The sequence below is a fragment of the Nicotiana tomentosiformis genome, chromosome 4 (assembly GCF_000390325.3).
Source record: "Nicotiana tomentosiformis chromosome 4, ASM39032v3, whole genome shotgun sequence".
Taxonomy (NCBI): domain Eukaryota; kingdom Viridiplantae; phylum Streptophyta; class Magnoliopsida; order Solanales; family Solanaceae; genus Nicotiana; species Nicotiana tomentosiformis.
This window is the reverse complement of record NC_090815.1, coordinates 14,698,382-14,768,373: the sequence shown is the minus strand read 5'-3', so window position 1 is coordinate 14,768,373 and position 69,992 is coordinate 14,698,382. Positions and strand designations below refer to the sequence as shown.

At 34.5% G+C, this 69,992-nt stretch overlaps 4 protein-coding genes and 1 long non-coding RNA gene across 7 annotated transcripts; 4 read left to right on the top strand and 1 right to left on the bottom strand.

Annotated features, from left to right (window-relative positions):
* Positions 1–10,950: 10,950 nt before the first annotated feature.
* LOC104111559 (CDP-diacylglycerol--glycerol-3-phosphate 3-phosphatidyltransferase 2-like) lies at positions 10,951–18,396 on the top strand. The gene is made up of 7 exons (XM_009621282.4): positions 10,951–11,327; positions 12,518–12,615; positions 12,709–12,759; positions 12,923–13,036; positions 17,516–17,572; positions 17,658–17,743; positions 17,849–18,396. The coding sequence occupies exons 1-7, from the start codon at positions 10,961–10,963 to the stop codon at positions 17,967–17,969; spliced, it is 894 nt and encodes a 297-aa protein (XP_009619577.1). The 5' UTR covers positions 10,951–10,960; the 3' UTR covers positions 17,970–18,396.
* A 2,877-nt stretch (positions 18,397–21,273) lies between these two features.
* Positions 21,274–22,429, top strand: LOC104111560 (uncharacterized). The gene is made up of 2 exons (XR_689741.4): positions 21,274–21,438; positions 21,963–22,429. It is a non-coding gene; the product is annotated as an uncharacterized lncRNA (long non-coding RNA).
* An 811-nt stretch (positions 22,430–23,240) lies between these two features.
* Positions 23,241–26,452, top strand: LOC104111561 (uncharacterized). Of its 3 annotated transcripts, none has more exons than XM_009621284.4 (4): positions 23,241–23,399; positions 23,490–23,597; positions 24,270–25,283; positions 25,602–26,452. In XM_009621284.4, the coding sequence occupies exons 3-4, from the start codon at positions 24,288–24,290 to the stop codon at positions 26,139–26,141; spliced, it is 1,536 nt and encodes a 511-aa protein (XP_009619579.1). In that variant the 5' UTR covers positions 23,241–23,399; positions 23,490–23,597; positions 24,270–24,287; the 3' UTR covers positions 26,142–26,452. The 3 variants fall into 3 exon arrangements, with proteins under 3 accessions (XP_009619579.1, XP_009619580.1, XP_033515990.1); XM_009621285.2 differs by having other exon boundaries at positions 24,265–25,283; XM_033660099.2 differs by lacking the exon at positions 23,241–23,399 and having other exon boundaries at positions 23,419–23,597.
* Positions 26,453–36,431: 9,979 nt separating this feature from the next.
* On the top strand, positions 36,432–41,078 carry LOC104111562 (alpha-glucosidase). The gene is made up of 5 exons (XM_009621286.4): positions 36,432–36,688; positions 37,520–38,229; positions 38,535–38,765; positions 38,914–39,560; positions 40,051–41,078. Exons 1-5 carry the CDS (start codon positions 36,465–36,467, stop codon positions 40,936–40,938), a joined length of 2,700 nt encoding a protein of 899 aa, XP_009619581.1. The 5' UTR covers positions 36,432–36,464; the 3' UTR covers positions 40,939–41,078.
* Positions 41,079–42,507: 1,429 nt separating this feature from the next.
* Positions 42,508–49,576, bottom strand: LOC104111563 (diphosphomevalonate decarboxylase 2-like). The gene is made up of 10 exons (XM_009621287.4): positions 49,210–49,576; positions 47,637–47,835; positions 46,266–46,329; positions 45,985–46,048; positions 45,825–45,905; positions 44,967–45,053; positions 44,657–44,814; positions 44,468–44,516; positions 43,103–43,227; positions 42,508–42,982 (listed from the first exon to the last, which is right to left on the bottom strand). Exons 1-10 carry the CDS (start codon positions 49,423–49,425, stop codon positions 42,760–42,762), a joined length of 1,266 nt encoding a protein of 421 aa, XP_009619582.1. The 5' UTR covers positions 49,426–49,576; the 3' UTR covers positions 42,508–42,759.
* Positions 49,577–69,992: the final 20,416 nt, after the last annotated feature.

The following is a 69,992-nucleotide window of genomic DNA, read 5'->3' as shown; positions in this document are numbered from 1 at the left end:
GGATTGCAGATTTTTAGTTTTGTCAGTGTTAATTCTTGCTGGCCAATTTTTCTTTTTTGATAGAAGGTGTCGTCTTTGGTACTACTATTATTTTACACGATCCAGAAACTTCGATAACGTTTGCATGATTCGATTTGAACAACAGATCCTGACGTGATACATCTTCGTAATGACAATAGAGTGGAAACATGAGTTGATCCATAATGAGTATTAGATTGAAGTTCTCTTAAAGAAGACCGCCAACTCCTATCCTGAAGATAGAAAGCGCCCAGTCCTCTTCTCTTATGTCGAAGTTTAGTGTAGTGTGGTGAGATTTTGCCTCACAGAAAGAGTGGGAGAAAAAAAGGAAGAATTTAGAATCTAAAAATCAAAAGAGATTTTTTACATATTCTCTATCCTTTGTTTCTCATTTAGTCAGTTCGCCAAATAAATGTACACTTATCCCAAATTATTGTCGTCTTCAATATCATCCATCAATTTATCTTTACCCAGAGCATGAAAACTAATTGCTTAAATTTGTGTTATTTAGTTTTATAGTTTGAGGCAAACTTAGAATATAATATTGACTTTCATGTCGGGCTCGGACTTTGCACGGGCATACCTAACTAGTGTCAAGAATAAATTAAAAAACGTTCTTCAGTAAGATAGATATAAACAAGAGTATAATTATTACAAAAATGGTCACAAAGTAATGAAAACACAAAGTCACAAACTAAAACTAATCCAATAAGGGCCCAATAAACATTTTTTTGTCTATTTGTTGGTTTCACTTATATTTGGAACAAATGATTTTATTGCATCCTATTGATTTACTGAAGTAGTATTAAGGCCAAATACATGTGCGACCCCTTAAATTTGGCTCCAGTTTTTATTTTGACACTTCAACTAAGGCCAGTACCTATTGAACACTCCAACTTATTTAAAAGTGTACCTATTAAACACCTCACTTACTTCCAGTCAAAAAAATAAAGTGTGTGTTAGTCACACATGGATGAGGTGGCAAAGTGACGAATGAGACAAAGACACGTCGCATATGGGTCCAAATAATCTTAAGAATTTTTTATTTATTTATTTCCACATAAAATCCCCTCCCCCACCTATGTAGTTCCATCGTCTCTCTGCCCTCCTCTTCCTAGTTCCTCCTCCTTCTTCACCGTTCATTGTCAGGTAATGCTCACCTATGTACAGATAAAAACTACTCAATCATTTTCGACCGTAGCTACCATCGACACTGTCTTCACCAAAAATGATGTCGATTTGATATTTGGACGAGGCAGAAAGATAAGAGGACTCACTCAAATATACTGATTTCCCCCCAAATCTATGGTTCTCTTTCCCTTTGAAAACGTAAATGGATATTCCAAGCTTTTCTCAAATTTCTTGGGGTTTTCTCTCTTTTTTTCTTTTCTTTTTCTTTTATGGGTTTTAATTATTTTACGATTTATTTATTTTTTGTTAACAAAAAATTAAAATCTTATTTTTTGATTGAAATTTGAGAAAAATTCAAGTTCCAATGACTTTTATTGAGGGGAAGAATGTGCATTGTTTAAAATCATTGTGTGTACCTTTGATTCCTCTGTTTATGTTTGACAAAATTGAAGAATCTGGAAGGGAGGTTTTTGTTCTGTGTTAATGGTGATTTTCTCTGTGTATGAAATTTTTTGGTAAAGGTGAGGTGAGACGATTTTTGAGTTTTGGTGAAGCTGGTGGTGCAGCTGTATGTGTTTTGTGTTGTTGAAGATAGTTGTGATTTTTTTAAAAGAAAGACACAGACATTAAAGCTGATGGTTATGGCGTTTTGGGTTCACGCTATTATGTCTTGGTTTTGGTATAAAGAAAAAAATATAATTTTGGTATGAGTTCACTCGCTTTGAGAAAGTGAGAAACACTTGTTTTTGCCATGTCATACTTTGTGTTTAATAGGTACACTTTCAAATAAGTTGGAGTGTTCAATAGGTACTGACCTTAGTTAAAGTGTCAAAGTGGAAATTGGAACCAAGTTTAAGGGGCACACAGCTATTTGGCCTAGTATTAATTTATCATTGTTGCTCCAAAAGTCAGGGCATGCCAGATATATTATCTAATTGAGGTTATTAGTTTATCAAGAATTTAAAGTAAGTTGAAAAAATGTCAATTGATATTCCCCATCGGAGTAGAGATTCAAGCTCATGGTTCATCCATTGATAGTAGTGAATATGCTATTTAATACCATGAATGGGCAAGAAGTCTCTTGTTTGAGCTATGGAAATAAAAAGTTCTAGTAAGAATGGTTTTCCTCTTTATAACTCTTACGCAACATCAATCTGAATTACGGTGCTTTAATGCAGATATTGGACTTTGGGCAGAAAATCAAAAAGAAAATGGTGATATGGAGCTATCAGAACGCTACCGACACCCCAGCCCTTTGGACATGGACTCGCACGCATACACAACATTCATTATGATTAATGGAAAACGAAAGTTGCATTACACTCATCAAAGAAATTGAGTGATGTTGGAGCGAGAAATTTTACTAAGGGATATTAAAATATAAATAAATAAATTACGAAAAAATCAAAGTGATTCAATATATAATATATATAAATAAAAATAAATTTTTGACGTAGTTGAATAGTATAATTTTCTGGCAAATAAATAAAAATTGATATCCCTTAGCTTAAGGCGGCTCCGTCATTGGATCGCCGCATCATGCTTGTCTACGAGGACAACAAGGTGGTAAATTCTAGTTGGGAGTTTATGCTTCAAGATTATGTGACATTTTACTCTCATGCTACATTATTTTCAATTACTAGTAGTTTTTTTTCTGGAACAAACAATAAAAAGAAAAAGAAAAACTAAAAGGTCAAGACGAAAAAGGAAGGAGAAAAAGAGGTTGTAGTGATCTTATGCTCTCAATATAATTAAATTGTTATGTTATGCTAGTCAGTCGTAAATAATCTTTATTGTTTTAATGTTATGGAGTCATAAATGTTTTATTAACAAGCGTGACAATTCGAAATATGCAAGATTCACTTTACAACTAGCCACTATTTTTTTTTTTTTTTTATAATCTACTTTTTTCTCGTATAATAAAAACAAAATATTTATTTGGTTCTATTTTATGTGATTGAATTTGACTGAAAGTTGTTATATAATATTATTTTAACTAATACTATAATTTATTAGTAATAGTGGAAATTGTAATAATTAATAAATTAGTTTGACAAAAAATTGTGGATTATATATAATAAAGTATATAAGTATTATGATGATGGAAGTAGTTTACCAACAAAAAAAAAACGAAAAAGAGAGTCAACCTGTCTGTTTTGTCCTTCTTAGGAAAATTATTGCTATTGTATGACTTAATACTAAAAACAAACAAGTGACACAAAAATAATTTACAATTCTCCAAATATTTTTCAAGTAAGGCAAATTAAGAAATTTAATTTTTCATTTTTAGATATTTGGGAATGAAAAGGTTGGCCCTGTAATTCCTAAAAGAAAGTGATGTAAAGTCTACAAATGACCAAAATGTTTTACAAAAAGTAACTCAATATAAAAAAAATATAGGAACTTATTATTTGTCGGACGCATGCAAACAAAAAATAAAATAATTAATTATAACATATTTGGAATATATTTTATCTTCTACTATTTTATTCTTATTATTTTAAGTTTGCATTTTAACAACTTGATTCTCAATATTATACTGTAATTGAGTTTGCTCTATTTTCTTTATTTCTTTCACATTCAATGCTCTTTTTATGAAAAAAATATTTATGTACACTAAAACTTTTGTGATTACTTATAGATGAATTTGTAAAAACTTGAATTTGATTCTTTAACAAATTAATCGATTCAAAGACTTATCTTGTTAAGTTAGTTCAAAAAATAATAATTTATCTCAGTATTAGAGAAAATAATTTTTCTTGGTTCAAATTTTTAATATTAGCTCATCCCAATTTTTTAATGTTTGAATATAATAATGTTTTTATCCAATAAAATTCAATATTCGAAGGATTTAGAAAAAGCAATATGAAATTTCAGATAGAAAATTTTTGTTAATTTTAAAGTCTTGAATATTTAAATATAATTAAATTATAACATTTTTGCAACATAATATTTTTAAATAATTAAAAATTGACCATCATGTCATTACAATAAATTTTAAAATTTAGTTATTTTTTATGGCCTTGTTAGAGTGTAAAAGTTTAAATCCCTCGATATGTTTAAGGAAAATGCAAAACATAAAATTTTTAGTATGTAATATATAGGGTTCATATTGGATGCTTACAAATATTCATATCATTTTATTAAAGTTAATGTTATAAAATTATAAAAAATGTATATAAAATATTATCTCCTCCATACCAATTCATGACACATTTTATAGTTGTAGAAAGGGATAATATATACATAATTAATAAAATTAAATAAATATTTAATGCGATTTGATTTTAGTCTTTTATATTAAATATGTAGATTTCGACTTGGGACTTTAAATAAGTTTGATAGAGGGTTTTAATTTTCTGAGCTAGGCAACTATCTTTTCGCGTAATGTCATGCGTAACGGTTTAAATCACTAATTAAAAGAAACTGAATTTTTTTCTGCTTCTCTCTTTTATGTCAAATAAAATTTACTGCCTTCAAATATTAGAAAATATCATTCCATCAACCAGATTTAGACAAATCAAGCTAAATTAATTTTCTTGCAAACTTTGTGTGTTAGTTGATTAGTGCAATTTCAGTACTAATAAATCTATAATTATAGTCGTCTATTGTCATTTACCAATTTCTGTATTTTTTGAGATGACCAATAATTGTTTGGTTTGAGTTGTTGTTGTTAAAATAAATATTTTATATCACTAATGAATTCATCATCTTTCAACCCATAAAAAGGCTATTGATTATTAATAAATAGAAATTAATTCTCTTATTTATATATATATATATATATATATATATATATATATATATATATATATATATATATATATATATATCTCGCATATTAACTTATTTTAATCCCGATTCCTCATCTATCTTCACTTTTAGAATAATAAATAGTACTTGACCAAAAATAAAAAGAAGAATAAATAGTAGTAGTTCTTTTCGTCAAAAAAAGAAGAAGGTAGTTGTTATTCAATTTTTTTCCTTTAATGATTTGAATCCAAATCTAATGCTTAGTGGTAAGATATTAAAACCTGCAAATTTGAATTCCTAAAAAGTAATTTAACGTCTAAATATTAGGACTTCTTACAAAATAGTTTAAATATTAAAGTTTTAATTAATTTTAATATTTAAAATATCAGAAAATTAATTAAATAACTTTTTTTTTCGTATCATGAAATCTACATTTAAAGGGTAAAACGGTGAACGATGTTTTCATAAAGTAAGGTACGCGCTTTGCGCGTGTACTCTATAATAATAAGTGTATAATATTTAAAATCACATAAATATTATTAAACAATGTGTTTAAGTTATGAATTAAATATTACCAGAAAAGAAAAAGGAAATTAAAAAAAAGACCTGAAAATGATGAATATTGATCCTATTTAATAAGTAGCTAGCTCAATAAGGAAGAAATCTGGCCCTTTAGAAGTAAGCATATGCCTTATTATGATTACTTAGGAGTTCTTTGGGAATATCTTATGACAATTATTATTATTTGTGTAAATTAATACCGAAAACAAAATATTGAGTTATTTTTTGCGCCAAATAACTTTGTGTGTGTATGTGTGTGTGTGTGTGTGTGTATATATATATATATATATATATATATATATATATATATATATATATATATATATATATATATATATATAGAACCTATCATTTGTTGGGATAATGCAAAAATAAAAAAATTAATTAATGAAAATTTATTCATTATACATTTATCTTCTACTATTTCATCCTTATTACTTTAAGTTTGTATTTTTACCAACTTAACTCTTAATATAATATATAATCGATTTTGCTCTATTTTTAATTACTTTACCATCAATGCTTTTCTTTTGGAAATAAATTTATGTATCCTAGGAATTTTACCAGCTTAACTCTTAATATAGTATATAATCGATTTTGCTCTATTTTTAATTACTTTACCATCAATGCTTTTCTTTTGGAAATAAATTTATGTATCCTAGGAATTTTATCAACCTAAAAACACAATTCTACTTATGTGATGAATTCGAAAAAGAATTAAATTGGATTTTAAGTAGTTAGTTAATTCAAAGACTTAATTATTTATTCTCAATATTAAGAAAAATATTTTTTGATGATTCAAATTCTTAATATTAGCTAATCTCAAGTTTTAAACATTTAATTGTAACTAAAATAATGTTTAAGTGTAACTATATTTTTAAAAGAAGAATCTTATGCTTAAAGGATAGAAGAAATTGATCTAATATTTCACGAAATTCTTTAGTTAATCTTAAAGTTCTAAATAATAGAAAGATAATTAAGGAAGTTGTTAATGTAAAATATATATTTAAAAGGTTAATCAACCAATTATTCATAATAATTAATTCTAAAATTTATACCCATTAAATATTTTCAACTGATATGCCATAATGGAGATTGCATCGAGTCAAAATGTAACCATATGCACACGTTTGGAAAATTTTAGTTGGGGTGGGACTAATAATTCTAAATAATATTTTTTTTTACATAGTTTGAATAAGGAAAAATTTGATAATCAAAATTTTAATTAATTTCAAATTCCTAAATATTAGGAGAACACTTATTTTATAATTTTGTCCAATGTGAAATCTACTTTAAAAGGGTAAAAAAGGCGAACGACATTTCGCTAAGGGCCTTCGTACTTTTAATAGAGTACTAGTTTTTGGACACGTGCATATCAATCTGTACAAAATTTTGAAATTGTATAAGTAATAGTAAAAACCCGTGTACAGGGGCGGATGCACTCTTAGTGAAGCGGTGTTACGCGACACCGCTTCGTCGAATTTTTTTACTAAATATATATATTAGTACTGTGAGAAACCGGATAAGTAGGAAAAAATGATACCACTTGACATAAATTGTCTCTTGGTGCATTTGTATATGCTTTATTTTGCTCTAATAGGTCAGAGTTTCAAACCTGAACTAGCACATTTTTCTGCAAATATTTGAAAGAGAATATTTTTTGTCTAGAAGTTTAATAATTGAAGTTATTGTTTTTGTACTTCTATAAATTTTGACACCGCTTATAAAAATTCTTGCGTACGCCCCTGCTTGTGTATGATAATTTCCTGAAATTTGAAGGAGAACAAAATACAAATCCAACCTAATGAATGACGAGCCTATTCAACTGATTTACATGTCAAATGAAAAATGAACACATTAAATAATTTATAAGTGACAACTTCAAAAATAAAAAAGCAGTGTAGGTGCAGCACGAATCCATGTGGAAGAATAATGGTAGCGTAATACTGGAATTGAAATTTCTGGTTACTGCCAAAGGGAAATACCAAAGATAGCAATATTTCCCACTAAAACCTTGTAAGGATTGTATTAGTATGTATAAAATGTCTTTTTAAAATACTGTGTCAATATAAAATGAACTGAAGGGAATTCCAAAAAATCTCACTCGTTTAAGAGGCAGTAAATTTCTACATAGTATAAAACAACAAATGAATCCAACTTTCAAACATCACTGAACTAAAAAACCGTACTAAAACAGCTATAAAACAAGAAATAAAACAACTTTAATTAACCCCGGTCAATGAATATAATTATATGAAGGGACATAATGTACAACATGATCACCTTGTTGACGCCTTAAGAGAAACCACTACTGCTGAAATTGAGAAAAGGATCAATAGGAATTAGCAGGTTCGAGGGTAAATGTTCTTGCTAAATTTACAGGTTAAAATAGGTTTTGATCAATTGCATATGTATTTTGCAATTGTTATTGCTAAAAGATAAATTGAGGAATGAATGAAAGAGACACAAATAAATTAAGTAACCTCAAGCATAACGCACTGCGCAACCTTTGATCTTCGTCAAATTTATAATGAACTCCGTACGTTTATAATAATTATAAAACTCAATTAGCTTTTAGAGCGTGATACATATATAAAAATCTGATGAGATTAGCTTTGGAAAACGTAAAGCCTTCAATTAAATGCATGTATGTACATAGTAAATAAATTGAAAATTCTTATATATTATATTTACTTTAGATCTCCAGAGTCAAGACAAACTATATAGTTTATTTACACACATTAACGTTGAAACAATAATTTAGTTATTAAAGGGTAAAATAGTCTTTCAACTTTTAGTGGGTATTTTCGTAATTCAATCTTGACTTAAAAGTTTCACGCTTATAATATAATATTAATTTTAGTATATGTACGTTGCACGTGTTTACCACGTCAATCAATAAAAATTATATACCCAACACATGAAGTACATAAGTTAAAGAAATTACATAAATAGTTATAAAATAAATATCATAGAAAAAAGAGTAAATTCTTAAAAATGATCACTATTGATCTGATTTAGCTACGCTTAATAAAGATTTCAAAGGATGAGGAGAATTTATTTTATATTTGTTCTAGTATAAAGATATCTTCTTTTTAAAGTCAGTACATTCCGATTTCCTCAATAGTTTAACTAAAAGAATTAAGGAATTAGTAAAGAAAATTTTAACTGAATTCAAAGTTATAATGTTAAGATTTAATTTATCTTTAAGCATAATATTTTGTATCGAAAACTGCCGATGACCAAGGAGAAAGAAGGAAGATATCAAACATATTTAGAACGCAAGAATTGAATCAAACACGAAAAAAGAAATAAAAAACTCACCTAAATATTAACTGTTGGCTTTTGAAAACCAAGTAGGCTATCCTCCCAATAATAACCGATAAAGAATGCAATAGTTGTCCCATAATATGCGTACAAACAAACCCTACATTTTCTTAAAAGACAGAAACTCTATTACGTAATATGAAACGAAGAAACACACCCAAATGCTTAATCAATCATGTCAATACATATAAAAGTTTAAGAAAAATAGAGCTTATTTTGTATTTTAATTAGATATAATACTTGAGCGTCTCTTTTGAAGAAAGTATGCATCGTTTTTTAAGGATAGACAGATGGAGTATTCTGAGTTCATGAGAGTTTAGAAAGGGTATGGGAAGTAGAATTCACTTAGTATTAGAAGGTGAAAACTAAAAGTTAGAGTTTAATTCGGATATTAATGCTGTAAATTTATTCAGCTTATTATTAAAAGAACAAAATTGAAGAAAAAAACAACATCACGACTAAGACTGCCCACTAGAAACCAAAAAATCATGTTGTCTTTGATTTAAAATAGACATTTGAACGTTATTCTTGAGATTTTAGCCTATCACTTATAAAAAATAAAGTGACCTCGAAAATAAATATTCATCTTAATCATAATCAAGATAACAATTCAATTTTTGTCCGCCTAGAACTCTTTTTTTCTTCACTTCCAAGTCGGACACTTTTTCATTCTAGTTTATAGTTCTCCCTCAACCATAAATTTGGCTTCACTTGAAGTTGCAGCAAAGTTATTCAATATAACAAAATGTCTTCTTCTCATTTACTTATGCATAGTTATTCAATATCTCTATGCTGATGGGAGATAACAAATTCAATAAATAGTTGAGATGCGCGAACAAAACATATATATTAGATCGATCAATAAATTTTCTATAGAATCGATCACATGTATGACTTGAAGAAAATCATCAGTATTAACATGATAAAAATCTGGCGTTAATACTTCTCAAATAAATAAACAGCCTTAGAGCTAGACTTACCATAATAATTTGGACTAATTGAACTCAAACTTCCTTGTGAAAGCAAAAAGACGGGCTCGCTCCAATATTTTCTCCAAAAAAGAAAAACTCCATGAATTAATTACAAATATATTATTGAAGTACAAAATTACAAACTTGATCCATTGTTGAAATACATACAAAAATATGGAATAAGTTTGTACAAAGAATTATGGAAGGATATAAATAATTTCAAACTTGGTCCATTCTTGAAATACTGTAATCAATCTATGCGACAGAATTTATGTGAAACCTCCTTGATTTGTTGGTGTAAGAAAATAAACAAAATTAAAGAATACACCTAAAACTGCAAGAAATTCAAAGTGTCGAAATAGAATTGATTGGTAAAATTTAATAGCAAACAAAGAGCCTCCTAAGCATAAACCTAAAATTTTATAACAAAAAAAAAAATTACTCCTAAACCTAAAAGGAATTCAAAGTTCACGAAATAGGTTGTTTAGTTAAAGTTCAATTACAAATTTGTTATATTATGTAGTTTAAATAAGGAAGAATTTGATACACAAAATATAAGTGATTTTAAAGGTCTAAATATTAGGAAAATATTTAAATAAAGTCCTAAATATTAGTAAAGTAGCTTAAATTATAATTTTGCTTAATGTGAAATATATTTTTAAAGGATAAAAAAAGTGAATAACATTTCGATAGGGGATTCGTGCTTTTAATATAGTATAGATGAATGATAAATTTGATTTAGCATGAAGCTAAACTAATAAGTAAAGACTTTTAAAATTTATTATTTTAAATATATCATAATATTAATATGGTTGTAAATTTCTTAAGACTTATAATGAAAATATATTGTAATATTTGTGTGCCTATAAAAATTTTTTATTAAAGAAAAAACTATATTATTATTTTTGAAATGTACTAATCAAGAAACAATAATGTCAAACAAAGTAAAACAAAGAGAGTAATAGAATCTATATGGTCAATTGCTCACTTCTATATCAAGAGATATGATGAAATAACAAGATTTCTATCTCGAATTTTGAATAGAAAAACTTTTGGTATAAATAAAAAAATTCAAATTACTCGAGTCAATAAATTAAAAATTTATATAATGGTTAAACCCAATAATATTCAATAAATAGTGAGTTCATTCCGTCTAAAATAAGCCTCTTCACCAACTACTTCCACTAACCTAAGCCTTTATGCGTATTATTATTACAATTTTACACACCATGCTCGTGGGGCTCAAACTCACCGCTAATTTCGCCTCTATTTATGGCCAGAAGCCCTACACTTTCTTCCCCACCTTCACTTCCACCACAACCTCCACCTCCACCGCCGTAAATACAAATCATCAGGCGGTGCCGCCGACACTCATCTACCGTTGCCGGAGGATCGCAACTCCGGCGCCGGCGTATCCATTTCCGGCGAAAGTCTTAGGTTTTTCCTGTCTTAGCATGGGCTCTGCATTTCGGCCGTCGTCAGCTCCGTCAAAGTCTGCTAAGTTACTTACATTGCCTACAATTTTGACGATCGGCCGGGTTGCCGCAATCCCTATTCTCGTAACCAGTAAGTTCTGCTGAACGAAACAAAAAGTTATTTTTATTAACCCTAGCTAATGAGAGCGTGCAATGTGGTAAATTTAGTTGTGATATTTGAAATTGCAGTTTAATTGAAGTTGATTTTTTCTCCTTTACAGTGAGTTCTTGTGTTATTGAGCTTTGATTAGTAGAATTGATGCATTTAGATTGACTATTCAAGTAAGTACGTATACATCTTACGTTAAAGTTACTAAATTTGGCCCTAGGGGCTTTGGTCTAGCGGTAGTGGATTTTCACTAAACAGAGTCAAAATATAAGGAAGTAAATACACGAAAAAGCCAAGGGTATTCAACATATAGTATATATACATTAAGATTGATCTATCAACACAGTGTAATTTCCAGCTTCAGGGTGTCAATTGACTCCCCTTGGACAAGGGTAACTCCGTCCCTGTGACTAGCGGTCAGGCACGGTTAGGCACACATCAGGGCCTCTAACAAAAGCCTGTTTGAAGTGGAGAAGGATAGAGGGTCGGGGCCCATTATCCAGTTTTTAACCTTGCGCCATTGGCTCATTTGTCGATTATAAAAAAAGAGTTACTCAATTTGGTGATATGATTGATTTAGTAACTAATAGAATCTGGTCTTTAGTCTTATTGTATTTAGCTATGGAGAGGAGAGGCACTGATATCCTGCAAATATTCCGTGCGCTAAAAAAATCTAGTTATATCTTTGTGTAATATAATGGTTTAGGAAATTGAATAAGGAAAGAAGACTCTATTTTTCATTTCCCTTTTCTTTGTTGAACTGCTAACTTGCGGAACATGGTGCATACTGCTTAGAGACAAGAGACAAATGATACATCACGAGGGAAACTGTCCCAGACTCTTGATCCAAGCGTTGTATAAAACTTCCCAACATTTGAATAAAGAGAGTGAGAGTTTCAGACATCTGATCATTTAGCATAGTTGTCTTGTTATTAGTCTATTGTATGCTTTTATGTAATGTTTTCTAATGAGGGGCTCATTAGTTTGCTGATCTGTTTCATTACTTAATATAAGAAATTCCTGGATTTTAGTTTCAGTTATTTCCCTTTACACAGCTATTTTACAAATGATGCCATAGCATTCTGTGATTCTTTTTTGTGGGATAGCATAATTTGTTTTCAAATTGATACTCTGTAAAACAAAACTGATTTTGTAAAGCCTTTTCAATATAGCATTCTATGTTGATAGCTGGTGGGGACCAACCGCTACAACAGGTATATTTATTGCTGCAGCAATAACTGATTGGCTTGATGGATACCTTGCTCGCAAGGTACATGCTTGTGCTATTTAATATAATTGTCTCTTCTCGAATTATAAATACTTATATCTCAACTTACAAATTTGGATGGTTTGCCACGTCCAGATGAACTTAGGAACTGCCTTTGGTGCATTTTTAGATCCAGTGGCTGATAAGGTATTTTCTCTTTATTCTTTGGTCCTCATGCATATTGCCTGGAATTTTTACCAGTTTGCTAGCAAAGTTGTTTCGATTATCTATAATGTTTGAGTCACTTCAGCATAATTGCTTGTAATGAAGGTGCAAATGTTCCTGATACAGTTCTTCTTGACTGCAACAGCTAATGGTTGCTGCCACCTTGATCTTGTTGTGCACTAGACCTTTGGAGGCTAGTGTGTTTGGGCCATTGCCATGGTTACTAACTGTACCTTCAATTGCGATAATAGGCAGGGAGGTGAGTGATCAACTGTACTTTTGTTTATTGTTGTATTTCCTTGCACCTGGTATACTTTCACAAAGAAAACTTTAACTCTATGATATTAATACTCATGGGATCAGGAACATTGACATAGTTTGTTTATCTTATAGTAGATAACACCACAATGGAATTGTATTTTCCCTTTTTTACATGGTTTTAGTTGTTGCAATGCACCAGAGAAACATTTTGGATACTGAGTTTCTGGGAGAGTCTTTAAATGCTCCACAAGGTGTTACTAAGATTATATTTATGTTAAAAGTAAGGTACCCTGGCCTTTAGGGAAATTGAAGATGTTAGATGGCCATGAAAACAGTAAGGATCACATGAAGACTTTGATCCTTTTAGCATTCTATGCACCCTATCTGTGGCATCCGATTACGTCGCATGGAAGCATGTCTCATGGTGGTTGTTTTCCACTGCACATTTTAGTTTTTATTTATTTGTTGTTTCTGAGGATGTGGGGAGGCTGGGCGGAGTAGCAGGGGCCATCAGGATGCTCTGAAAGAATAGGAGGTATCTTAGAAAACAAGTTCAAGGCATATAGTGTAAATTTTGATTAGCAATTTCAGCATCTAGTATTGTATAAGTACAAGTTTGAAACCTGAATTCTTAGCTTCTGTAAAAAAAAGTATAGTAGTAACTACAAATCAGTGTTATAACTTATAAGGAAGGGAAAGGAAAATGTTGTCTATCATGAGGTAAATTGTATTAAGTAGTTAATATTACTTTTGAAACTTACTGAAGTAATAGCTTATTTTCAGTCGTACATTCGCCACATATAAGTTTTAGTTGTTCAAAAGATGATATCTTTGCTATAGTTTCCCACATAATTTGGGATCACAGTCCACTATTTTTCAAGAGTTCCATGAAGCTATGGCTCATATCCTTCCGCTGAAATGAAATTTTGGTTATAACTGTGTTTTCCTTTCCTATCTCATTTCTGTTAAGTAAAGTAGGAAATATCATATTCTTAAGTAATGCCGGTGGGTGGATAAATTTCTCTGAATTGCACTAGCGCTAAACAACTTAGATTGGAAAGAGGGGAGGACTTTGTGGAATTTTTTTTTGGGGGGGGGGGGGGGGGAATATGTAGCCCATATTAAATAAATTGATGTTACATATACTTAACACATTTTAAGTCGGTTATGTTTCCTAATGTAATTCTTTTTTTGTTAATGGGAAATATGAGCATAAGCAACAAGAGGGACATTGAGTAACATAATGGAAACTAAACATACTATAATATTGCCATCAACAGAAGTACATTAAAATACCATTACCCAAACAGAACAACAAATAAACAAGAACTAAATATAAACTAGTCAACACTTGGTGCAAGGGATCTAGGAGAAGTGTAGAACTAGCCTGCATTGTCGAGGTGGAGAAGGATGCTACACAACATATTCTTGCTCCTGCAAGGTTTCATTGTTGACACACTGATTGTGATCAAAGAGGAATTCCATGGTTTCGTCCACTATGTTCCTAATAACACCGAGGCATGGAGCTATCTCGCTGATGCCTTAAGCGTCGCTTCTTCTAGGAGGTATTTTTTAGGGTTTAGGGTGATGTGATGGAGAGTGACTTGATCCAATCTCCTTTTTATAGGAGAATGACAGAATTTGAAAAGCTATCACTAATTAATACAAGCGTGTTAGCCATGGGGGTAGATAAGAAGTGCCAGTTAAATTCCCGGTAAAAAGAAAGTTTGGGAAAATATCTCCAAAATAAAAAGAAAGTTTCCACGTCAAAAATTTTCATTTGTTCATGAAAGAAAAAGTTTCCATATTGTTTCTTTGGGTGGAAGAAATTAAATTACCTAATTAATTTTCTAAAACAGACGGAGAAAACTTGAAAATCTATCTAGAAATTCTCATAAACAACTTATTTCACCTAATGAAATTGTAAATTTTAATTTTATTGATTTATCCTAATGAAATATTATGAGGGATAGGAAAGCTATTCTATCTTTTTTGATTCAAAGTTGTGCGAACTATCGTGTCATTAAACACATGAGTCATACAATGTAACTCTAGGAAAGAGTGATAGAGTGTAGACTTAGGAACACGATAAGAGTGACAGAGAATCAATTTGGATTTATGCCAGGTAAATCTACAACAGAGGCTATGTCCTTGCTAAGAGGATTAATGAAAATTTATCGCGAAAGGAAGAAAGATTCACCTAGTATTCATTGACCTAGAGAAAGCATATGATAAAGTACCTGAAAAAGTCCTTTGGTAGGTGATAGAGAAGAAAGAAATTCATATTAAATATATAATTGTCATAAAGGACATGTATGAAGGAGCAGTCACTAGCACGCAAATAGTAGTAGGAGATACAAAAGAGTTTCCTATAACAGTAGGTTTACACCAGGGTTCTGCATTGAGCCCCTATTTATTAACCCCAGTTATGGACGAGCTAACCAACAAAATACAAGAATAGGTCCCATGGTGTATGCTATTTGCTAATGATATTATGCTAATTGACGAAACTAGCGAGGGCATCAACCAAAAGCTTGAGTTAGGGAGAAACACCTTAAAGAGTAAGGGTTTTAAGATAAGTAGAAGTAAAAACTGAGTACATGCCGTGCAAGTTTAGTTACCATGAGAAAAGCGAAGTTGCGGTTAGACTAGATGGAATGGTAGTGCCAAAATGTATAACAATTTATATATCTAGGCTCGTTATTTCAAGAGAATGAAATGATAGATGAAGATGTTACTCATAGGATTAAAACCGGATGGTTGAAATAGAGAAGTGCTACTGGGGTGTTATGTGATGCAAGGATGCCTACCAAGGTGAAAAGTTAGTTCTCAACTATAAGACCATATATGTTATATGGTAATGTTGGGCGGCTAAAGTTCAACATATCCACAAGATGTGTGTTATAGAAATGCGAATGCTAAGATGGATGTGTGGTCACACAAGATTAGATAAGATTAAAAATGATCACTTCCGCTAGAAGGTGCAAGTAGAACACATGGAGGATAGAATAAGATAGGGTCACTTGAGATGGTTTGGTCATGTCATGCGTTGACTTACAGATGCACCGGTCCGTAGGTGTAAAATCATGGTGGAGGAAGGTGTGAAAAGGGGACGGGGTAGACCTAAAATCACATAGAAGGAAGTTGTTTAGAAAGACCTACAAATCCTTGGAATCAATGCAGACTTTGCTAAAGATAGGGCACAATGGAAGAGAAAAATCCATATAGGTTACCTACTAGTTGGGAATAGGTTTTAGACTTGGTAGAGAACTTTTATTATTATTATTATAATAATAATAATAATAATAATAATAATAATTATAATATTAGACTTGGTAGAGAACTTTGTTTTATATATATATATATATATATATATATATATATATATATATCTTTTATTTGTATTTTTTTGTTTTATTTTGGTAATGATGATGATGAGTTGAGCTAAATGAAAGGAATGGAGATTCATATACGGCGTAGTTGTAGACTTGTAGTACAATATTTTCCATCCCCTATTAAGTCTTCTTCTTGTTTCGCTGTTAAGAGACGTTGTTCATTGATTCCCATCACAACATAGAACATAAATTTCATTTGAGAATATGAATTTAAACCTTGGGTACTTTTGATGAACCTAATTAATAGTTCACTAGAGATATATTCACCTAGACATTGTTGTTTAGAAAGACCTACAAATCCTTGGAATCAATGCAGACTTTGCTAAAGATAGGGCACAATGGAAGAGAAAAATCCATATAGGTTACCTACTAGTTGGGAATAGGTTTTAGACTTGGTAGAGAACTTTTATTATTATTATAATAATAATAATAATAATAATAATAATTATTATAATATTAGACTTGGTAGAGAACTTTGTTTATATATATATATATATATATATATATATATATATATACATATATATATCTTTTATTTGTATTTTTTTGTTTTATTTTGGTAATGATGATGATGAGTTGAGCTAAATGAAAGGAATGGAGATTCATATACGGCGTAGTTGTAGACTTGTAGTACAATATTTTCCATCCCCTATTAAGTCTTCTTCTTGTTTCGCTGTTAAGAGACGTTGTTCATTGATTCCCATCACAACATAGAACATAAATTTCATTTGAGAATATGAATTTAAACCTTGGGTACTTTTGATGAACCTAATTAATAGTTCACTAGAGATATATTCACCTAGACATTGTTATCTGGATTTTAGCTTATTAATTTTTTGCGTAGCATACGGCATTCTGATACTCTTTGAGATATATGGGTCCAGATTTAACATGGAGTTTTGCAATAATAATGTAGGACTTATATTGAAGATTCATTTCTTCTTTCTTTTCCAATAAATATATATCATATGATGCTCTTCCTTGTGCGGCTAAAATCTTTTTTAACTGAATTTTGGTTCATTCTCCATCATGGACAAGCGATGAACACTGATCTTTTATTCATTTTGCACATCTTTTTGTAGATAACTATGTCTGCAGTTAGAGAATGGGCAGCTTCTCAGGGTGGTAAACTTTCAGAGGTTCACGATTAACCTATTATTGTTTACTTTAGAGTAATCCACTTCATGATTTAATTACCACAGCAATAAGTAATGAATTTTCCAGGCTGTTGCCGTGAATAACTTGGGGAAGTGGAAAACAGCCACTCAGATGATTGCACTGACCATCCTCCTGGTTACCAGAGATAGCAGGTATCTTTTGTGTTCTAAACTCATGCTAATGTTTGAAGTAACAGGGAATGCTTATTGGAAATTCATCTGATTGTGATTTGACCTCGGTAACTGTCCTCCCTGTAGTTTATCAGGGGCTGGAACTTTCGTTGCTTCCGGTGTGATCTTGCTATATGTTTCAGCATGGCTTGCTGTTTGGTCTCTGGTCGTGTATATGAGAAAGATATGGAAAGTATTGTTGATGTAGAAATTATGGCCATTAATTGCATTTTGGCTCGTGCTACTAGCTGTGGAGGAGCAGGTTGTACACAAGCAGATCCATGATTAGTGCAAGAGGAAGCCGCCTTTTTGGAGCCCTTTGCAGTCACATGTTGAGTGCAACCAAAGTTGCTAACTCAATTCTGACATCCCTCACTTCATAATTCTCCGGTGCATTTGGTTGTGACAGGAAGAGAAATGAAAATGTTGGCTGTGCTCAATGTTTGGTTTTCCACTTCATTCTTTAACCATATTCTTTAGCGAACTTGGAGGCTCAACAGGAATTAGGATCATCAAACTTGTAGAATTTGCTATATGTATAATCTATTCAGGAAAAATAAAATATCAAGTGTTTGTTTGGGTTGAACAGGCATTTCACCGTTCTTTTTGTGAATGCGAAGTTGGGTTCTTATGTCTCCTTTGTGTCAATATTGCCGATGCCATAAAGCACACTACCCATTAAAATATGTATATTATCGCCATGGTGTTTGTTTAGAATAGGTGGGCAGTGTCACTTGAAGTAGACACCTTTATCTTTTTTTTTTAGGTCATTATCCCCGGCAACGACGCAGAATTTTCACTCGTGGGATTACACTGGGTTTGTTGTCGTTATTATCTCTCTTATCAGAGAGGAAACATTCATGAATCTGGCCGAGTAGGCAGCTGTGGCAGTTGAATTCACTATGCAGTGACTTTTAATTTGTCTAGGTGATTATGATGAGAAGGGAATTCCACTCGACTATACATTTTACACAAGGTTATAGTAGTGGAAGTTACTATATTTTAGTATGAGTAATCCAAGTTTATGAATTAACGAAATAAGCTAAAGTAGGCATAAATGTAAAGAAAGCTTAAAAAGAAGAGGTAAATGCTCGAACGTAAAGTGAAAGTAGTAAATCAATTGAATTGAACTGATAAAAGGGAAAGGGAAAACCAAAATATATTGATGTGCTGTATTTGAGTTCTTCTCACGTTACTGGATTTAAATTCAGCACGTTCTAGATAGATAGATATTCTATCCGGTCCACAATAAGTGACAATTTTACCTTTGACACACCCATTAAGGAAATACGAACTTCTAGAGAAAAAAAGATGTATTCACTAAATTAACCTTAATTAATTGTTATTTCGACATATTGGAATATGTAAATAAGGGTAAATTTTGAAAAAATAAAATTAATTCCTTCTTGATTATGTAAATAAACACTTATTTTGGATCAAAATAAAAATGTAAAATGATCACTTATTGTGGACATGAGGGAGTAGTATTTGAGTAGTTTTATGCTTGATTGATTGTCTTTTTCTGCTTAAGAGCCACGTCCACTAATCAGTATTTATCACATTCGATTGATGTTCATCGTATTTATATACTATTAAACAAGGTATGAGTATTAACTTAATGCAACTCATTGAAAGTAACATTTAGAGAGTAAAGCACAAAGATCCCTAGAATGTTAGATCTCACTATTTCAGACATGATTGAGAAGGCAAATTTATCGTTATCACTATAAATAAGAACCATAATTTCAATTGTGGTAATTAATATTGACATAATAGAAGTAAATGAGTCGATAACATATCTAAATTTTAAACATAGAACATAAAAATACTGTAGTTGTTCCACAACTCCATATGCTGCATACTCTACAGAGAATAACAATATATTATAACATATTAAATTACAATGACAACATATAAAATTATTTATATATAATTTAAATCTCCATTATAATATTCCACCAACAACCCATAGATCTGGTTTGATTTTCGAGTCATAGCCGTCCATGCACGCACTTTCATCTTCAATGCATCGATCACTGGTGCACTCTAGTCTGGTTTTAATTTAATTTGTCTGCTTTTAAACGTATAAATTAACCTTATATTATGTCGGAGTTAATTTTCATTAATGCTTAGTTTTGCGCTGTCACGTGATTACTCCTCTGAACACTAAAACTTTAGTCAGCCAGACAGACAGTCAGTCAGTCGGTGTTCGAAACGAGGTCGTTTGGTTTACATACTACTTATGCGAAAATTATAATATAGGATTATTTATACGGGATTATAATGAAGAGATATTTTGTGAGGTGATTAATAATTAACGAAGGGATTATTGTGCCGTGATTACTATTATTAAAATTATTATATATGAATTACTAATTTTGAAAGGATATTTTTATCTTTAAATAGCTTAACCCTGCAATACTAATATACATATTCTTGTTTCACATTTTATCATGCATAAAAATTCTTGTATAACTTGATGTATATATGTATTATTTAATACTGCAAACCAAATGCTACATTTGAGTTATGGGGCAATTATTTATGTGGCCAATCGAACACTGCTTTATCTATGCGGAATTTTATGCTGGAATTAAGTATGTCGTCATACACCAATGAAACGACCCAAATGAAGATTATTTAGGCCTATCCTTTGTTAAGTCGCTTATAAAACGGAGTCGGTTCAAATCCATAACCCTAATAAAAAATATATATTGGAGAAAACATAAAATATTTTATGAGTAAACAGTTTTTCAAATTAAAGTGCGACAATATAGCGATTTGTACAACTACATTTGTTGTCTAGTGATATCTTCTTATTGTTGTTGTTGGGGTAATATCAGTCAGAAAATATAATCACACTTCAAACATATATTCTTTTACTTATAACTGTGTGAGGGAGGATTAGGTGAAAACCAAATGTAAGACTCTAGAAATAACATAAGAAAAATAAATTATTCAATGTGTGATGTTCTCTCAAGATTTGAGAATCAAATAAAATGGAGAAGAGAATTAAAAAGAAATAATAGTATGATGTTTCTTCACTTCGTTTAAGTGTGGCACACTGGCGAAAGAACACAAATTGAAAGCATCGTTTCGTCATTTGTGAAAGGATTTAAGTTACATATATAAACTTACAATGTAAATATTTTTGACACCAGTAGTTTAGTTTAATTTGTGAAAGTATGTTGTCACCCATTCAGTTTTATCAAATTATCGATTAATACTTATTATAAACATTTATTTTATAATTAACTTATAAGTGATTAAATTGTGTTATTCTGCATATATTTTGTCAAGGACGATAGACAAATAAAATTTCAAATTATGTGCACAAAATGATAGTAACACCATGCACTTTCATCTTTTCGAGGTTGCGTAAAAGAGCTCTCTTTTTGTCTCTTTGCTTAAAAGAGATGGCATTAAATAATCTAAAGAATAAATTTGTCTCTTTTTTTTTCTGTTTTTTTTTAAACTACACGAGGACAGTAACATTATGCCACTGCTGCTTCCATTTCTCTATTTATAGTGATCTCCATTTGTCTTAAGAGTCACATCCGAATAATTCGAAGAGATCAGTGTGAGTTTATTTACAGAGTTAGTGAAAAAAGGATAACAAAATATGGAGAGGAAAATTTCTGGTCTTTTGTTTTGCCTTCTCATTTTGTTCGCCTCACGTAAGTCTTTTCTTTTCGCCTTTCTTTTTTATATGAACTGATATTTAGGAACATACATAGGAACAATGCTTATAATCTTACTTTAAAATGCTTATAATCCTTCGTTTTTTATCTCGACTTAAAGACTAAATTCTGGTCACAGCTTTTTATATCTAATAACACTTCTAATAGAAGAAATTACGTATAGTTTTAGTTTTGAGTTTAAGTTCCGGACATTGACAATGTATAGATTTTTAGGATATGTAATCCTAAAAATAAGACAATTTATCTACTACAATAGATAAATGTGATGTGATGTGTAAAAATTATATACAATGACGATGTATATTACATAAACTCTAAATTGTTTATGCTATCATGCATGTTAAGTTGACGTATAATAACATATAACTATTCGTAACAAATCTTATACGACGACATGAAAAATAAAGTAACAACCGTCTATAACTGGTTAAATATAGTGTAAAATATGAGTACACTGTCTTCGGCGTATAAAATTTAAATCTTTATTTGTATGGGTGCAGAAATGGCGATCCCACGAGTGGAGGGAAGAGTGTGCATCTCGCAAAGCCATAAGTACAAAGGGCCTTGCCTAGGTGACCATAACTGCGCTGAGGTGTGCCGTGGTGAAGGTTTCACCGGCGGGGACTGCATTGGCTGGCAAAGAAAGTGCTTTTGCACTAGGTCTTGTTAATTAATTAAGTGCCATTTTCATGGCACTTAATTAGTTCACTATCCTTAATTCTCTGCCTTTTGTTTTTTGGTAATAAAAAAGTAGTAGGTGTTTCAGAGGGCATTTTATTTATGATGCTTGCATTCTAGCGTTCTTAGGATTTTGGGCTTAGGGTTTATTTTATTTGGTACGATATGATATGAGTTGAGCTTAAATGGATTAGTGAAGATTTATGTAGCCGATCTCAACTTGTTTGGGATTATTCTTGTTGCATTGTACCGTTCTTCGTTTAGTAATTCATGGGTTCTTTATTTCACAGTACTTGGTGTTCTATGCTTTCAAACAAACAACATTATATTGTTGTAATATGCTAGCATTGTCTTTATTTTATGTTTATGATTTTCCATTTAAGTTACTATTGCCTCTTTTATTACTTGGGAATCATATTTGCATATTTAGAGAGGCATCACACCAAACATAGAGGTTAGAGACCGAGACTTTTGGTTATATATTATCAATAAAAGTAACAGAATATATTTTTGAAGAATTAATTAACATGCAACCTCCTATTATTTGCGCAAAAGGAATGGTATAGTATTAACCGAAAATGAAGGTTTAAAAAATATGACAAATTGAGGGTGCAATTACCCATTACCGACGGTTTTCTATTGATTTCTTCCCTCGGAAAAGACTGTTTCTAGTAGTGTATTATATTACAAATTTGCATTTGTACTTACAATAACTAAATATCCAGATGATGCGGTAGGAATGAGGAATTATTAAAGCAATATGACATGAATAATTTATTTAAAGATTCTTTTTTTCTTTTCATTGTAAGAAGAAGAAACCCAACTCATCAAATCGAAAATTCAAATAATCAACTGATTAATCGAAACCAAGCTCTTAATACCCAAACCAAACCGAGCTTATTTGGTTTGAATTTATAAAACCAAATTGAAGTTTTCATAATTCAAATCGAACTGCCCATCGCTGTTTCCAATAAACAAAACGGAAAAGAAAAGCGCTAAAAATGTCCCTAATGAATTGAATATGGCTCATCAACGCCCGTTAACCTTTTGGTTTATAAATGCCCTTAACGTTACTTAGGGGCATTTTTGGCACTTTTCCGTAAAACAAAGTAAGTAGTTTAACCATATCCTTTCAAATGTGCAGGAAATAGTAACTCTTAAGAAACTTGAGGGCCCGGAACAGAATTGTCTCTACTTTTCACCTTAACGGTTATAGCCAACTGAAACAATAAAAAGCAGGCGATCCACAAGATTTCGAGGTATTCAATCTTTTACTATCTATGTTTTTTTTCCAACAAAATTTGGTGTCCTAACTTCACATTTTTAATGCCTTTTTGTTTGCATTTTAGCTTTTCATGAAAGTAATTTGAGCTCGTTTTTGGAATCTGAATTGACACCGATTTAATGGATTCCAAAATTTTCACGTCCGATCCAATCTTACAAACAAGAGGCTAGAGGTGATCTCTTTGTTCCTTTCTCTCTGTGTGATTGTCACTTCCTATTGAGCAATATTGTACTCCATTACAAATGTTATTTTAGCTATATGACATTTTTTATAGGAGATCAATAAAAAATAACACATGATATATGTCAAAATAACACAACATATCTTTTGTGGGGACATTTTCTTTTATTCAAATTGTAAGTGGACATGGGAGATCATTTCCTCCTTCCTGTATGTTCTAGAATACATGTTATATGTTTCGATTTAATGGCGTGATTCTAATATGTTCAGTTTGTGATTGCTTGCAAAATTTTGATGGCGTGCTGTCGGATTCTCTTGTTAAAGAGAACTCTCATATAAATGGTATCACTAGTTTGGAATCTGAGGCCGATCCAGGATTTAAATTTGATGCGTTTGAAATTATGGTTCAGAATCTAATATTTGTTGAAATTTTAGGAGTGTTTCATATAGTTATATATCTATGTTTCGTCTCAAAAATACTGATTCAGTTGAACCCAGTGAATATGACTGCATCCGTCTATATTTGCTGATGGTTAATATCCATTTCGCCAGCCGAGATCACTATGTCATGCTTTTGGATTCTTATTTTTGTTTTAAGGGTGTTTCTCTTATATACATTATCAGTATCTGTGGTACTAATCATAATATGTCATCGATAGTGCAGTTTATTGTCTCATTGAACATGTCCGAAGCTTCTTTTAACATGGATCGCCCTATAGATGAAGAGAAAATCAAAACAGCAGCACTTAAAGATGTGAAATTAGAGGAAGTGGAGGAAATTAAACCAGCAGAAATTGAGGAAGTGAAAGAGGATAGTCACCTCTTCTGCTGTGATCTATTTGATGCGGAAATGGTTCAAAAGGTAGCAGACGAATTCCTTCCAGGATTAGCCTCTGCCTGTATTGACAACACGACTGGCGGTCTATTGAATAGCCCAGCTTCTGTTGCTGTTAATATTAGAAGAGAAATGGTGGACTATCTTGTTCAGAGAAGCGAGATGTTTGTCGCTGAGTCTGTTGTCTTAGAAGGTGATGCGGTTACTGAAGTATTGTCGGATAATCCTCATGATATTATATCAGATTTTATTGATGATTTTGCACAGTCTAAGAGGAACTTTTTCAGCAGAGTATCAGCGTGGCTACTAAGCGAGAGGAGAGAGGAAAGGATAGACGATTTCGTGCAAGAAATGGAAGTAAACGGCTTTTGGTTGATGGGAAGGCGGATAGCAGTGGCGCAAACGTTGATCAGTAATATCGACTTCAAGAACACTTATCACTGCAATATGAAGTTTAAATCTGAAGAAGAGCTCTCTGAACATATCGCCACGTGCAGTTTCAGGGAATTGAACTGTGAAAATGAGGGATGTAACGCGCGATTTAGTGCAGCTCAGCTGAAACAGCACGACTCGACTTGTCCTTTTAAAATACTTCAATGTGAGCAGAAATGCCCGGAAACGCTTATGAGGCGCGAAATGGACAGGCATTGTATTACTGTATGTCCAATGAAGCTTGTTAACTGCCCTTTCTATCCAGTAGGATGTGTATCTACTATTCCTCAATGCACAACGGACCAACATCGTCTCGAGAATCTGCAGTCGCACTTAATTTGCATCTTAAAACTTATTCACAAGGAAGCATCTTTTGAGGCTTTGAAAAAAAGGACTGAACAGTTGTTGGAGGTCAGTTATTTAATGGTGCCCCTATTGTCTTTCTCTGGATATAGTAATATTTTACTGCTGCTTATCTTTGGAACTTAAATCTTCAACGACGCATAGGAAATGTATAGCTCTTGACGTGGTTGTCAGACCTCTTTATAACAAGATCGCTAGATAACAACCATTCATTATAAAAGCCAAGTTTCTTTTGGAACTAATTTATATGCTATGTTATAATATGTGTTCTCTATAACAGCACTTCGTTATAACAACCAAAACATTCTGGAACAAACGAGACTGTTATAGAGAGGTTTGACAGTATCTTCTTTTCTTCAAAAACAGGCATCATCACCTGGACGGCTGGCAACTGCTCGTGATGCAAGATCACTAACTGTTGCGATCAAGAGTATTGATGCAAAGCTTGGACCCTTAGAAGTTGAGGAAGATGCAGAGGGCGATGAGTTGAACGACGAAAAAGAGGACAACACTGATCTATCTACCAAGAAAGATTGTTCAATGGACTTGTCTCATAATGAAGAGCGGTCTTCTAACATATCGAAGAGTCAGAATGATTCCACAGCTTCAGACAACAAAATAGTGTCACCTGACAAACCAGAGAATGTTGTGGAACCGACAGTTAAAACGGATTCATCAACTAATGAACACTGTGAGAATGCAGTTAAAAATAGGAGCCCGGGACCTCTAACAGAAAATAAGGTCTCGAAATCACCTGAAAAAAGTGAAGTCTCTCTGAGCACATCCAAAGAACATCAGGATTTCACAACTTCAGCGCACAAATTGGAGTCATCCAAAAGTGAAGAGACTCCCAAATCGCCCGAGAAGCATCAGGTCTTAACAGCTTCTGAAGACAAAAAAGAGTGATTCGCCAAAACTAAGGACTTCGCGGAACAAATGAATCTCAGGCAGTGATAAACAATAAATTGGCACCTGGCTAAGGAAGATTTAAGAGAAGCATTGTTTTGGAAAAGGAAAAGAGCCAAAAAAGTCACATATTAAAAGTGAATACATGTGTAGCCACTGAATATTCGTACGATAGCCTTATGACTTTGTCATCTTTTAGGCCTTTTTAAGTGTTATTTATTGACAGATATAAACATTTTCTTGTATAAATAGTTGATAACTAGCAAGTTTTCGCTTGCTTGTAATTTAGACAGATTTATGTTTTTCATTGATATTGATTGGCATCGTGGAAACAGCTCTTGCAAAAATGAAAGGTAAGACTGTGTACAATAGACCCTTGTGATCTGGCCCTTCCCCGGACCCCGTGCATAGCGGGAGCTTAGTGCACCGGACCGAAATAAGTTTCACTAAATATCTAACCTAGTCAGAATTGGATATATTGTCAAAGTGGCATTCTTGTAACAAAATGGCTAAAGTTATATATCTATGTTTCGTCTCAAAAATAGCCACTGAAAATCAGCGTGGCTACTAAGCGAGAGGAGAGAGGAAAGGATAGACGATTTCGTGCAAGAAATGGAAGTAAACGGTTTTTGGTTGATGGGAAGGCGGATAGCAGTGGCGCAAACGTTGATCAGAAATATCGACTTCAAGAACACTTATCACTGCAATATGAAGTTTAAATCTGAAGAAGAGCTCTCTGAACATATCGCCTCGTGCAGTTTCAGGGAATTGAACTGTGAAAATGAGGGATGTAACGCGCGATTTAGTGCAGCTCAGCTGAAACAGCACGACTCGACTTGTCCTTTTAAAATACTTCAATGTGAGCAGAAACGCCCGGAAACGCTTATGAGGCGCGAAATGGACAGGCATTGTATTACTGTATGTCCAATGAAGCTTGTTAACTGCCCTTTCTATCCAGTAGGATGTGTATCTACTATTCCTCAATGCACAACAAACCAACATCGTCTCGAGAATCTGCAGTCGCACCTAATCTGCATCTTAAAACTTATTCACAAGGAAGCATCTTTTGAGGCTTTAAAGAAAAGGACTGAACAATTGTTGGAGGTCAGTTATTTAACTGTGTCCCCATTAGTATTATATTACAATATATGTCTGTTGAGGTTTTTGTTTTAAGATGAAATAGTCTTAAAATGAGGGTGAATGGGAAATGGAGGGAAAATAAAATTTTTGAGTAAAATTTTAAGTTTTCCCCTCTTGACAATGAGACATTGTCCCATATTAGAAGAGGAAAAGATTTTTGGTGGGTATATATATAATTGCTCTTCTTGTAACTCTTAAAGAGTTAAGAAGAAAGCAAGCCTCGCGCCGTCGTCGTCGCTCGCTCGGCTCGGCTCCGGCTACGGCTACGGCTACGGATTCATTGATTGCACTCCTTCCTCTCAGCATTTCCATACGATTTTCTGAGTTTCTACTCCCTCGTTCTGCATTGTTTTTAACTTCAAATAAAGCAACTGTAAGTGTGATTTTCTACCGAACTTTGTGTTCGCTTAAACACTGGGGTTTGAAGTACCGCTACACCAGTGTGTGATTCGTTCTATCCTGGGAGGAAATAATCCATTACCTTGGGTACTAGGAGGGGATTAAATTCTTTAAGGAAACACTGTGAATTCAGTGGGCTCGAATTATTTATTGTTTCATTACGATAACTTATATTTTGCAGAATTATTATTTACAAATACAGCAATATTGGCGGGACTAACAATCTTAAGGAATTTAATATTTATTTCTGTATTTGTGTTATTCTTATTATTCTGCAAACTAAAACCTTTGTGGTTTTGTGTACTCCCGTTTTGGAGAGTAAAGCCTTTGTGGCAATTTGTTGGAGATTAAAATCTACGTGATTTTTACTCCTGTTTGAAAACGCGTATTAAACGTTTGTTTGTGTCATTTTTTTTAACAGAAAAAAAGTTTGAATGCGAAAAATCAAAATGTCAAATATGTGTGGAATGTAAGTATGTTAAACATCCTTATAAGTCAGTTGAAAGGAATTCAAATCCTTTAGACTTAATTCACACAGATATTTGTGACATGAAGTCAATACCATCTCGCGGTGGAAAGAAGTATTTCATAACTTTTATTGACGATGGTACTCGATATTGCTATGTTTACTTACTGAATAGTAAAGATGAAGCAATAGACGCATTCAGGCAATACAAAAATGAAGTTGAAACGCAACTTAACAAGAAAGTAAAAATGATAAGAAGTGATAGGGGTGGTGAATATGAATCTCCTTTTGAAGAAATATGTTTAGAATATGGAATTATTCATCAAACAACAGCCCCTTACACGCCCCAATCTAATGGGATTGCGGAAAGAAAGAATCGCACATTAAAGGAGATGATGAATGCGTTGTTGATAAGTTCTGGTTTGCCACAGAACTTGTGGGGGGAAGCCATTCTTACGGCTAATCGAATATTAAATCGAGTGCCCCATAGCAAAACACAATCCATTCCATATGAAAAATGGAAAGGAAGGAAGCCCAACTTGAATTATTTTAAAGTGTGGGGGTGTTTGGCAAAAGTGCAAGTTCCTAAACCCAAAAGGGTAAAGATAGGACCGAAAACCGTTGATTGTGTTTTCATAGGATATGCGACAAATAGTAAAGCATATTGATTTCTAGTTCATAAATCAGAAAATCCCGACATTCATAATAATACGGTTATAGAATCAGATAATGCTGAGTTTTTTGAAAATATATATCCGTATAAAAAGGAATGTGAGTCGTTTGGTGAAGGATCTAAACGACATCGGGAAGAAACAAAAGAAAGTACATGTAATCAGGAGGATCCAAGACGTAGTAAACGTCAAAGAACGTCTACTTCATTTGGACCAGATTTTGTGACTTTCTTATTGGAGAATGAGCCTCAAACATTTAAAGAAGTTATGATTTCTTCGGAATTATTGTTTTGGAAAGAGGCAGTCAATAGTGAAATAGAATCCATATTGAACAACCATACATGGGAATTGGTTGATCTTCCTCCTGGAAATAAACCTTTGGGTTCTAAATGGATTTTTAAGAGAAAAATCAAAGATGATGGCACTATTGATAAATTCAAGGCAAGACTCATAGTCAAAGGGTATAGACAACGAGAAGGTCTAGACTACTTTGATACATACTCTCCAGTTACAAGAATTACGTCCATACGGATGTTAGTAGCATTAGCTGCAGTGTATGGTCTTGAAATTCATCATAAATTAAGAAAATATGAAAGATGGCTAGGGTATAGATCCATCAACTACTCTACAACAACATAAAAGAAACTAAGCAAATACAAAGAAAAGATAAATTACACGAGTAGAAAGATATTAACCAAGTTGGGACTCAAGAATAAAGTCTATAGAAGATTAAATATTCAAAAAGATAAATCTAAATCATACGAAAGGAAACATGTTCAATACATTATAGTTTGCTACTCATAATCGCTAAAATACTTTGTGTCTTGCTAGTGAATATGCTGGAAATAATTTAGTTTCAGTAGGAGTAGCAAAATAGGCTTGGGACTTAGGATTTTGATTTTAATTACTTGTTTGCTTGTAGCCATATTCATAATTCCAATTCGAAAGAAAAATTTAATGCATTATTATTTTTAAACTTAATATATAAATATATTTTCCACATGTAAATTTATTTGGTACGGTTCGATATTTTTTTATTTTATTTTCATAAAATTAAAAAGCCTAACCTAATTATCGGTACGATGATAGATTTATATAAAACCTACGGTTTTATTGAAAAAAACTAAAAATCGGTTCGGTATGGTACGGTTCGGTCGGTTTAGTCGATTTTTAAATACCCGTTGACACCCCTAATAGATACAATGTCTATTTTTTTTCTATTTTTCTGATACATAGGAAAATACTAAGTAATTTCTAAAAATAATAATTCATAAGTACATGACTTAGCTTAAGTACGTCAGGAATAAAAACTCTTGATTGCATCTTCCCAGATTAATAGCCTGTTTGACCAAGCTTCTCAAGATGTCAAAATTACTTTTTTTTTTCTTTCTCAAAAGTACTTTTTCCCCCTAACTTGATGTTTGGCCAAGCTTTTTTGGTGGAAAAAAGTACTTTTGGGAAGAAGCAAAAACAATTTCTAAGAAGCAGAAAAAGTAGCTTCTTCCCAAAAGCAGAAGCAGAAGCAGTTTTGACTTTTCTTCTTACCAAAAATACCCTTAACAAAATATAGTATATACCAAAATAACTGTTAAACCTAATACTTAGGATATTAATGTATAAATATTTCTTATTATTTTTAGGATAACTTTCTAATATATAGTGACTTTAGGGGTGAATGCTTTTATATTTGTTGAATGATTTTTAATATATTTAACTTATATTAAAAGAATTAAGTACTTTTAAATTTTATTTTTATATTTTACTTAAATAAAATAAAAAGATTTAATTATTGCCTATCATAACAAATTTTTAAATATTATTTATTTACTTTTAATATTAACTATTAAGTAAATCTATTCATGTCTTTATTCGTAATTTGATACTTAAAAGCACTTTCTGAAAAGTGGCCAAACACAAATTATTGCTCAAAAGTGCTTTTCAAGTGATTAGCCAAACATAAACTGTTTTTCTCCAAAAGTTCTTTTTTCAAAAGCACTTCTCAAAATAAGTTGATTTCTCCGATTTGGCCAAACATGCTATAAGTCCTGCATCATGCTTTAGCCATAGATATCTATGATTAAAGAAGGCAGAATATATCGACAACCTCTTAAACTTGTCCACACTTTTCACTTAGACACTCCATTTTAAGTCTGTCCCATTTGAACACTCCAACCACATCTTAAATGTGTCATTTAGACACAAAATTGATAGGCAACCAAAATACAAAGATGTGTGCCATTCACACGCTTGTACGTGTCAAATGAACAAATAAATGACTGACACGTGTAACTTTCTTAATAAATGACAATTGTAATTAAAAAAGAAAACAAAAATAGCAGAAAACCCTCTCCCCTCCTCGATACAATTCTTCTCCGACAAATCCTATCCCTCCCCTCCCCTCCCCATACTGCTGCTTCTTCTCCCCCATCCCACCCGTTTTTGCTATATTAATTCTTTAAAACTTGTCCTAATGGCAGTTTTCTGAAAATAGCAAAGAAATTATTATGACTTTTACTGTGTGTTGCAAAAACTTGAAAGAATTCTGTTTTTCCACTTGTTCTTCCAAAACATATTTTTAGGTTGAGTTTGTTTTTCAAGTTCAAAAGGAAACTTGTGATTGGAAGACATGGCAAGGAACAAAGTTTCACGGAGGTCGAGGGAAGTGAAGATGGAGGAATTTGAATTTGTGCGCACCTATGAATTCTAAAGAAGTCCATGTTCTTGCCATCGATGATAATCTCAGACAGGAAAGTTCTTGAATGGCTGCTCAAAATCACCTTTTGTAAAGGTTGAATGAAAATTCACACCCGATAATCTTAACCCAGTTCTTTTGCTTTTGTTCAAAATTACAAAGAGAAATCTTGATGTTAATTTCCAATCTGGATTTGCTGATTTTGTTTTGAAAAAACTTGTTGGCCACAATTTCAATAGATAGTTTGGTTGGATTGGTCGGCGTTTGGGTGTGAAAATATTGAAGGAGTTTGAGGAAGAAGGTGAAGATATGGGGCCACAGATCTGAAAAATGAAAAAGAAAAGTTCAACGGAAAATTTTCAGGCAAGAAGTATGTGGAGTATGCTTTTTGGATGATTTTCACGCGCGACAGAAATGTGAGAAACACTTGCTTTGCCATGTCAGCACATTGTGTTTAAATGACACATTTGAGATGTTATTGAAGTGTTCAAATGGAACAGACTTAAGATAGAGTATCGAAGTAAAAAGTGTGGATAAATTTAAAGAGTTGTCGATGTATTCTGCCATTAAAGAAAGATGCAGATTTCAAGTGACATACACAGGTAGTGGTGATAAAATGGTTAAAAGAAAAAAGTTATTCACCCATATTATCCATTAGAAAATGGGTTGGATAATAAATTTTTTAAAAACGGGTCAAATATGGATAAGAACCATATTATCTACTTAGAAAATAGATAATTAATGGATAACTAATGAGTTTAACTTAAGGATTTTTACGTTCCTATACACTATTTGAAACTTTATTACCCTCCCTACTTAAGTTTCAAATTAATTACATGGTCATATATAATTTACCAATTATATACAAATAAGTTTTAAATGAGTATCCCTTTATATTAGGAATTGAATAAGAAATATCAGTTATTTACTTATCCCTTTATACTTGCCCACTCTCTCTCTCTCTCTCTCTCTCTCTCTCTCTCTCTCTCTCTCTCTCTCTCTCTCTCTCTCCGTCTATCTACTCTCCTTATCTGTTTTTTTCCCCCATTTTTTCTTCATTTGATGTTCACTGTTTTTATGCTTTCTTATTGTATAGAGTTTTAATGGAATTCATCAATGGATTTCAATCGTTTTAACTTAGCAATTTCCTTTCATGTTGCACAATTGGTGTTCAAATTGAAATTGTCAATCAATAAATTTTGAAGGTGTTTGACTCTCCACCATTGACAGTCAATAAAAAGCTTTGAAATCGAATTTGGGTTTTTAAAAATCGTTATTTGTTTGGAATGTGTGTTATTACAAACAATTGAGAATATTGTTTGGAGTTTATATCTCAATTTTGAGGTTGTTTTGGTGAAGATTAGACTTGATTTTGGCTGAATTTCAGATTGAAACTCGAAGAAGAAGAAGAAGAAGAAGAACACATGACATACAATATACTTACAAAATTATAGTAAAGTTGTATTATAATTGTATTCTGTTGTAGTTATATATATATTTTTTATTTGAATATTGTATGAAAGTTGAAAAATAATTATATAATGTATGAATCGTTGTATAAAATTTGTATTTAAGTTATCAATACTGTCTTTTTACATAAAGTTATTGATATGTATCAAAATTGTATTAAGAGAGTAAGTTTTGATTGGAATTTTAGAGAGGAAGAAGCACACACCACGGACAAAATATATACAAATCAGATACCAAATATATACAAAAGACATATTGTATAAAATTCATATAAAAATTATTTTTAACTTGTATGATATTGCAGTTGTATTTAATTGGGTAGAAATAATGTATGAAAGTTGTAGATAAGTTGTATAATATATAATTAGTTGTATGAATACTATGTATGTTGTTGTAGATATTCAAATTTGTATTAAATTTGTACGAAATTTATTTTTAATTTATATTTTGATGTACCATATATTGTTCTTTTCTCAGTTGATTTTATCAACTCTGAAGTCCGAGGAGATACTAAATTTTGTTCAGCTGCAACATTCGATGTAGGTTTTCCGTCGCCTGCTTTTAGAGTATTACCTTCTTACTATGCTTACTATGCCTCGTTTATACTATGTTCATGTGTGACAATGCCCGTTATTTCTGATAAAATTATTGACTAAATTGATGGTTCATCTTATTCCCATATTGACAGTCGTTTGTTGAAGACATTTAAACTTACGCGAATTAGTGTATTCTGTCAATATATGAACATAATATTCCCTTTTTGATGGTGATCGGCAGATCTGCACCCGATTAATCAAATTTAGAACAATCTTTAATTGACGAGACATGCCTTTTCTGTTCAATAGTATGTATGTGAAACTATTTTGATGTTATAGCATTGGTTCTCCTTGTTTTGATGGATATCTGTTATTTTTTTTATTTTATTATAGGAATTGTTAATTGTGACCTAGCTAGGATTTCTTCAATCAAATTGAATTACATCCTACTTTCATGGCAATAACAGGGAACAGTTGGGAGCTGAGACCAATTGAGGAATCTTCTCATCCAACTAGGCCGTTTTCATAATTGAATATAGAGGGGAGAGAGGAGAAGAAAAATGAAAAGGGTGTAACTAAATCCCTTGATTGAAGGCACTAATAATGGATTGCGAGCCTTTTAAGGTAGAATGTATATAATTTGTAAGTAATTCTTGTTTATGGCGGATAATATACAAAATTAGAACAATTTTGGTAAATAAGTTTCAAATAGTGTATAGGAACGAAAACATTTGTAAAGCCTCAAATTTGGGGGTTCCTCAAGCTTGAGAGACTAGGAATGCTTTCAAAAGTGATCATATTCAAGAAGTCATGGATAATATGAATATTCATATTATCTGCCGGTTAACCTTTATGAGTCGGGTCAGATAATTTATCCTCTTTTGCATTACCCTTTTCAACCCGCCCATATCCAATCTGACCCGCCAGTTTGCCACCCCTATTTGAAACTATATTGAGAATGTAGAAGAAATAAAGCTTTATATTAAGGGAAGACTATTTGACCCTCCGTTCTACTTTAGTGGAGCTAAATGATGCTAAATATTTCATAATTATTTGATAGCATGATAAAAATGGTAATTTAAACTACTTGACCCGTCTATATCCGATCTGACCCGTCCGTTTGCAATCCCTATTTGAAACTATATTGAGAATGTAGAAGAAATAAAACTTTGTATTAAGGGAAGACTATTTGATCTTCCGTTCTACTTTAGTGGAGTTAAATGATCAGCTTTTCACCTATAGTATTAGTTTAAGTTTTATGCACTAACGGGATAAAAGTTTTATTCAATCACTTATAAAGTAACTAAAGCTAAATTTTCATAATTATTTGATAGCATGATAAAAATAGTAATTAACCTATTATAATAGGTTAAACTAGGCTGATAGTGTGAAAAATCTTTAAACTTTATGAGTATATAGCTTAAATCTTTGCCCAAACTTTGCTTAGATAAAAATAGAAGGTTCAAAATGAGTCGAATAGCGGGTTATAACTTAACCTTCCCAACATGACCTATCCCCCCTCCTCTTTTATTTAGTTACTATTTCTTTTGAAAATGAAGAAGTGAAAATTAATATATTTTTTCTTAAATTTCTCTGCTTAAGTTCTTCCAAAGTTCACATCATTTTCAATTTCCAAATTTGATTTTGTATGATTGGATTTGGATTGCATTTTGACTGTTAAGTCACACTGTTGTGCCCATTTTGACCCAATAATTTGATAAATTATTTTGAACTCAACCCGTTAAATCAAGTCAACATGTAAACAGAAAAAATTAAAATTTTGTAAAACAATTAGAGATTTTTAGTAGTTCTCATCAAATATGAACAATAAAAGAAATAGAAAAGAAAATGAGGAAGATAGAACAAGACAAAGCGAAAAAAGATCCAAACAAACATGCGGGTTTGTAGCAAGACCTTTTCACTTTAAATACGTGGATTTGAGTTATATTCACGTTATAAATAGTTTTATACATTACTGTTGTACTTTTAAAGTGTCACAGTAGATTAGTTACTATCTTGTGGAAAAAAGAAAAGATTTAGTTACCATCTATAAGACTTTAACATGTTACAAATTAATATTTATTATAAATATTTACTCTTAAATTTCTTACTAGTAATTGATTGTGTAAATATTTTAAAATTACTAATACTTAGAGTTAGGGCCGGCTCTAACCTTATCACAAGTCAGGCTAGTGCCTTAGCCCCCAAATTTAGGGGACTCCATTTTTTAGAAATAATAGGTTCATACGTATTTTAAAAAATAATAGGTTCATACGAATTTGACCCTCAAAATTCTTTAACAAATGAATGATAAATATTCTATTTTCATTTATAAAAATATGAAGATTGAGAATAACTCAAATAACGAGGCATAATATTATAAATTTACTAATTGAAATCATCATCATGGTGAATATCATTAATTTCTTTTATGAAGTTTGTATTTTTACTTGCTATTGATTTTCATATCTTAGTTCTATGTCTCTCAAGCTTATCGGTCTTTTATTATTTTTCTATTTGAAAGTAAATTTATAGTTATTTACGAAGGACTAATATTTTAAATTATAATATTGATATAGTTATTGGTTATTTACTTTTAGGGAGGTAAACTGTATAGTTTGATAATATATTTACAGAATTGCAGTTTTTAATTGTTTGACAATTAAGACATTATAGTTTATACACCTCTCCTTGTGCCTCCGCCTATTAAAACAATGGTCATAACATTTACGTGGATATAAATACAAACGTTAAAAACATAATTCAAATAAATTATAAGAGTATATATTACGTAATCAAGTAGAGATTATGATGATTGGAGGTCAGTCAATGACTAGGCATATCTTCCAAATTCTAAGGCCCAATCATTTTTTTTCATTTCCCATATATAATATCACAGCAAAACTGGATATTTTATTCATCTCATCACTATCTTTTCTACTACACACAATGAATAAAACAAAACAAACTCAGACACAATTTGTTCTGTATAATTGTCTGTTGTTGTTCTTCATTTTGTTGGTATTAACAAAAGCTGAACCAGTTGGATATGGATATACTGTCCGATCAGTAGGCGTTGACTCCTCTGGAAAGACATTGACTGCTCATCTTCAACTCATCAAAAGTTCTTCTGTTTTTGGACCTGACATTCAAAATCTCACACTTACTGCCTGGTAATTTTGAAACTCTCTGTTTATAATTACATCTTTATTAATGAAATTTCATCACTTTAAGTCTTAAGTTCTTTGGGATTGAAATTTGGAAGTTGATGTTTTGAGTGGTGGACTCGGTTGAGTTGGTTCTTGATTAGGTGGACTCTTTTGGGGTTCAAAGTAAAGTCAATGGTTTAACATGTTGAATTGTGTGTACTTGTTATTTATATTATGCTTCAATATGCCCCTTACGTGACTTGAGCAAAGTCTATCTAAAACAACATCTCTATCTTCACAAAATAAGTGTAAGGTTTGCGTATACATTATACTCCTCAGACCCCACTTGTGGGATTACACTCGGATTGTTGTTGTTGTTGTACGTCCCTTACATGTTGGCTTGATTCTTTTTTCAAGGATCCACTACGTGGAAATACATTTTTGCGTTTTGGGTAGCGGTGAGATTTGAACCCAAGACGTCTGTTTGCCTGATATCATGTTGAAGCGTGTGAGCACCTCATCTAAAAATTAAGCTATTAGAGACAGTAAATTGCCATTTCTCAGTTCTAAATAACTGCTCCTTTTTGTTGTTTTTTTTGTGTTAGAATTTTTTACACCATGAGTCTTTTTAGTATCAAAAAATCTTTGTGATTTTGATTTAGATACTAGTTGTGGTCTGACAATTTGGATTCTCACCTAACTAGTACAATATCTATGATTGAATATAGAAATGTGCAGAATCAGACTGAACTGCATTGGGCATTCAGTTTCAGTAATGTTATGAGGTTAGCCTTTTCTGTAATATAAAAGATGATTAATGGACTGTCTTGTTTTACATGTTGATCGATTCTTCAGCTTTGAGACAAAAGATCGTTTAAGAGTCAGGATTACGGATGCAGATCATGAAAGATGGGAAGTTCCACAAGAATTTATCCCCCGCGAAACTCATTCTTTCCCCCGCAGCTCCCTTTTGGAGAAACATTCTTATTTCTCACTTCCATTATCAGAGGACACACATTATTTCCATACAGATACCATTTCAGACCTTATTTTCACTCTCTACAACACCACCCCTTTTGGCTTTACTATCAAACGTCGCTCCTCAGGTGACATTCTTTTTGACACCTCGCCTAAAAGTAACTCTCCGGACACGTTCCTTATCTTCAAGGACCAGTACCTTCAACTGTCCTCTTCATTGCCCGCCAATAGGTCATCTATATATGGCCTCGGTGAGCATACCAAGAGAACGTTTAAGCTCAAACATAATCAGACATTAACTCTTTGGGATGCTGATATTGCTAGTGCCAATGTTGATCTCAACTTGTATGGCTCCCATCCTTTTTACATGGACGTCAGGTCTAATCCTGGCGCAGGGAGTACTCACGGAGTCTTGTTATTCAATAGCAATGGGATGGATATCGTATATGCTGGTGATCGAATTACCTACAAAGTGATTGGAGGGGTCATTGACCTGTATTTCTTTGCTGGTCCTGTGCCGGAGAAGGTCATGGAGCAGTACACGGAGCTCATTGGCCGCCCTGCACCCATGCCTTACTGGTCTTTTGGTGAGTAATTTATACGTGTGAATTACCTTGTCTTGTTGAGTTTATTCTTGTTATGTTGGTTTCCATTGGTTGCTGCGATTAGTTCTTGATTCTGTGGTGGTGGTTTCGGTCTATGACTAATTATAAAATTGTTAAGCTAGGCTTCATTTCTACTCAGGAAAAAACTAGATGCTTCTTTTCTACTGTTGAAAGCTATAATCCTGCCACCATTTTGTGTTGTTTTATTTCTTTCTTCTTTTGTTTGTAGCTTGACATGAGTTCTTGACATTGTTTCTTCATGCATCTATTGCAATCTTTATTCACAGGCTTTCACCAATGCCGATATGGCTATAAAAGTATTACTGAAGTTGAGAATGTGGTAGCGCGCTATGCAAAATCTCAGATCCCTCTTGAGGTCATGTGGACAGATATTGATTATATGGACGGCTATAAGGATTTCACAGTTGATCCGATTAATTTCCCACTTGACCGGATGAAGAAATTTGTTGATAAACTTCATCAAGATGGCCAGAAATTTGTTCTCATATTGGATCCAGGTGAGTTTTGACATATTGAATTTTCTTGTTTCTGTTGATATTTATACTTAAATTGGGGTAGAAGTTGAGAAAATTCCAAAGGCGTTGGGACAAATGACTTAATCAAAGCACTCTTGTTTCTTTATTGATCCCAACACTTTGGTCACAGGGATCAGTATAAATAGCTCGTATGAGACTTATAAGAGAGGTATGGAAGCAGATGTTTTCATCAAACGCGATGATGTCCCTTATCTTGGCGAAGTTTGGCCTGGAAAAGTCTACTTTCCTGATTTCATAAATCCCAAAGCCAGAGTCTTCTGGAGTACTGAAATCAAAATTTTCCATGAAAGTCTCCCCGTTGACGGGCTCTGGCTTGATATGAACGAGTTATCTAACTTCATTTCTTCTCCTCCAAGCCCATCTTCTACTCTTGACAATCCTCCTTATAAGATCAATAACTCGGGAAGCTTACGTCCAATCAACGAGAAGACTGTCCCAGCAACATCAGTACATTATGGGAACACCTTAGAGTACAATGTTCATAACCTCTATGGATTCCTCGAATCTAAAACGACCAATGCTGCTTTAGTCGACATTACTGGTAAAAGGCCATTTATACTTAGCAGATCTACATTTGTGGGTGCTGGAAAGTACACAGCGCATTGGACTGGAGATAATGCTGCAACTTGGGATGACTTGGCTTATAGTATTCCTAGCATTTTAAATTCTGGATTGTTTGGAATTCCCATGGTTGGAGCTGATATATGTGGCTTTGGTAAAAATACAACTGAGGAACTTTGCCGCCGTTGGATTCAGGTACATGTTCTGTTTTCTTTAAAGAAGTTTTTTGCATATATCAGGAGTTTATTATTACTGTTTGACAGTTCAAAAGTCATGCACAATTCATTACCCATCACTGCATACGATATCTTATTCTTCTACTTTGTGCCTCCTGCTCCAATGTATAATCCAAGGCAGAGGTGGATTCAGGATTTAAGCTCTATGGCTTCAACCTTTAAGGTTCTTGTTATTGAATCACTGTAGGTTCATACCTACTATGTTTTGCAATTTTAGTGAGTTTTTATACATAAGTACTGGGTCCAGATAAACCCGACAATGCAACACTGCATCCGCCTCTAATCCAGGGAGTCTGCTATTTCCACTAATAGTGTTGGCATATTAGTGCAGAGTGCTATGCAGTCTGTTGGTTTTCATAAGTATCACTTTACTTGTAATGCTATTTCCTTAAAATACTCTTATAGAAGCTGATGTTCATATGTTAATATCAACGTCTCGTCAAATGTAGCTAGGTGCATTTTATCCCTTTTCAAGGGATCACTCTGAAAAGTTTAGTATCCATCAAGAGTTATATATCTGGGATTCAGTAGCTGCAACAGCTAGAAAGGTTCTTGGACTTCGCTATCGGCTCTTACCATACTTCTACACGCTAATGTTTGAGGCGCATTCTAGAGGCGTTCCTATAGCACGGCCAATTTTCTTTTCATTTCCTGAGGATGCAAACACTTATGATATTGACTCTCAGTTTCTCATTGGTAAGGGGTTAATGATATCGCCAGTGCTAATATCTGGAGCGGTTTCAGTTAATGCATATTTTCCGTCTGGAACCTGGTTCAACCTCTTTAACTATTCAAACTACGTGAATATGAAGTCCGGTAACTACATCAACCTTGCTGCACCTTCTGATCATATCAACGTACACCTTCGAGAAGGAAATATTCTGGCAATGCAAGGAGAAGCAATGACAACAAGGGCAGCTCGGGACACTCCATTCGAACTTCTTGTTGCCATCAGCGACAAGGGAAATAGTTCAGGCGAAGTTTACTTGGACGATGGAGAAGAAGTTGAAATGGGAGGAAAGGGTGGAAAGTGGAGCTTAGTGAGATTTCACAGTGGTATTGTAAACAGTAAGTTATATCTCAAATCAGAGGTTGTGAATGAAGAGTTTGCTATGAGTAAGAATTGGACAATACACAAAGTGACTTTTCTTGGACTGAAGAAAAGGGTGACTAGAATAAGTGCAAATAAGTTGACCTCTAAAATGGTAGGCAAGAGACATATATACTCAAGAACTAGAACAAACTTTGACAGAAGTACATCTGGTGTTTTAGAGATGTCAGGTCTATCAGTTCTGATTGGCAAAGAATTTAGTCTTGAGCTAACACTTGCCAAATAAGAACAGCAATGAGTGAATCTTCCTAATGTAGAAACATGGAAAATAAAGCATAGTTTTTATCTGTTCTCATTTCCTGATGAAATGATAAATCATGTAATAGTTGAAACTGAGAAATCAATAAATATTTGGTGAAGATGTCAGCTGTCTGATTGTTTGAAAATGTATACTGTTTGACAATAAGTTCACCACCTATTGTTTTTTCTTGACAAAATGAAGATCGATTTCTTTAACATGGCGCGAGCATGCTGAACATGAACCACATGATCAATATTCAATAGTCATATAGATTCTGCTAATTTTATCACAATGAATGATATAATGGGTCAGCCCGGTGCACAAAGTATTTCGCGTTCACGCAGGGTCTGGGGAAGGGTCGCACCCCAAGGGGTGTAATGTACGCTTGAACCCGTGACGTATAGGTCACACAAAGACAATTTTACCGTTGCTCCAAGCTCCCCTTCATCACGATCAATGATATTTAGATAACAAAATGATAGGCCAAGTTCCTGGAACAATGGCTAAAACCATAAAGTCTCAGCTATGGCAGTAGAAAAAAGCCCAATATTCAGCTTTAGAAGTAGAACAAGAAACAGTGGATTGTTTCATAGCTACCTAAGAATTAAATAGAGCAATTGAAACAACACTAAGTGATCGCAGAACGATGAGTATCCGGACAACTAGGACAATACAATATTTGAATTGTTGATAGATCCAATATTTACAATAGATTAGGGAATATTAGTAACTTATAAGTTGTACAATACAGTCAAATCGAACAAGAGAAATATTATTAAACAACACCAAACAATAAACTCATTCGAAATATATAACAGAATATAATATGGTATGAAATAATACATTATGAAATGACGAAAAAATAATATCAGTCCGAATAGGTTGTAAAAAAAAAGGTATGATATTTTGCCATTTTTCTTCATCAATTTTTTTTTCTTCCTAAATTTAATCCCTTGGCTAGATGTGAATAAGTTTGTATGTGTAGTACACGGGATGGTGAGCACGAGCAGCATTAAATTGCATAAAATATTAGTAATTACTGGTGGCCTGGATTTCCTTCAAACTTGTACCTACAATTATTTTGTTCAGCAACTGTCACAGAACACTGGACTCCAAAATATCAATTATTGGGTTGAACATTAATATATACCTTTAATCTATTTTGTAGTGAGTTTAATTGCTATTGTTATTAAATTAAGTGATTGTTGTTATTATACAAGATAAATTTGTTGGCTTTGAACCAATACTTTAATGCTATTTTGATTAATATGAAAGATATTATTTGGAAAACTTTCTTGAGAGGAGAAATGTAATTACATTATTTGACCACTTGAGTAGTGGTTCTTTTCTTCATCGTCTTGTAACTTGTCTTCAAATAAATCCAATAAGGTTGTGTTTGGTATGAACAAAAATATAGAAACTTTCTCTCAGTATTCAACACTATCTAAAAAGTATAAACAATTTCAAATGGACTATTGGAGAAAAACATAAGCAAAAAAGGTCGGTTTTCCCTTTTTAATGAAAAATGTTTTTTATTTGATTCCAGGAAATGACTGAAAGAAGCAAAATTGAGGACTCTTAATGCATTCAACAAAGAAATGAGTACACAACAATTTCCACTGAAGAATAAGTAAACTGAACTACAAACAACAGCTTTTGAATTCAAAGTTCATCTCTACTGAAACCATTTTAAAAATAGCAGCCTCCATTTTTTCTCTTTAGGGCAAGAGGCTGTAATAGGTAGAACTCGGGACTCTGTTTAGGCCTGATCATTCAACAGAATATTATAAGCAAAAGTACGGCACCTCACTTGGGCAACCCGGTATCAGGGTTGAGAAGAGCTTGACTTTCGTCGCTTATCAAAACTGGACCTCTACCAGGTCTTGTGCATATGAAGTAGCTAATTTCGCCCTTACATTTCTGAACTGGAACCTTGTCCTTAATTTCTGGAGGTGGAGGCAATGCTTCCACATCCTTTATCTCCGGAATTCCAGCATCCTTCAGTATTGATTTATCACCTATGACGTAGCTGGAGAGAAAAGAAAGAAGAAGAAGGGAGAAGCAGTGAATATCATCGGTACCATAGGGTCCAAATCATATTCTTTCTATGATTACGCAAAAACTATCAAAATTTTGATAGCGGCTGTACCTGTTTAAATCCGTTTCTGAATTTGGAGGGAAGTGGAAGAGCAGCCTCTGGAGTAGAAGTGCAGCAGACGTTCTGTTACGTGCAATTAGAACTGCATTTGGCCCCGCATCAAAAGTATATGCAACCTGGCAACATTTTTATACTTAGTAACGAACAACAAGACCATATCATTGTATGTAAACCTACTTTAAAAGTCAAACTAGGAAGGCAATAGGTCTTCCAGATGCAATATGTAAACTGAAAAATTAGACTCCAAAAATACAACTTAGCCAAACACTCAATTGTCACTCGGAGCGGAAAAAGGCTTGGAGCGGAGAGATGTTCTTGTATTGCTTGATATAGTGTCAAGATCTCAGTGGTAATTGATATTATGAAGTAACTGAAAAGCAGTAATCTCAAACTAGCTCAAGACCAGGGAGAAATCAGTTGGAACATAACACAGTTTGCAAAGTCGTCAAAGTAGATTGAATTGAGGAGAGGATGCAATATACTTCAGAAAATGAAACAAAAATTCCAGTTCAGAAGGATAATCACTATTCTGTCTCAAGTATTGTTGGGTGTGGGAACAAAGTCTCACATTGGTAGCTGAAAACATTGGGAGTCTACATATAAGGTGTACGGATCTCTTAATAGTGTGAGGCCTTTTGAGGAAAACCGTGTGGGCTTGGCCCAAAGCAGACAATATCATACCATGTTAAGAGTGTCATTGGGCCGTTTTAGCCCAACAAATGGTTTCAGAGCCTAGGATTAGCGAGACGAGTATGGTGATGGCAGGATGATGGCGTGCGGCTCGGTTTCTTTACCCTTACGAGCTTAGAGACATGCACACAAAAAGAAGCTAGTTGCGGGCTTCGGTTGCCATAAATACTCCGGGGATGTGGGTGGCACATAGTGAATCTCGGAAATTGACTTGTGGATCGTGATAATGGGCCACGTGGAACTTAGTTCGAGGGGAAACCCGTGAATCGTGGTAGTGGGCCATGTGGAACTTAGTTCGAGGGGAGATTGTTGGGTGTGTGAACAAAGCCCCACATTGGTAGCTGAAAAGATTGGGCGTCCACATATAAGGTCTATGGATCTCTTAATGATGAGAGGCCTTTTAGGGAAAACTGTGCGGGCTTGGCCCAAAGCGGACAATATCATACCATGTTAAAAGTATCATTAGGCGTTTTAGCCCAACAAGTATCTAATATCCAAAATTCTAGCTCAAGTATTTAATTCTATGACAAATTTCTCGGGCAAAATAAATAGAAGGTAACAACTCTTGCACTTGTGTTCTTTTACACGGTTAATAGAGAATTTTTCATGGATGAACACAATCATGCAACTATGCATTCAAAAAAGATTATGGTAAAGTAGAAAAACCTGTGGAGTTCCTTCTGAACGGTTCCATTTCTCAACACAGCTGATTATCCTGAAAATTGAACACACCATTAAGACTTACTTTCTCCTATTCTCGACATTATTAAAAAAATATCAGGTTCAACTTTTTTTTTTTAAAGAAAAGAAGTTCCGCAAACACCTCATTTTAGTAGCTTGACGTTTAGAACTTACCTATGAGATGTGTCATTCATGTAAAATATAGGGGGGCTAGTATCCAGGCAGACTGCATGAAACTGATTGCTGTCTGCACAAGTCAAGTGAGTGAAAGTTGCAAAATCACGTTTTTGTATGGCTTCTTCCATCTGAATTATTCGCTTTGGCACTACTTCCTGAAAAATCCCAATACAAGAATGAAAAGTCATACTTCTATTAAAACTCTCACCAATTGGGAGGTTAACTTAAAGAACTACGTGAAAATGCCTGAAAGATTTTCAGGACACTATTTGAAGATGCAGAACCCAAATGCAAACAAGAGAAATACCTTTGCCCTGTGTTCTATCAGCGCACTGGTTTCAACAGTCTCAAGCATTCCCGAGGTGCTACTTGTTTCCTTCTGCCGTGAGCTCACCTGAAAATACAGCCAAAACATTCAAAAAGAATCAAATTTTTTGACATGCTTTGGAAGAAAAATAAACACAAAACTGTCCCAATGGTCAAATTTATATGATCGATTTCAGTGAACTTCAAAAATCCATAGTGAAGAATGTGCAGATGAGTTAAGAGGGGGTTGGCATAAAATTGTGAAGAAATGAAATAAAAAGTAAAAGTTGAAACTGGACAGAGGGGAAACTGTAAGATGACTACTAGAAATGAGAAGAAAATAAATTAAGGAGCAGGTAAAAGTAATTGGTCCGAGTATACAAATTGGTGACCTTATAGTTTAAGTGTTAGTTGTCATGACAAAAACAGCAGAAAACTAGGTTTTCCTTGCTTTCTATATCCAGTATAGCACAATGGGTCTGGTTACGGCAGCTCTGAGAAAACAATTTCTAAAACAAGGATCTTCCAAGATGTCAAACATCAAGATTTTCTTTTTGTTTTTGCTAAGTCCCAATGAGTGCAGTTCCAATAGGATAGATTGACATCACTTCTCCATATTATTATCTCTGAAAAAATCTCAGATACACAAAAGTAATGCTTAGACAAGATTTCAGAGAAAAAGAAAGATGACACCAAAAGGAACAAGAAACAGGAAGTGTTACTATGAATTTCCCTTTTCATATTGTGAATACGCAGGAGGAAGATGAGAGAGATGTTTTCTTTCCCCGAAAGTCTAGCAGCGATATAAATTGCTTAACTTTTTGACAAACAATGATAATGTGGATGGAGAAGTACATACCACGGCAATGATGATGACAAGCTCATCCCAGTGTTTCTCATCTACAAGTTGAATAGCAACGCTATCGCTTCCATTTTCCTCCTGCACATATCAACAATAGTGAGAAGATAAGATATTTGTTGAGAGAAGCACAAGACAGGGACTTATAAACCAGACGTACTTTTCCCATAACCCACTTAACAAATCCTCCATATAAGCTTCGACAAGCACTTCCTGAACCTTGCCTGAAGTGAATAAACAAAGTTGTCATTTTGACCTATTTATGTGAGCTATGAGCTATAACATCTCAGTTAACATAGGGTAACCTAATAAACAAGACCAATGGAATAGAGAAAGTAAGAAAATATGAGTAGAATTCACTATAGTCCTATCTAGTTAATTGGACTAAATAGGATTAACAAAATACAACCCAACAAGCTAATTACAACTGACATAATCTACCTGGCTATGGCAGAAAGCTTCCCGTTGTCCTCTTGCACATTCATTAACTTTGCAAGGGAATAAACTACATAGAGAAAGTAGAAATTAGTTGTATCCATCTCAGAAGCCTTAGAAGAATAAGATTGAAGAAAGCAAAGATTCAGGAAAAAGGAGAGAATTAGGTAAAAAAAAAAAAACAATAGCACTTGAAGAAAAAACTAATTCCACAAGTAATGTAGTATATTATATACTTATCAACACAAAAATCAAAATATGGGCTCACTTAGATCAATTGTTTACTCATTGTCGTCGTAATTTCGTTACATATTTAAATAAGGAATGAATTTAAAATGAAAATATGCAAACAAAAGATAAATGGAATATAGACAAAATATTTACCAACTCTTACACACTTATATACCATAGGTGGAATCTAGTACCACTAACTCATCCAATACATGAACTAAAAAGGGGGTTGGAACCCAAACAAGCTCAAATGCACAGATAGGATGCGCTAAAGAATTTATAAGAAAGGGAAAGGTATCCTATTAGTAGAAATTAGCAAGTATCTCTATAGTTCCACTAACAAGTCCATTCTTTTGATGACCACATACAAGATATCACAGCTAAAATAATAAGTTACCAGAAAAACCAGTTGCAAGAAAAAGGAAATGGTAAAAGGAAGCTCCAATCGATTTGAATTAGCATCACGGGAGCCAACATTACTCGACTAAATTGTACTATATGTGCGGTGAGAAAATTAGAAAACCATAAGGCATTACATAATGGACAGCATATGATCAAATAAAAGCTTGCAATTTTCAATTAACTAAATAGTTCTGTCACTTAAAAACTATTTTCTTCTCAAGAAACATGGAACACTACAGATAGGTCCAAAGGTCATTCCAAGAGAGGAACACCCAGAAAAGAGAAATGCAGAACTTGAACAAAAGAGCTAGAAAACGTACTTAACTTTCTGAACTAGAAAGAATGAATTACTTTTTGTTTGCTTTGAAGTCAAATCACAGATTGAGATTCAGGCAAGCCTTAAAAAATCCATTTCAGATATTGTGAACTCCAATACAGCTCATATTATAACAAATAAGGTAAAATCAAACAATTCCAAAAGCTTCCATCCCACACAAGTTATGACGCATATATACAAGAACATTTATACAAATATTTGTCAGATAAGGTCGATATCTTCATCTCCTGCAGCCACTGTTTTCATAGAGGACTAAATTCTAAAACAGGAAAGTAATCATTCCTTTTCAATATTCATCATGATCCTTGGTCTTTAAACTCAACAGCCAATAGAATATCAAACAAACGAAATAGTGAAGCGACAAAAAGAATTTAGAATTTAAGTAACAAAGAAATGGTTAGCAGTACCTAGGCAGGCAAAGCCAGCAGCTGAGGAGGCCAAACCCGCAGCAGTAGGAAAATTATTATAAGAAGCAATATGTACATGCAGGTTCTCCCAATCGTTTTTCGTGATCTTGATACCCCTCTTCTCATCCTCAACATCATTAGCACGAGCACGAATTTCCCTAAGACAGTTTTGGTATCTGCCACCAGAGAGGGATATTTCCTAAAGCGACCGACAAAAGCAAAATTAGAAAGGATCAAAGGATTCCTAGAAATAAAATGGATGAAGGAGGAATCCCCACGAGCTCAGTTTTCTAAAACTAAGATAGTATGATTGCACTTTCGAGGATCTTAATTTTCCTTACTGCTATATTTACTATGTTGTAGCAAAAAACGAAGAAGATGATCAAAGATTTGACCAACGGTGGAACTAATAAGGCATATTGGATCACTAAATCTGTGCATAGGTAAAAGAATAATCATACATTCACTACTCTCAACCCCAAAGGGGAAAATAGGTAAATTAGCAAATAAATTCAAGCAACAATGAAGACTCAGTATGAAATGGAGCCCAGTTCCCTACTCCTTATTAAAACCTCCTTGATTCTACTACATGTAATCACACAAATAGACACTCAAAAGGTTGCACTATTACAGCATAACAGCCTAGAATCTAGCATGTAGCAGCTAAAAGCGAATCCTGACCAATATTTACACTCTTAAGTACTACTATTCTTTTCCATATTACATGACAATCTTTCCTTTTTAGTGAGTTAAAAAAACCTCACCTTTCTATATATGGGAACTTTTTACCATTAAACTTTTCAATTTACCTTTAAAGGAATAACTTTACAACTATGGAAATGTCGTGCCATGTTTAAAACCACGAGTTCTAAGGGTACTTTTGGTATGTGCGAAAAATTCGTTCTTCCTTAAATTCCATGTCCAGTCAAAAAATACTACAAAAAATAAAATGGAGGGAGTAAGATTTTCCAATAGAGTTTAAATTCTATGTATTGACAATATAAAAAATATTTACGCAACTAAGTCACTTAAAAGACAATTTCATATAACTCTATTTAATAACGTCGACTAGTAACCTAGAACAAATGGCAACTTTTTTCTTTTTTATTACATCTGGGGATGCTACGCTACTATGATCCACCTCAAATATAAAAGGCGGAGAGCTCGCCAAGTAAGCTAACCTTCAACACGAATATATGGTAACTAAGCTGCTATAACATGTTAAATTACACTGATGGGTCATTACAAAAAAAAAGGGCAGCCCGGTGCACTAAGCTCCCGCTATGCGCGGGGTCCGGGGAAGGGCCGGACCACAAGGTCTATTGTAAGCAGCCTTACCTTGCATTTCTGCAAGATACTGTTTCAACGGCTCAAACCCGTGAACTCCCGATCACGTGACAACAACAATTTTACCAGTTACGCCAAGACTCCCTTCACGCAATTCATTACACTATCACTATATATAACTTAAATCCTTTCCAAATCACAAAAACCAATTCACATTAGCTCACTAGAATAAATAATGACTAAAATTCACAAATTAAAATTAAAAAAGAGTGAAGTTATGTTTTACCTTGCCATTAAGCCACATGCGATCTTGATTAAAAGCAGGGCTAACAGCAACAGTGGTAGTGGTACAAAGGTGAGCAGGATCAAGGGTTACACTAATACTATCATTAATAGCAAGAATTAGATTCTCATCCCTTTTTCCCCAATACTTTATCACCGCTATGTTAGTGGGTGTCTGCGCCGTTACCATAAGCACCCATTTTTGGGATTCCTCCGCCATGCCAAAGAAAATGATTGCAAGAAAGTATTTAGGATTGGATTGGATCACACACAAAAAGGGAATTTATGTGGGGATTTCTGAAATTTATGGTATTGTGTTTGTTGTTTCTACATATTTATAAGTGAGCTGGAATGCAGAGGACAAAAATTCAAGACCACCTCTTATAGTGTTTATATTTATATTATTTTTTGACATTTTTGGGATTCGTTAGTCATGCCCAAAAAAAAGATTGAAAGACTGGTTATTTTTGAAATTAAATCTCTGATATTTTCTGCATTATTTCTACTCCTTTTTTTGGGTAACTAATTGTATTTTATTAATCACCAAAGAGTCAATTACAAAACCATAGCTAACAGGTAATTAGGCAATGTAACTCACTGCAACAGGTCACCAGAAGGATAAAAACAGGTAATTATCCATAAAAATGATTATTAACCTAAAAAATAAGGCAATGTCACTCATTACAACAAGTTAAAATATTAATAAATCATTAATTCTTTATCTTTTGTGAGGACCCTATGATAAAGTTGGATATTTCAATAAGTTGGATATTTCTATTCCATTCTTCGGCCATCCAAAATATATATCAAATCAAATGGAGGGCACAACATTAACCTAAGTTTATAAAAATATGGATTTAAATTATGACAGTGTGTAGATTGTTTTACTCTATCAGTGAGTTCTAACTTGTATTACCAGTCTAATTACCCTTTTACCATATTATTAATTAACATTTATTAAAAAGTTACTGTAATTATTTTAAAAATATCTTAATTATATTTTAAATTATTAATGCATAAAATTTAAACTCCTAAAATATGTTATCTTCATCACGTCATTCATACAGTGTAACAAGTCAAGGAAAGACAGCTTTCCTTTTTATTCCCCCCCCCCCCCCCCCCCAAAATCAGTCAAATAAAGGGATCCTAAGCTATGGGATGCTATTCTAATAATTGTCTTTCTTTGATTGCACGAGAGCATAAGCTAAGGTAGAAGAATATACTACCCTTATGAATAAGAGAAAAATAAACTATTAAAAGAATAAAATAAAGATTTATTTTATACTGACAGTATAAGACTTATTACAATATTAATAAATTTTAATATATGATAGTAGATTAAATATTATTTTTATTAAATTATCAATTAATAGTATCTATAGAAAAATTTATTTATAATTTTTAATAGATAATCTAAATCATATAATATTTTATAAGTCATTGATGTATAGAACTTAAACCTTAAAGAAACAGTGAAAGATGTGCATATTTTTGGACTTAAGCTGAATAAGATAGACGAACGCCATATTTCAACAACTCCAACATCGTATTCGTCAAATAAAGGCAGCAGCAACACCCTTCCCCACTTATTTTAATTTATGGAATTATCTAAAAAAAATATTCTACTATTATTTGAAGACTTAGGTAATATTCTTTTTAACTAGGATATCTTAAAATATATGGAAATATTTAATTATAGCAAGTTATAATTTTAATATATTTTTGTAGTTTTTAAATAAATATAAATTTTATCTAAAATATTTGAAAATTGATATGTCCATTCAAATTAAAATCTAGAACCCGTCCTTTTTTTTGGTGGGAAGAAACAATAATACTTTTAATTTGACATCTCGGCCTTTTCCAATTTCTAAAAGGGAGCTAGTATTTGGCCACACTAATAATGGCCAAACGATGGCTACACCTGTGTAAAGCCCTTAAAATCCTTGATTTCATATTTGGCTTAACAGCCATTATTTTCCTCCAAAATATTTTCCTCCTAAACAAACTAATAACTATTGATTATCTCAAAACATTGATCCCATAAAATCATAATTCTCTCATGGAAAGATCAAAAGCCTTCGTATGTATACATATATTGTTATGTATACATAAGATCAAAAGCCTCCGTATGCATGCATATACTGTTATATATATATATATATATATATATATATATATATATATATATATATATATATATATATATGTGGATCGGGTTGCACGCCGCAACGTTGCGGCGTGCAACCCGATCCACATATATATATATATATATATATATATATATATATATATATATATATATATATATATGGATGGGAAGATCGAAAGCCTTCGCATGTATACGTATATTGTTAAATAAAATTTATACGGTATATAAATTCGAGTAACCTTGTTATACCATACACATATGATAAGAGAGCTTTCATTAAACACGTAATTCACCACCCTTCCATTCACCTAAATATGAATGCTAACCAAGAATCTAGTTCGGAGCCATTCAACTTGAATAACAACCTAAAAATTAGGTCGGAGCAACTAAGGAATGCATTACACATATCTTTAGGGTTGAATTCGTACGAAAATTTGATGAATGAAGATGAGTGAGTCAACATTGATTCACACAGCAACTTGAATGATGGAGAAGATCATGTTGATGATGATGATGATAATGATGATGATGTAATGACCCGGCTAGTCGTTTTGAGTATTACAACCCCGTTCCCCTACTTACTGCTTAATTTATGCTTTACAATTATTTTGTGACTTGTCGGGGTGATTAGCTCGGGTCCGATGAGGTTTTGGAATGAATTGAAACACTTAGTTCCAAGGTTTAAAGTTTAAGTTGAAATAGTGACCGAATATCGACTTATATGTAAATGACTCCGAAATAGAGTTTTGATGATTCCAATAGCTCTGTATGGTGATTTTGGACTTAGGAGCGTGTCTGATTTTTTTTTTTTGGAAGTATGTAGTGGAATTTGACTTGAAATGGCGAAAGAAGAATTTTTGGGAAGTTTGACAGTGGAGTTGACTTTTTGATATCGGGGTCGGAATCTAGTTCTGAAAATTTTTATAGCTCTGTTATATCATTTATGACTTGTGTGCAAAATTTAAGGTCAATCGGAATTGATTTGATTGGTTTCGGTATCGAATATGGAAGTTGGAAATTTTTAAATTTCATTAAGCCTGAATTGGGGTATGATTCGTGGTTTTAGCATTGTTTTATTTGATTTGAGATTTCGACTAAGTTCTTATGATGTTTTAGGACTTATTTATGTATTTAGTTGAGGTCTCGAGGGCCTCGGGTGAGTTTCGGATGGTTAACAGATCAAAATTTGGATTTAAACACAACCTGAATTGTTTTTTGCTGGAAATCGGGGGCAGAAATCGAGGCCAGGATCGAGGGCAGGATCGAAGCCATTATCGAGGGAAGGATTGAAGCCATGATCGAGACCAGGATCGAGGGCAGCGCCTCGACATAAACTTTAAGTTATAAAAAGGGGACGAATAAAAAGGGGATTTCGTCCCATTTTTCATTTTTGATAAATTGGAGCTTGGGGAGAGGCGATTTTTGAGAGATTTTTAAGGAAAAATATCGGAGTAAGTGATTCTAACTCGGATTTGGTCAATATACATGAATATATCATTGTTTTCATCATTTAATTAGTGTTTTGAGATGGAAATTTGGTGAAAATTGTAGAAATCTCATAAAACGATTTTTTGAGATTTTGATGTCGATTCGAAGTTGGATTTGAGTGAAACTAGTATGGTTAGACTCGTAATTGAATGGGTTGTCGGATTTTATGAGTTTCGTCAGATTCCGAGACATGGGCCCCACGGACGATTTTTGGGTTAAATTTCGGATTTTGTTAGAAAAAAATTATATTTTCTTATGGAATTTATTCCTATAATTTGTATTGATTGAATCAAATTAATTATGATTAGATTCGAGCCGATCAGAGTTGAAAAATCGAGGAAAAGATATACTACTTGACTGATTGAGTGTGGTTTAAGGTAAGTGACTTGTCTAACCTTGTGTGAGGGAAATTCCCTTAGGATTGGTATTGATATGTAAATGTTGATGTGTTGAAAGTCATGTACACGAGGTAACGAGTATGTACACGGGCTAAATATGAAAGATTATGTCTTTAAATTGCGTAGAGCACTGTTGCATATTAATTAAATTATTTTATTCTGTTATATTCATCATCCTTAATATATTTTCGTATTTTAAATTTGTCTGACCTGTTCCTGCTAAGTGGTTTACCTGTTTAATTAAAACTCTATGTCTTTTGTTCTGTGCATTATTTAAAGGATGAATTTCTTAAATTTAAATATTATTAAAAATGAAGTATTTTACATTTAAAATTTTGATATTTAGACAAGGTGTTAAATTTGTGAAATATTTTTTTTTTGCTGAATATTTTGTGAGATTTTTGTACTCATTGTGATTGAGTCGTAAGCTTCTTATTGGAAAAAATATTGTTGTTGATTTATTTTGGGCACTTGAGGTTCAAATTGTGATATATTGTGATATTGATATGCATGTGGTTGTATAAGGTCTGGGTGTTGAAACGCATGCGGTGAGATAAGGATGGCTTGATACGCGTGGCTAGTAAGAAAACTACTAGAAGTCATGCGGTGTGATAAGGGTGGCTAAAACGCGGGATGCTATTTCGGAAAAAATATTTTCCGAACTCCTGAGCGAATAATCAGTTATAATGTATTTCTCCACTCCAGGGTTTGCTTGATGATCTTCAAGGGTGCTGATTTCACAATGGTACGGTTTTCTTAACTGCACTTAAAAAAATTCAAATACTTCATGAGTATAGCATGCTTGAAGTTTTTTCTCCCATGCGAATTCAGACAAACATTTTGGTTCAAAGCACCTTGACCTATATTCAGCTTCCAATTCTTTCTCGAACTTAACTCTTATGGCTAACTCATATTGCTGAACAAACAGCTTCAAAGTGCTTTGGCGGGTGATAAATTCATCAAAGAAAGCATGCATTCCTTCACTTCTTTGGTGGACAATATCCCATCCCAAAAATGGTCATTTAGGTATACATGAACCCATTTTTCCTTCTCCAAATAAAGCTTATAAAACCAATTCCTTACATCTAAGTTATATTTTGCAATATAATCAGTCCATCTTCTCTCAAACTCAGCAACGTTAATGCTATCAAGGATTAAAGCCTTAAATTCTTCCTTTGCAATCTTATCATCAAGAACTCCGCTTAACTTCATAGGCAACTTTGTGAATATGTATCATATACAATATCTATGTACTGTATTTGGCATCAATGCATTGATGGCAGCCTTAATACTATCACATTAGTTAGTCATGATAGCTAATGTATGAACATTGGTTAGAGTCCCAAGCCATGTATAGAGCACCATTTTGTAACTTATTATATCCTCACTAGACATAAGAGTGCATCCCAAAAATATGGACTGTCTGTGCTGATTGACACCAATAAATGAAGCAAATGGCATATTGTATCGATTCACAAGGTATGTGGTATCAAGGCATATTACATTATGGAACTCCTCATACACAACCTTAGAGTGTGAATGACCCATACGATATTACGAAGTTGACCAAAACTATCCACATCAACTGAGTAGTAAATTTCCCTATCTTTTTGTTACATGTCACTAAAGAACTTGAGTAATGATAGTGTGTCCCCTTCTTGCAATTGAATCTTTCTACTTTTCAAAATATAATTTCTACAGTCCTTTGGTGTACAACCCAAATTTCCGGAGCCACCAGCAAGTACTTCAATGACTTTATATTTTTTATGGTCTTAAGCCAGCAATATCTTTGGCTGTAAGAGCTCTCTTAAGAGAATTACTAAGAAACCTGTGTTCAACTATTCCAAATGATGATTATGCTTTTTAACCACCTTTGAAACACGCCACAAACCATTCTCCTCCAAAATTCCATTTATTTAGCGCGTTAGTTCCTCCTCTTGGTAACATGCTTATTCCTTGGTTTCCTATACCTATCACAACCATATTGCACACACCTTACAATATCACCACCTTTTTTGTTTGATGTTCTTTTGACAATACAAAATCATGATAATTATAGACCCGGCCGGTCGTTTCGAGAGTTGTGGCCATGTTCCTCCATGTACTACTACATTTGTGCTTTATGGTTGTTATATGACTTATCGGGTTAGTTTGTTCGGGTCCGGAGTGAATTCAGAGTGAATTGACATACTTAGTCTCTTAATTAAAATCTTAAGCTAGAAAAGTCGATTGGATATCGACTTATGTGTAAACGAACTCGGATTGGAATTTTGATGATTCTGTTAGCTCTGTTGGGTGATTCTGGACTTAGGAACGTGTCTGGATTGCGATTTGGAGGTCGGGAGTAGAATTAGGTTTGCAATGGTGAAAGTCGAATTTTTGGGAAGTTTGAACAGGGGGTGACTTTTTGATATCGGGGTCGGATTCCGTAAGTTACAGTAGGTTCGTGGGGTCATTTGTGACTTGTATGCAAAATTTGAGTTCAATCGGACGAGATTTGATAAGTTTTGGCGTCATTTGTAGAATTTAGAAATTTCGAAGTTCATTAGGCTTGAATCTGTGTGTAATTTATGTTTTCGATGTTGTTGGGGTGATTTGAAGATTCGACTAAGTTCGTATGATGTTTTAAGACATGTTGGTATATTTGGTTGAGGTCCCGGGGGGCTCAGGTTGATTTCGGATGATTAACGGTTCAAGATTTAAAGTTGAAGAACTCTTGAAGTTTGAGGGCTGCTGGTGTAATCACATCTGTGGATTGGGGACCGCAAATGCGAGCTTGCAGAAGCGAGAAAAGAGACCGCAGAAGCGGCCAGGGATGCTTTGGTCAGAGGCCGCAGATGCGGCCATTCGCGCGCAGAAGTGGTTTGCACATGAGCTGACATTGGGCGCAAATGCGGAGAATAGCGCATGTGGGAGGGTTATTCTGCACATGCGGTTGGCGCAGAAGTGAGCAAGGGACACGCCTATGAGACCGCAAAAGCGACAAATTTGTCGCATGTGCGGAAGGCCTGGGCAGAGTCTTTAAATGCGGGACTTCGAGATTTTTCACCATTTATAACATTTTGAGCTCGGATTTTGGAGGTTTTTGAGAGGATTTGCAAGGGGATTCTTGAGGTAAGTTCCTTGAGTTCATTTTTCTTCAATAAATATGTTTCCCCACTAATTTCCCACCTAGATGGTGTGTTTTTGAGGTGTAAATTGGGGTTTTGAGGTTAGGAATTTGGAGAGTTGGTTTTGAGGATTTGAATGATCAATTGATGTCGGATTTTGATGAATTTGGTATGGTTAGACTTGTGAGTGAATGGGCTTTAGGATTTTGTGACTTTTGTCGGGTTCGAAACATGGGCCCGGGGGGGCGGGTTTGGGCCGATTTTGGATTTTGGCTATAATTTTATATTTTTCTTGTGGAACTGATTCCTTTGGCCTATATTGATTGTATTGTACTGCTTGTGGCTAGATTCGGGACGTTTGGAGACCGATTTGAGGAACAAAAGCATTTTGTAGTAGAGTGTAGCCCGGATTGAGGTAAGTAACACTTTCAAACTTGGTTCTGAGGGTTCGAAATCCCGAATTATGTGTTATATGATTGGTATTGAGGTGACGCGCATGCAAAGTGACGGGCGTGCACTGTGAGAATTGTGACTTGGTAGATTCCATGGCACTATCTAGTGGTTCTATCTTGTTGTTATCCGTATTTTCATCGTGTGATAAAGTAGTTGAGCTGTCATTCATGCTAGATATCATATTTAGGCTTTATGCAGATACTGTTGGGACCCATAGTGGTCGTTTCTTGCTGTTGTCTTACTGATTACATTAATATTTCGTACTCAGTCATATTCATTCATTTTATATCATATCTCAGTATCTGTCATTAATTATTGATACATCATATCATTATTTTCGGGCTAGTATCATGACATTATGAGCCCGTGAGAGAGACTGGAGAGATTGATGACTGAGTGAGGCTGAGGGCCTGATTATGAGTGACATTTATGGGATCAGGCTGCACGCCGCATCGGTTATACTGATTTATGATAGCACTTGGGTTGAAGGAGCCGCTCCGGAGTCTACACACATACCCAGTGAGCGCGGTTGATATCATTGAGGGATGGTTCTTCCCTGGACATGGATCTTGTCCGAAAATTTTTATACCTGGAGATGGATCTTCTCCACGGGCTGAATTTTCCCTACTCGGTACTGGGTGACTGATGGTCAGTGATGTATATATTCCGGGATGGATCTTCCCTGGGTCGTTTTAGGCCATATACAGTACCGAGTGATTGAGCATTTGAAAATGTGAGCACATGAGGCTGTCAGCATGGTACATCACATACAGCATGTGCATTGGCATAGTAGAAGTAGATGAGTTATATTTTTCATATCATTCAGATTGATCCATTTTGTTGTTTTAAGATATCTATCGAACTTGAAAGCATGTCTACATTTCTGCACTGTTATTTTATGTATGGAATTGTGCCGGTTGAGTTCGTCACTACTTTCAGCCCAAGTTTAAGTTTATTATTTACTGAGTTGGTTGTACTCACGCTATACCCTGTACCTCATGTGCAGATCCAGGTACTTTCGGTTACGGCGGCTGCTGATTAAGGAGACTGGATCTCAGAGACTATCGAGGTAGCTTTATGGTGTTCGCAGGCCTTGACTCTACCTCATTAACTTTATCTGTACTTCAGTTTTACTCCTTAGACATTGTAGTAAACCATATTCTGATATAGATGCTCATGTACTCGGTGACACCTCAATTTTTAGGAGGGATTCGTATTGCGTTGTGGTTTTATTTTGGTTTTTAAATGGTTTCTTAAATATTAACTGCTTCCGTTTTATTTTTGAAGTTTTTACTTGGTGACCTGGTTGAGTAGTTGGCTTGCCTAGTTCCAAGATAAGCGCCATTACGACGGTTGGTTTTGGGGTCGTGACAATAATCTTGCATGTTCTTTGTAAAAATCAAACATAACATCCTTATTACTGAACCACATTTCAGTAATTGGACCTATTACTAGATCTTCTTCATTAAACTCATTAGACATTTCCTTGTTCCTTTCCACCTTCTCCCTCTTCCTCTAAATAATGGTCGTCATCATCTGTCACGACCCCAAATTCCTTCCGTAGGATGTCGTGATGGCACTTAGTCTCTAAGACAAGGTAAGCCTATCAATTATGCATAATACAAAACTGAAACTCAAATCTCAACATATAAACTGAAATTTTAATCCTTAACAGTTGAACAAATAAGAACTGCAAATTGAACAAAATTCAACTCCCAAAACCCGGTAGTAATAAGTCACAAGATTCTAAGAATTTATCCTCAATGTCTCTATATATCAGAGTCTAACGAAAATAAGGAAGCAACATAATAAGAATAGAAGGGGATTCCGGAGTCTGCGGACGCTGGCAGATATACCTTCAAGTTTTCGTGTACGGCTAATTCACTGATGCCTGGTCTGATAGGAAGTACCTGGATCTGCACAAAAAGATGTGCAGAAGAGTAGTATGAGTACACCACAGCAGTACCCAGTAAGTGCCAAGCCTAACCTCGGTCGAGTAGTCAGGTCAGGCTCTACTGGAATAATAAAAGACAAGGAGAAAAGTTTAACAATATAATAATAGTAATGACAATGGGGATAAATCAAGTAAGTAGTATGCCACAATTTAACTTCACAGAATAAGGACAAGTAATACCTCGCGGAAGGAAAACAGAAATTTACAACTTTAAAGAAATTACAAAAATAACCAAAGGAAAATGCAGCCATAAAGAAATATCAACAAGGGCACTCCCAAGATACCGCCTCGTAGTCCCAAATCATAAATAAATTCACAATATCTCATTTTTTTATATCACCACGAGGGCCTTCACATTTAATTTTAAAGAAAATATTTTTTCCGAAATAGCATCTCGCGTTTTAACCACCCTTATCACACTGCATGACTTCTAGTAGTTCCCCTACTAGCCACGTGTATCAAGCCACCCTGCCTAGTCTCACCTAGCTCAAACCAACCCACCGGAGACCGACACCGTCTCCCATTTAAAGCCTCATATGGAGCCATCTGAATGCTCGATTGGTAGTTGTTAGTGTAAGCAAACTCTGCCAGTGGCAGAAATTGATCCCAATAACCCCCTAAATCTATAACATAAGCGTGTAGCATATCTTCCAATATCTGAATAGTGCGCTCAGACTGTCCGTTCGTCTGAGGGTAAAATGTTGTACTCAGCTGAACCTGTGTACCTAATTCTCGTTGTACTGCTCTCCAAAACTGTGATGTAAACTGCGTACCCCGGTCAGAGATGATAGATACCGGTACGCCATGAAGCCTAACAAACTCGCGAATGTAAACCTGAGCCAGCTGCTCCGAAGAGTAAGTAGTAACCACAGGAATGAAATGAACTGACTTGGTCAACTGATCTACAATCACCCAAATAGCATCAAACTTTCTCAAAGTCCGTGGGAGCCAAACAATGAATTCCATAGTGATCTACTCCCATTTCCATTCTAGAATCTCTAACATATGAAGCAATCCGCCCGGTCTCTGATGCTCGTACTTCACCTGTTGACAATTTAAACACCGAGCTACAAACTCAACTATATCTTTCTTCATTCGCCTCCACCAATAGTGCCGCCTCAAATCCTGATACATCTTCGAGGCACCTGGATGAATGGACTACCACGAACTGTGAGCCTCCTGGAGAATCAACTCACGCAAACCATCTACAGTAGGCACATATAGCCTTCCCTGCATCCGTAATACAACGTCATCCCCAATAGTGACTTCTTTGGCATCACCGTGTTGAGCCGTGTCCTTAAGGACAAGCAGATGAGGGTCATCATACTGACGTTCTTTGATACGATCATAAAGAGAAGACTGAGAAACCACACAAGCCAAAACTTTGCTCGGCTCAGAAATATTCAATCTAACAAACTGATTGGCCAAGGCCTGAACATCCAAGGCTAATGGCCTCTCCGCTACCGGTAAATATGCTAAGCTGCCCAAACTCTCCGCTTTATGACTCAAGGCATCGGCCACTACATTGGCCTTCCCGGGATGATAGAGAATGGTGATATCATAATCCTTAAGCAACTCCAACCACCTACATTGCCGCAAGTTAAGATCCTTCTGTTTAAACAGATGTTGTAGATTCCGGTGATCGGTGTAGACCTCATAATGAACACCGTACAAATAATGCCGCCAAATCTTCAAGGCATGAACAATAGCTGCTAACTCAAGGTCGTGGACCGGATAATTCTTCTCATGTACCTTTAACTGCCTGGACGTATAGGCAATCACCCTACCGTCTTGCAGCAATACTATGCCGAGACCAATACGCGAAACATCACAATACACAATATAAGACCCTGAACCTGTAGACAATACCAATACTGGGGTTGTAGTCAAAGCTATCTTGAGCTTTTGAAAGCTCTCCTCAATTCCTCGGTTTACCTGAACAGAGCACCCTTCTGGGTTAATTTAGTCATAGGTGCAACAATAGAAGAGAAACCCTCTACAAATCGGCGATAATACCCCGCCAAGCCAAGAAAACTCCTGATCTCAGTAGCTGATGACGGTCTGGGCCAACTCTGCACTGCTTTAATTTTCTTCGGATCTACCTGGATCCCCTTGTTCGTTACTACATGACCCAAAATTCCTACTGAATCAAGCCAGAATCCACACTTTGAAAATTTTGCATATAACTTCTTTTCTCTCAAAGTCTGAAGTACAGTCCTCATATGTTATTCATGATCCTCCCGGCTCCGGGAGTACACTGGAATGTCGTCAATAAACATAATGAAGAAGGAGTCAAGATAGGGCTGAAATACATTGTTCATCAAATGCATAAATGTTGTTGGGGCGTTGGTCAGCCCAAATGACATTACAAGGAACTCGTAATTACCATACCGAGTCCCGAAGGTAGTCTTTGGAATATCTGGTTCTCAAATTTTCAACTGATGTTATCCTGACCGCAAATCAATTTTCGAGAACACTCTGGCACCCTGAAGCTGATCAAATAGGTCATCAATACGTGGCAATGTATACATGTTCTTCACTGTAACCTTGTTCAACTGGCGGTAATCAATACACATCCGCATAGAACCATCCTTCTTCTTCACAAATAAGATAGGAGCACCCAAGGTGATATACTGGGCCGAATGAAGTAATTTTCAAGTAACTCCTATAACTGCTCTTTTAGTTCTTTCAATTCTACTGGGGCCATACGATATGGTGGAATAGAAATGGGCTGAGTTCCCGGTAACAAATCAATACTAAAGTTAATATCCCTATCAGGTGGCATACCTAGAAGATCTTCTAGAAATACATCAGGAAAATCCCTTACTACAGGAACTGACTTCACGGTAGGAGTATCAACATTAACATCTCTCACATAGGCCAGATACGCATCACACCCCTTCTCAACCATTCGTTGAGTTTAAGAAATAAAACAACCCTGCTAGGAACATGATCCAAGGTACCTCTCCACTCTAGCAGCGGTAGACCTCGCACATCCAATGTCACCATCTTGGCGTAACAATCAAGGATAGCGTGATAGGCGACTACCAGTCCATGCCCAAAATAATATCGAAATCCACCATACTGAGCAATAATAAATCAGCTCTGGTCTCAAAACCACTAATAACAATTAAACATGACTAATACACGCGGTCAACAATAATATATTCACTCACGGGTGTAGATACATAAACAGAAGAACTCAAAGAATTATGGGATACTCCCAAATACGGGGTAAAATAAGATGACACATAAGAATAAGTGGAGCCTAGATCAAATAAGACTGATGCATCCCTATGATAGACCGGAACCATACCTGTGATAACAGAATCGGATACAACTGCCTCCGTCCTAGTAGGAAGGGCATAATATTTGGCCTGGCCTCCCCCTCTAGGGCGACCTCTACATGTCCGACCTCCACCTCTAACTGGGTGTGCAGGTGGGGTGGCAATTGGTGCAGTAATCATGGCCTGAGAAGCCTAAGGGACTTATGGAATGGGTGGGGCCTGAGAAATATGTGGAGGTGCACCCTCCTAATTATGGGGCAATACCTCATTATATGACGAGTGTTACCACACTCAAAACAAGTCCTTAGAGGACGTGGCTGTTGGGACTGGCTCGGGCCTGGTCGACTGGACTGCCCGCTGAAAGCACCCCGTACAAGAGGTACAGTAGACACTGGCGGTGCATAATATGGAACATGGGGTCTGGGATTATCCGGAATACCGCTGGAAGATAGAAGTGCTGAATGAATAGGACGACTCACATAACCTCTACCATGACAGGCTGCAGTTGGGGAACGAGAACTGTTATATGTGCCAGAATCCTGAGGTCTCTTAGCTTCCCTCTCTTCTCTCTCCCGAGTCTGTATACCCTCCAATCTCCTAGCAATTGACACCACATGTTGGTAATTGATGTCCATCTCCAGTTCTCGGGCCATAGTGAATCTGATACTAGGGTGGAGCCCCTCAATAAATCGATGAACCTGCTCTTGAACATTAGCAACTAAGGATGGTGCATGCCTAGCCAAATCACTGAATCAGACTATATAATATGACACATTCATAGAACCCTGACGCAGCTGCTCAAACTTTGTGCGCCATGCATCTCTAAGACTTTGAGGAACATACTCCCTCAAAAATATATCTGAAAATTGAGTCTAAGTGAGTGAAGCTGCCTCAGCCGGACTATCCAACTCATATGCCCGCCACCACTGGTAGGCCGCTCTCTAAGATGGAATGTCGTGAAAAAAACCCCACTGGAATCCACAATACCCATAGTACGGAGGATGCGGTGACATTCCTCAAGATAACCCTAAGCACCCTTTGAAACTTAAATATGAAGGCACCCGCGGTGGTATAAGGAAATGAGATGTTGTGAATTTATTTATGATTTGGGACTACAAGGCGGTACCTCGAGAGTGCCCTTGTTGATATTTATTTATGGCTGCATTTGCCTTTGGTTATTTTGGTGATTTCTTTAAAGTTGTAAATTTTTGTTTTCCTTCCGCGAGGTATTATTGTCCTTATTCTGTGAAGTTAAATTGTGACATACTACTTACTTGATTCATCCCCATTGTCATTACTATTATTATACTGTTAAACCTTTCTCCCTCTCTTTTATTATTCCAGTAGGGCCTGACCTGACCTCGCCACTACTCTACCGAGGTTAGGCTTGGCACTTACTGGGTACCGCTGTGGTGTACTCATAGTATGCTTTTGCAGATCTTTTTGTGTAGATCCAGGTACTTCCTATCAGACCAGACACCAGTGAATTAGCCGTACGCGGAGACTTTGAGGTATATCTGCCAGTGTTCGCAGACTCCGGAGTCCCCTTCTATTCTTATTATGTTGCTTCCTTATTTTCGTTAGACTCTGATATATAGAGACATTGAAGATAAATTCTTAGAAGTTTGTGACTTATTCCTACCGGGTTTTGGGAGTCAAATTTGTTAAATTTGTAGTTCTTATTTGTTCAACTGTTAAGGATTAAAATTTCAATTTATATGTTGAGATTTGAGTTTCAGTTTTGTATTCCGCATAATTGATATGCTCACATAGTCTTAGAGACTAGGCGCCATCACGACATCCTACGGAGGGAATTTGGGTCGTGACAAGTTGGTATCAGAGCTCTAGGTTCATAGGTGTTTTGAGTCACAAGCATGTTTAGTAGAGTCTCGTGGATTGGTACAGAGACGTCTGTACTTATCTTTGGGAGGCTATGGAACTGTTAGAAAAAATGTTCACTTCTTTGATTCCTTATCGTGCGCATTTGTTGACTTCAAAATTCTAAACTCTTATCTTTCTATTATTTTACAGATGGTGATGATATGCGCAACTGGATCCGATAATCAGACACCTACGCCCCATGTTGGAGTCGTAAGAGGCCGGGGCCGGGGCAGAGGTCGAGCCAGAGGCCGAGAAAGACCACGTGGTGTAGCCAGAGCACATACATGATCTGCTGCAAAGGAGCCACCAGTAGCTCCAGTTGGAGAGCAGGCACTTGAGACGCCTGTTACTACCCTTGCACTTCAGGAGACTCTTTCCCAGTGTTTGAGAATGTTTGGCACTCTAGCTCAGGCATGGCTAATTCCACTTGCTCCTGCCCCATCTCAGGCCGGGGAAGGAGAACATACTCCCGCCGCCCGTACCCTAGATCCACGGGCCCAGGTTGATCATGCCCTAAAGGTATTACCAGTACAACCAGTTGTCCCAGTTCGGCCCAAGATTAGGGCATGTCTTCACGGTTGAATATACACCTATTGGCGAATATCTAAGTTGTAGTTGCAAGTGATTTTAAACAAGAGGTATTCTATGCTACCATATGCTTAAGGTGTTGTCTTATAAGAGGATTGAAAACGTTAATGAGAGGTATATATTGAGAAGGCGGAGAAGAGATGTTGTTCGTCCACACTTGAAATGTTTCATTCTAGGAGGTTACCCACGCACGACTTCTGAATACATGATGTACATGTAACTATTGAAGTATCTTGAACGGGTTTGTGATATTGCATTGGACACTGAAGTGATAAGATAATATATTAAGTATGATTTGAACAGATTGGAGCATGGCATTTGGAATTGGGATGATGATATGATAGTTCCAAACTGGGAATTGAAAGATATACATAATGGTGTGGGTGAGGGTGAAGGAAGAAATATAAGAGATCCTAGATACGTAGCTTCTCGTGGACGTCCTAGGTTGAATAGATATAGAGGGCGAATTGATTCATACTTTAGCAATTCACAAACAGGTGGTGGAAGTGGAGTTAGAGGTAATATGAGGTAGATGGTGGTAGAGGTGGTGGAACTCCTCGGCTAGCGGAAGGAATTGAGGTAACGTATAATAAATATAATTAATTTTTTTTTATGTAAATACATTGTTTATGCTTATTAGTCTTCTTTACTCTAATTATAGCAAGATGATGCAACAATAACACCACATAGTAGCTTGCCTGATCTAAATAATGAAGCAAACTGGGAAGTGAAAGACTTGACCGTTTAGTTTGAGAGGATTTAAGTTTGGAACTCATTTAATTTGATTTGAGATAGATTCGTTTTGAAGTTATTGACTTTGTTTTGTAATGATTTTAAATGTGTGGCATTATAATTGTCATTGTTAAATGATTCATTTTACTGTTACTTGCTTTGAATTTAGAGGACTAAACTAACAAAATGTGATTAGTTGCAACTAGTACAGAAGTGAAAGACTTGACAAGATTAAAACCAGTACAAAACTATGGACTAAAATACTCACATCTTGACATTAATAAAAAGGAAAGATCCAGTTTGCAACTAAAATCCTACCTTCAACCCATATCTTGGTATTTAAAACCTACCTTCAACCCTTATATTTAACCACTTTTTTCCGAAAATATAGTTGCCCAGTTATACTGGATTGTGTTGTATTAACCAAAAGAGAAAATATTCAACCACTATCTTGTAACCCTACCTTGAACCCCTACCCTGGGTATTTATGTGTTTTGAATTAATTCTCATGTAGTACACTTCATCCAGTGTTGCTCTATTAATTGTTCTACCTGTGATTCTTCTTCTTCCCAGTATATGTGGGCGCATTAATTTACCTACGACTCTTCTTCTTCCCAATAGAAGAGGATGCATTAACTGCTGCTCTTCTTCTTCCCAATCGTTGTGTATGCATTGTATTGAATTATATTTAATTGCTTGCTTCGATTTTCAAGTTGTATTGGTGTTAGTTGCATTGTATTTAATGGTTTCAGATACCAAAGTTATTTTAATAAATACAATATCTATTTTTTTCGGAATTGACATCAATGTAAAATCATACAGATTTCAATGCATGTATTCACTCCTATTCATGTAAGACTTCTAACAAATTATCAGTGTAAGACTTCTAACAAAAAAAGGAAGGATGTGGATGAAGATGTTGAAGCTATTGATGCATATCTTAGAGTTTCTACCTTTCTTAGGGTTACCACCATTCATATCTATTGTTTACCACTCTTCAATGCATAACTTCCTATTTACTATCACAATAATGACATACCAACCATTTAACTTCCCTATGAAGCATTTACTCTTCCAATGAGATCATTGTTCACTCCATTTCGATTTTTGAATGATAATTAAAAAAAACTTTTATAGCAAAGAAGACCATTGTGATGTAGATTGAAATTTGATAACATCAATAGTGCAACATAAAATCAAAGCACATCTACCATAACTAAATTACCATAAAAATAAAAGATAATAAAAGGATAAATCAACACAAACATATCCTAGAAACTAATCAATTTCAACCGGATTATCAAAAGTTTCTTCTCCCTTCACTTGAACTTCGAAGACAACAAACAGTGGTGCAACATCAACTAGCTCAAATTTGACGACGTAACCTCACTTGACATAAGTTTTCAAAACAAAAGGTTTCCAGCCTTCTTTGAACCTTCTTCGTTCACCAACGCTCAAAGATACAAATCACTCTTTGCCACGATAGTGAAGAGTCGTAGTATCTACTGTTAGAGGATGATCCTCGTAGATTTTTCTTGGAATATACTGGAAAAGAAAATATTACTATTAATTTTTTGAAAAATATGAAACTGAAACAAGAAAAAATATATATACACTACTGATGAATATATTTTTATGTAGTTAAGGTATCAAAAACAAAAGTAGTTGATGTAAAAACATTTCAGTTAGGATTTAAGTCAAGAAGAAGTTAGTGATATATATATATATATATTCAAAGAAAAATGTATATTGGATTTAAGTCAAGAAAAAGTTCGTGTAAAATTCAAAGAAATAAGTTTAAAGGACATAATAAAATACCAGATTTGTTACGATCCAAAATCCACCACAACGTCGCCATTAGGCAAGCCAACGGTGAACTATCACGTTAATTATTTATTTTATTACTTTCGAAATCATAAATTTTATTAAGTAAGGAAATTTACACCTTTAAAATCACGGGGTACATACATAATTAGTAATGCATAAAAAATAAAAGGTGATAATAATATGCAAATCCGTAAGCACCAACTAGAATACCCCAAAATTCAATGTCACAAGTGCATGAGCATTTACTAAGGAGTACAATAATTATATAACATCTGTCTGGAATGTAAATAAGACATGATAAAGTAAATAGTACGATGGAGACTCTGTGGGCTGCGATACATAGCGTGGAATGCAACTCACCATAAAGTCTCCTCAGCAGTTGTGCCTACGCGCCAAGATGACCACCAAATGAACTTGTCAGATCATGCACATTTAGTGCAGAAGTACAGCATGAACACATAAATCAACGTATACCCAGCAAGTATCGAGCCTAACCCCAGAGAAGTAGTAACGAGGGGTCGACATCAACACTTACTAGAGGTCCAATAAAGCAGTATGATAAATCATAAATAAATATGAAGCACACCAGTAATAATGGGGTAAACCGGTAACCAACATAACCCTCCAACATTTCTTTTGGAAATATAAATCTCTCAAAGGTCATATGTTATCTCAACAGATCGAAAATATCAAATGTAGTCTCAAATGTGCAAGGAATACCGCATAAATTCCATGTCTCAATAGAAGGGAAATCTCACGAATATCCGTACTCCTAGAAGTATTATACACGGTTATGCCGAGGGCGTACGGCCCGATCGAGAGTGGTGTGTACACTGTGGAGGGTCGACCGATGCGAACCAGAGATGCATCTCAATATACTGTCGAGGCGTTCGGCTCGCTCCACAAGAAAGGAAGGAAATTATCAAATTACGAGACACGTGCTTACAATACAGGTACAGGAGCATAAAGTGAATATAACCTTTACCGTTTCTCAAATAATTTGCCAACAACTCAAGGTGATAAGGCTCGGCCTAGTATATCTATTCCTAAATCGATTCCAATTATAAATTCAATTAATCAAGCTAGCATATTGGGTTCATATAACTCAAATATTACATGATAGAGTCCTAAGTCTACCCGGACATAAACATGCTTTAGCTACGTGCTTACTCTCGTCACCTCGTGCTTACGTAGCACCCACAACTAGTAGCACATAATAATTACATCACCTAGGGGTAGTTTTCCCCTCACAAGGTTAGACAAAACACTTACCTCATTCCGAAATTCCATAATTGGCTCCAACACCTATCTAACACCTCAAACTAATGCCCATCGATCCGAAACTAGTCAAACAATACGCAAATCAATCAAAATATATTCCAATGCATATAATTTAACAATTTATAATAATTCTCAACTCCGATAGAAAAGTCAACAAAGTCAACCCTCGGGCCCACGCGTCCGGATTTCAAAAATTATCGAAAATAATTATTACCCATAACGTATATAGTATATATTCCAAAAATCATCTAATTGCGTCCATGAATTGACCCTCAAATCAAGGATTTGCCGTCTCACAACTTTGGGGCTCAAAACCCCAATTTTTATAATTCCAACACGGATAAAAATGATAACCAACGAATATAATCATGGAAAAATATCAAAATAAATATAATATATTTACCCCATCGTTGAGATGAGAACAACACCGCAAAAATCACCTCAAACGGAGCTCTAGAACTCAAGATATGCTCAAAATACTAAAATTCTCGGTTTAAAACACTATCGAGATGATTTTTGTTCATCACCTTCACGGGAGACCTTCGCGTTCGCGAAGAGAAATTTTTAGCGCTGACGGTCAACCCAGAAATCCTTCTTCGCGTTCGCAAAGAACAAAGGTTCGCACCACAAATGAACAATTTTGCCTGATACGGAAATATGCATAACTCTCTCAGACGACATCAGAATTTGATGATTCTTATTGCTATGACTCTATAATTACGATATGGATCTAATGGTTCAATCATATTATAAAGAAAAGGTCATTTTCTCATCATAGTATCCTTTATATCCAAGAAAATGACGCCGAAACATCAAATAAGAGTGCGACACAACCCAAACACATCCGAGGTCCCCGACACCTTGTCCAGTCACATAAACCAGTCCCAATCATAACTTAAACATACTCGAGGCCTCAAATTATACCAAACAATATCAAAACTATGAATCGATGATTGAAACCTTCTCCCAATTTTCAAACATTCAAACTTCGACGAACGCGTCCGATTCATACCTAAACATTCTGGAATGACGCCAAACTTTACGTACAAGTCATAAATCACGATACGAACTTATTCCAAGGTTCGAAACCCCAAACGGAGGTCGATAGCACCAAAGTTCACTTCAAACCAAACTTAGGAAATTCAAAAATTTTCAAAATGCTAACTTTCCATATTAAATGCTGAAATACTCCCGGACCACCCGATACTCAACCCGAACATACACCCAAGTCTGAAATCATTATACGAACCTTTTGGAACCTTCAAATCTCAATTCCGAGGTCGTTTACTCAAAAGTCAATCCTTAGTCAACTCTTCCAGTTTAAAGCTTCTAAATTGAGAAATTTCCTTCCGAAACAACTGTGAACTTTCTAAAATTCAATTTTGACCACACGTACAAGTAATAAAATATGAAGTGAAGCTACTCACGGCCGCAAACCACCGAACGATACGCAAGAGTTCAAAACGAAGATCGGGTCGTTACAAGATCGTCGTAGTTGATGTATGAATCAGTCATAACCACTTCAAATGTTCGATTATTCTCTTCTAATTATCATCAATAGAAAAGTAAGATAGGGCTCGTTTGGAAGAGAGAGAGAGGTGTCCATAGTTAGGGTTTGTGTAGGTGAGTGTGTTTTAGG

Bases quoted from the DNA above. Each gene is read 5' to 3' on its own strand.
- LOC104111562 (XM_009621286.4), top strand. From the start codon at position 36,465: ATGAATAAAACAAAACAAACTCAGACACAATTTGTTCTGTATAATTGT. The intron at 36,689-37,519 runs GTAATTTTGAAA...TCGATTCTTCAG, and splicing joins AATCTCACACTTACTGCCTG to CTTTGAGACAAAAGATCGTT. The intron at 38,230-38,534 runs GTGAGTAATTTA...CTTTATTCACAG, and splicing joins CATGCCTTACTGGTCTTTTG to GCTTTCACCAATGCCGATAT.
- LOC104111559 (XM_009621282.4), top strand. From the start codon at position 10,961: ATGCGTATTATTATTACAATTTTACACACCATGCTCGTGGGGCTCAAA. The intron at 12,760-12,922 runs GTATTTTCTCTT...TGACTGCAACAG, and splicing joins TAGATCCAGTGGCTGATAAG to CTAATGGTTGCTGCCACCTT. The intron at 13,037-17,515 runs GTGAGTGATCAA...ATCTTTTTGTAG, and splicing joins TTGCGATAATAGGCAGGGAG to ATAACTATGTCTGCAGTTAG.
- LOC104111561 (XM_009621284.4), top strand. From the start codon at position 24,288: ATGTCCGAAGCTTCTTTTAACATGGATCGCCCTATAGATGAAGAGAAA. The intron at 25,284-25,601 runs GTCAGTTATTTA...CTTCAAAAACAG, and splicing joins GGACTGAACAGTTGTTGGAG to GCATCATCACCTGGACGGCT.
- LOC104111563 (XM_009621287.4), bottom strand. From the start codon at position 49,425: ATGGCGGAGGAATCCCAAAAATGGGTGCTTATGGTAACGGCGCAGACA. The intron at 45,906-45,984 runs GTACGTCTGGTT...TGATATGTGCAG, and splicing joins TTAAGTGGGTTATGGGAAAA to GAGGAAAATGGAAGCGATAG. The intron at 45,054-45,824 runs GTATGTACTTCT...CTGTATTTTCAG, and splicing joins TTGTCATCATCATTGCCGTG to GTGAGCTCACGGCAGAAGGA.